Source organism: Telopea speciosissima, chromosome 11 (genome assembly GCF_018873765.1).
Source record: "Telopea speciosissima isolate NSW1024214 ecotype Mountain lineage chromosome 11, Tspe_v1, whole genome shotgun sequence".
NCBI classification, from domain to species: Eukaryota; Viridiplantae; Streptophyta; class Magnoliopsida; order Proteales; family Proteaceae; genus Telopea; species Telopea speciosissima.
Window position 1 is genome coordinate 19,220,917 of NC_057926.1, and position 58,433 is coordinate 19,279,349.

Consider the following 58,433-nt stretch of genomic DNA (forward strand, 5'->3'; position numbering starts at 1 on the left):
GGCTGCTGTCTCCAGCTAGTATTTATAGGGAAACTAGGGTTTAGGTCAGAAGGGCTAGTTACTGGATTGCCCCTCACAGCCTGAGGCATAACACAAGTAGGATTATAAAGGGATATTACCATTATATCCTTACACAACAAGTTGGTGCTTAGGTGCTTAGGGTGTATAGTTTAGTGCCCAATGGGTCTTCTACAATATGATGCTGCGAGAGATGTTTGATGTTCTCCCACTTTCTCCTTTCCATGATCGATGTTAATAAAGTTCAACAATAAACACTCTGTAATCTTAAATCTAATATGAAAACCAGGCCTTAAACCTAGAACTCATTCTTGTTTAAACTCTAAGTCTATTGTTTACCCAAAAAAAAAACATCTCTAAGCCTATTCATGATCTTCAATTGGAACACCTGCTTTCTTTGTTTATTTGTTTTGCTTCATTTTCACAAATTTTTAACAATTGATCCAATAAAAATTTCAATTATTACCAATACATTTTAATAGCCTCGTGAAATTCTGTTTTAACTTAGACACCTCAAACGGTCCTAGAAAACCCTCGTTACTATTTCTTTGGGAGGGCTTCTGGTTGTGTTGCTTACTAGCAGTAGAGGAGAAGCGGGAAAGTTGAATCTGGTTTTCATAATAAGGTTTGAGGCTTCAATTTTATTCTTTACATAGAGGTTTTATATTATTGTCTTGGGTTTGAAAATGATGAGCGAGAAGAAGGATAAAGAGGAAGGAGGAGCAGATATGCGTGAAGCGGTTGATGCCGAGCCGGCTAGTAGGGATGTTGAGCAAGCACAGCTACCTCACTCAGATGAAAACCAAAAACCTATAAAAAATGAGCATCACCTCTCTTTTATCTGGCGGTTCTTCATACAACGAGCATTACTGCATTTTGTTGCTTGTGCGCTTTGTGGGCGGTTAGATTGTCACCCTTGAGCATTTGTTGGTGGTTAAAATTGAAGGAGTCCCTTTGCCCCTTTTTCTCTTTTTAGAGTTGATTTGGGAAAGAAGATGGGTGATGGGAGAATTTCTTCCCCTCTATTGTGAAAATTATTTACATATAAATAGTTACCAAACAGTTTTTATTTTTTTATCAAAATGGTTTTCAGTAATGTTTTTTTTATATAGGTCAAAAACAAAATGAAAAATGATACCAAAAAGACCCTAAACGTGTGTAAAAACATTTTTGTGTCAGAAAAACAAAAATAAAAATGATACCAAAAAGACCCTTAATCAAATCCTTTGAAAAGTTGGGAGGAAAGGAACCTCCCTTTAATGGCCCTTTATCCAAGGTGTTATGGCATTTTATTTTCTCTTTTGATTTAGTGGATAATTCTTTGTTGGGGTCACATTCTACTTTGTCTAAGAAGCAAAAAAAGAAACCTCTACATTTAATAAAAAAGTTTTACATAGAGGATGGGTAGTCCTTGTGGCTTTCTATTTGGAAGAATGCTATTCTTACTTTTCTTCCCTCTATTGAATCTGATCATAATCCCATTTTCCTCCAAACTACCCCTCCTAAATCATCTTATAAGAAAATTTTCCATTTTAGGCCTCTTGGTTTAAGCTTCCTCAATTTTCGAAATTCTCTAGGACAAAATGGAAAGTATAAGGATCTAGAAAATTGAATTGGTTTAATGGTGTCTTGTAGGAAATGGAATAAATGTGTTTGGGTATTTACAACAATTTAAATTCTCTTTTTTTTTTTTTTTTACTGATATCATAAGTTGGAGTCTCAAGAACCCTTCTTCTTCTTTTCTTTTTTTATGATAAAGAACCTACCTTGATACCTTAGATCAATTGAGGCAAGTTTGTAACAATATTAATTGGCTGTTAGAAGCAGAAGAATTTATTGATTGCAAAAATCTAGGGTTTCTTTTGTTCTAGAAGGTGATAGAGTGAAGTTTCCAGATTGACCCGAAGAGGTGGTGAATCAATGCCACCAAATTTTCCCCCCAAAATTGTGCCCCTTACTGGTACCTCATTGCTTGCATTGCCTACTAACCATTCAGACTAGCTGGGGCAACGCCAAGTTACCAATATCACAATCACACAGTCGTATACATGTCCACCTTGCAACCAACAAGCAGCCAGGCCTGCCAGACAATGTACACTCACCCTACAGTCAAACACAATCCGCAACACTCTTATGTCCATAGATACATTCACATCCACACAATACAAGGTATGTGTGGTTCAACAATATGCCTATGTCCAAGAGCAATACCCTAACCAAGGTTTCATATATTGCTCTATACACACCATAAGTTTGACTACTAAAACAGTCCAGATGCTACAACACCGGTCTGCTTTAGTTCAAGCCACAACTTGAATAGGGCTACAACCCCCAACTCTTGTCCAGCCCCAACTTGAAAGGTTACAATATGTGAATAAAAAATAGATATTACAAGTCTGACTCTTTTCATTTAATGTCTTAGGTTATACAACATGCAACAACCTAGGCCAATAAAAAGACTTGCAAAAATAAAAGATTACCTTCCCCTTTTTAACCACACTTTGGGGAGCTTTACTATAGTTCACTGTAGTCCACTTGAATCTTCAATTGACCCCTCAAAATGGGGAGACTTGAATCTTCCAATGCAATTGATGATGTACCCAATTTTGGCTTCTCCTCCTTCACTTGGACCCCACAAGAAATCTCACAACCATTAATGCCCAACAAAAGCTCCAAATAGTCTTCAATCAACTTAAGCAGGATTGTTGAACATGATTAAAGCCACTTCAAAATCATAAACACATCTCAAAGGGTTTTCTTAAAATACGCAAGCTGGGGAGCGGCTTTGGTATCTTCTCTGTATTCTAGTAGGTAGTACATTAAATAATAAGGAGACTGCAACTTGAATGGGCTCAAACGGATTCCAAACAAGGGAATATCCTCATTTTACTTTTGGCCTAAAAAAAAAAGGAATCTCTGAAACTCATATAGTGCATGCACGCACTACCGGATCGCGGGCAAAGTTTCAACCATAATGTAGTCGCTAAAGATGACCTGGATGGCACTCGATTGATATTAGGACTACGAAGGGAGTACATACTTTGGCAGGTTGCTTTTTGGCCATCAGATCAATCTCCGATTGAGAAAACTTGTTTTCGACCATTGGATCGACTCTTATTTGACAAGATCAAGCGGGAGGCCTCTCATCCAAAGAAATAGAATCTACCATGGGTACGCACGATCACTGAGCGACACAAAATTAAAGGATCATGAACTCTGGTCCATCACGTGACAAGCGATCAGGCCACCTTTCGGTCTGGCATTGGTCCATCTAGTGTGCTTTAGGGATCGTCGTTGGATTGAGATGGAAAAGCGGAAAATGACGTGGCTCATACGATTTGAATCTATGTTCATTGATGACAAGTCTGAAATGAGTGGAAGCAAAGGGGAATCTTAAGGTGCATTTAAGATGCACATGCGTTTTACTAAGGCTGGGCTCACTAAGATATGTCGTAGCATAGGGACAATACATGCACATAGCCAATTAAAATTGCACGTGCCCGAATGATAAACGATCTTGTGTTAGCACCCCTTTTGAAATAGATGATTTTGCATTAGCGTGATGGATCCCATTGGATGGTAGAGGAAACTCTAGAACCAAAACAAATGAGTCTCAGAAGCAAACTTCCCAAGACCAAAAGTGAATAGTACCTCTATGAGGCAATTTGTCGAACAAAAGCTCTACATTTTGACACTTGACAAAATTTTGGCCTTTTGGCCTCAAATGCCATAGGTCCCAATTTTTCGTGCCTTGAGAGTGCACGGCCGGTTAGCATGGCACCCCCCATGAGGGCATGGCCGCCTCTGGCTGACTCGATGTGTGCGTGGTTGCTAGTGTAGCCGACCTAGCTGGTTGTGGGTAGCTTAGGCTTGCCAGTTGGCCCTGATAGTTGTCAAATCACGTACGCCACTTCCAAACAATTGCGTACTATCTTGGTGGGACCCACACACCTTTGTTTCGACCAATACACCTCTCTCAGGCATTTTAACAACCACTTGGGGACAATTTAACTGAGTTCACTATAATGGCCATAGATTTCTTATCTTAGCTCAAAATGACATGATTTCATCTGCATATTAGAGTTGATTGAGTGTTCTATAATTTTTTAGTATATCTTTCATACCCAAACAGCCATTTGGCTTGCTCAAATTGGCTGCAAAGATGACTTCACTACTTAATAACATACTGATATTGTCACCATAGACCAATGCAACCCTGTCACTGCCACATGTCCTCAAACACTATCAGCTCATTCTAGAGCCTTGCCACTTCATAAGACACTACCTAGAAGTGGCCAATGATGATAACACATTGTACCTTGTAGCTCAACACTGCCAGTTGCGCAACAATCTCCAACTTTAGAATTATTGGTAACACCAAATTGACAACGGCACTATCTGACTGATCATTGCTCTCTTCCCCTTTGACAACAAATACAAAGGGTGAACACCGCTAATTTCATTATTTAAAAAAAATTGTGTTGGTTGACAGACCAACTTGCAAGGGCTTTCCTGATGTGCTACACCTATGCTTGGCCTTGTGCCGCTCATGCATGCCCTTTGTGTTTTTATTTTATTATTATTATAACTTAAACAAAACACTATTACATATTGCTTGTTTACTGTTTTGTGAACAATACTTCATAGAACAGTGAACGAAATCTTGTTTATTTTTTAAAACAAAAAAGAAATATGAAGATCAACTAGAATACAAACAACATTAAAAAATTAATGAAAGCCCCCAATCGGTAGAGAATGCTCTTATACAGTTATACCACTAAACGGTGGAAACAATTCAGACCGTTCTACCGATATGGTCAGCCATTCAAAAATTTCACAACCATAAGGGAAGAGAAAGATTGGTTACTTGTAACATCACAAGTGTAAGGCCTTGACGTGAATATAGCCCTTTCACTAATTGTTCTTCCCACCATAGTAGTAAGATGTTCCCATCATTGTTGGCCACTACCGCAATTACTATTCGCACAACGTAGGGTTTCGCAAACCCTACTTTCTCACACACTTCATAAGGAGATATGGAAGAAGGGGAAAGCAATTCGGTTATCAGAGAGAGAGAGAGAGCACTCTAAGTCTAAGTTCGAAACCGCACCAACTCTTCTCAACTCATAATTAAGTCTAGGTTCGAAACCACTATAAATGATCGGGGATCAAATCCCCACAACATAGGAAGTTGGAGTTTGAATTTAAAACTCAAACTCTCACGTCCATTCTTAGATAATTTAGAAGGACATGTTAGTGAACTACTGCAAGGAGATGTATGAAAAAACTGCAATCTGATCAATGCTATATGGGTTTGAAAATTTTGACCAAAAGTTCCTTTCTGGTTGCAACTTTTGGCAATGTTGAGAGAACTGTTATTCCTCGAGACCAATTAGAAGTAGTTCAGTTACACTCCCCCTTCCATCTCATCTGTGACACTTCTAATATGGCTTTCTCTCTAGATCTTTAATCATGTTCTGTTTCTCTGTTTATGACCTTGCTTGGGAGTTTTAAAGCACAAGGGAAACTACACCTTACAATTTGGTGGGTTTTGAAATGGCAGGGGATGGAGTTGGTGGTGGTGGTTTTAAAAAGTGGTAGAGTTCTTCAAAATTTGTGGTCTATTCTATTTTACTTTAGGGAGAATTGCCTAGATCTACTAGATTATAAAAAGATTTACAAAAATAGTAGGTATAAATTATGTTTTACCATCACAAGTTACAATGTTGAAAAGAGTTATTGAATCAACCTATGAGTAAAAATAGTTACAGGAATAACCTAAAATATCCCCAACGTCCTTCTCTCTCTCCTTTTCTTCCTCGTCCGATTAAGGAACACCTCTGCGCTCCGTCTTCGTCTTCCCTCCCCCTCCCCCTCGCTGCAAATCTTCCCGGCACCACAACCTCCATTGCCACCGCCATCCACCCCCTCTCTCCTGTTAGGGTTAGGGTTTTAAGCACAAGGTTGCTTAAAGCATTACACCCTGAGTATCTAGTTTGGAATACCCAGACTGCTGCCTCCAGCTAGTATATATAGGGAAACTAGGGTTTAGGTCAGATGGGCTACTTACTAGATTGCCCCTCACAGCCTGGGCATTAACACAAGTAGGATTATATTAGAACATATGAAGGGATATTACATAAATACCCTTACAATCTCCTCCTATGTTCTACATATATCCATTACACATGTATAGGAACCATTGTTCAATCAGTAATTGAATCAATATAAATTGAATATCAATAATCCAATAAATCAAATAAGAAATAAGTAAACTTCAAGAAATAAACTTAGGGTTTTAGATCAAAACTAAACCCAACAATAAATCCGAAGTTCCACATGCAAGTGGCTAAACCAAAAGAAATAATCAAAAGGAAAAGTCTTTGCAATCCATGTGACTTTACTCATCAAGTAAGTCATCCTCATCGAGATCCAGATTCAACCGTTCTTCTCCATCTTCGCCATTCTCTGTAATTTGTCAAATATGAATTTCATAAGATATTATGAATTCAATCATTTGCACAATAGTATCTAGTTCAACAATAAGAACTTAGTACATTTCATATATGGCTGAAGGTAAATCAAATAAGCATCATCATCAAGTTTCTTTACAAGAACTCGATCCTATATAGTCTCTATCCTAAGGACCATACCATGTTTCCATTTGGAATACTGTATTCGTCATATCAGTCATAGATTTATGTTGTTTCATCAAATTTGGAATGGTACACCATACTATGAAAGACATGTCATCAAATTTGGAATGACATAAAGACTAGCACAATATCATTGAAACATATCAGACATTTTCCATATTCCTTTGTGGAATAACAAAGTAAGGAGACTTCACATGAAAATTTGCTACACTATCAAGTTTGGAATGGTTTCACAAACCCCCATACTTAGTAACCTAACTAAGTTATCTGAAATATGTAAACTGTCTCGAATGCTTACCAAGGCTAGATGAGATTCGAATAATTCAAAATAATATTGGGTTAGGTTAAGACCTGACTAAATGGTCTTTAACCCCATCTCCCCTGTAGTTTTGAATGTTCGATCTTTGTTCAATCCCTTTGTAAGGGCATCTACCGTATTATCCTTCGATCTCACATCAATCAAAGTGATAATCCCTTGTTACGTTCTATAATTCAGCATAGCCTGTTTCAGCTGATGTGTCTCCTCTTACCATTAAAGAGTGAGTTATTCACAATCATCTTGGTTGCTTGATTATCACAGAATATAGATATAGAGTTTAACTTAAAACTCCTCAATGGAATATCCATGATTAGATCCTTTATCCACTCTGCTTCATCTCCCGCAGAAGCTAGAGCATAAAGTTCCGATTCCATAGATGACAGAGCAATACTAGTCTGTCTTTTGGATTTCCATGCTACAGCTGCTCCTCCTAGTGTAAATACATAACCATGGTGGATCTGCATTGTCGCCCAAATCGAGCACCAAGATGCATCGAATATCCTTCCAAAGTTGGAGGATGTCCAGTATAACATAAAGCATAACCTTGAGTACCCTTAAGGTATCTCATCAGCCTCGATAGGGCATCCCAATGCTCTTTTTCAGGATTACTAGTGAAACGACTCAGCATGCCTACCGTAAAGGCTATGTCTGGCCTAGTACAACTCATTGCATACATGAGACTACCAATCAATTTAGAATAATCTAACTGATTCACGATGTCACCTGTGTTAGGTTTCAACCGTTTGTTATAGTCATAGGGTGTCTCAATCGGTTTACAATCACTGTATCCCCAACTAAAAAGTAGCTTCTCAATGTAATGAGTCTGACTAAGGGTGATCCCTTGCTCACTGAAGCTTACTCTCATCCCAAGAATGGTGTTTACCCCACCAAGATCTTTCATATCGAATTCTTTGGACAAGATTTCTTTAATGTCACTCACTACAGAGAGATCAGAACCTAGAATCAACATGTCGTCTACATACAAGCAAATAATCGCGACCTTATTTGACTCAGACAAAAAATAAAGGCACTTATCTGAGTTACTGGTTTGAAAACCAAAGCTCTTTACTGTCTTGTCAAACTTCTCATGCCAGAATTTAGGTGCTTGTTTAAGATCATAGAAAGATTTGTTTAATTTACAAACTCTTTTTTCAGAACTTTCGATGACAAACCCTTCAGGTTGGTTCATGTAGATTTCTTCTGTTAGGTCTCCATTAAGGAAAGCCGTTTTTACATCCATTTGATGCACAACATAGTGCTCAATAGATGCTATGGCAAGAAGAATCCTTATTGTTGCCAAATGGCAGATCGGGGAGTAGATGTCAAAATAATCTATCCCTCTCACCTGTTTATAGCCCTTAGCTACTAATCGTGCTTTATACCTGGCTATAGACCCATCCGGATTAAATTTCTTCTTCAGTACCCACTTACACCCTATTGTCTTGGCCCCTCTAGGCAGATCAACAAGGTGCCAGGTCTCATTCTGCATTAAAGAGCTCATTTCTTCATCAATGGCTTCTTTCCATAACAAGGAGTCCTTAGATCTCATCGCTTCCTTATAGGTGGATGGATCAGCCTCTAAATGGTAGGTCACAAAATCCTCACCAAAATTCTTGGGTACTCGATCTCTAGTAGATACTCTTCTAGATTCTGATTCAAGGAGCATTGTGGGAGTAGTGTCGAAATAATTGGTTCGATTCCAAAGGTGATTCTGTAACCACTTGATCAAACCAGGCAAGGTCAGGCCTTTATCTCTAAGGAATTTATCCTCAAAGAATATAGCATCCCTAGATTCTATCACCACATTGGTTGATAGATCCAAAAACCGGTCTGCAGCACTGTCTTCTGCACAACCTAGATATACACAAGTGTTTGTTCTAGTTCCCACCTTAGGTCTCCTAGGGTCTTGTATCCTAATATAAGCTATACAATCCCAAACCTTAAGAGTGTCATATCTACAGGGATGATTATGTCATAGTTCATAAGGTGTAGAAGTCAGTTTTGAATGTGGTAGTCTATTTAGAATGTGATTTGCAGTCAACACTGCTTCTCCCCAATAGCAAGAGGGCATACCAGCTGTCAATAACATGGAGTTTAACATCTCTGTTAACGTCCTATTCTTTCTTTCAGCTATGCCATTTGATTGAGGTGAGTAAGGAGTAGTAGTTTCAAGGATTATGCCTGCAGAGGCACAGAATTCCTTGAACTCTGTCAATTTGTATTCTCCTCCCCTATCACTTCTAAATCTTTTAATTTTCAAGTTCAATTGATTTTCTACCCTATTCTTGAAAATTTTAAATTTTTCAAAAGCTTCATCTTTAGATTTTAACAGGTATAAAAGACAATATCTAGCAAAATCGTCTATAAATGTTATCAAATACTTCCGACCTCCTCTAGTTGTGTAGCTTTTAAAGTCACAAATGTCAGAATGTATAAGTTCAAGAAGTTGAGTACTCCTAGAAACTGATCTGAACGGTTTTCTAGTTATTTTAGTTTGAGCACACACTTCACATCTGTTAAATCTAATTGAAGTGTCTAATGGTAAATTATGAGTTTTAGCTAGTTTGAGCATTTTCCTATAGTTCACATGTCCTAATCTACAATGTAGTATTTTGGGATCAAGTGAATTATGGTTAACCTGGTTTATTGTCTCATTAGCTAAACTCAACCTAAACATACCATTCAAATTATAAGCACATCCAAAATAAAAGGAGTTAACAGACAATGTTACTCTACCACTACTAAAAGTAATAGACATGCCAGCATCAAGCAAAATTCCAATGGAAATTAAATTCTTTTCAAAATCAGGAAAGATTTTAACATTTTTCAAAGTTAATATTTTACCTGATGATAGAACCAGGTTCGTTGTCCCTTGTTGAGCCACTTTCACGACGTCTCCATTTGCAACAGTGATAGTCTCTGCTACTTGAACAACATCAGTGAGCAGGTCCTTGCTATTGCAAACATGATAAGTCGCTCCAGAGTCTAACCACCAATCTGAAGATGTATTGGCCAACCCCTTACCCTTGCCAATCATGGCAACAAAGTTAGTAGGCTCAGTCTTGTCCACCAGCATGTGAACTTCCTTCTGTGGTGTGTCAGTGTTTCCTTTCTTAGGACCTCTACACTCAGATGCATAGTGACCCCACTTTCCACAGTTACGGCACTTGCCCCTCTTTTTAAAATTAGTCTTTTTGGCCTCCAACTGTTGGGGTTCTTTCTTAGGTGGCTTGGACTGCCTAGGATATTTCTTGGGTTGTGAAACCAAATTGGCAGATGCCTGTTGTTGTTTCACCATCTCCAAGTTATTCCTGGCTCTGTTCTCATCTTCGATTCTAATGAACCATTTGAGATCATCCAGCCCCACTTGTGTTTTCTTTCTGTGCATCTCAGTTTTAAAGGAATGCCAGGTAGAGGGTAACTTAAAAATAATTGCACCCACTAAGAATGCATCAACAACAGGGATGTTTTCTTGGTTCAATTTTGTTCTCAAGTTCTCAAAGTCTGTTACTTGTGAAAGTATCTCCTTATCTTCTTGAAACTTGAAGTCCATAAACTTGTCAACCAAGTGAGTTTTTGATAGGTCCTCCTCCTTTTTGAATTGGACTTCTAGGTTTTCCCAAATCTCTTTTGCAGACTTATATTTACTATAGGTCTCTGCCAGCCTATCTGACAGGCAGTTCAACAGGTAGTCTTTGCAAAAATCTTCATCACTTATCCATTGGGCTTCAATTAGGTCCGTACAATCAGAAAAAGTATTTACTACAGTGTAGAAAATATTGAGGTACTTCAGTCCAAACTGAGTCTTCATTTTCCAAGAACTGAACTCAGAGCCACTAAAACTTTCCAATTTGATCATCTCAATTGGAACAGCATGTTTGTCCATTGTTATGTGATTTGTTTATATGCCCAAGTAAAAAAAAAATTCAAATAAAAATAAATACTTTAAGGAACAATCACACCTGATATGAAGGACCCTGGATTTAAGCGGCGAAGGAAAAGATGATGGCAGTGCAGCGGCGTCAACACTCGTAACGTACACGTTAGTACTGGCTGCTGATAGATATTGGCCGTACCCAATAAGATTTGATAAATCAAATCAAAAGTATCTTCTTTTTTTTTTTTTTCAAAACATCAACACTATTCATTGAAGAGATGGCTCACTGCCTCTCTGTCAACGTGATTTGACCCTCCTTCTTCTTCTTCTTCTCTTTTTTTTTTTTTTTTTTTTTTTTTTAAGAATCAAATCGAAGAAGTAGAAAACAGCTTTGGAAACCACGTTCTGCAGATTTTCCTTTTGCCTTTTTGAATCAGCCAAAAGGTGATGATGTAAGCATCTATTGAATTCTTTAATCAAAGAAAACAACACCTCAGGTAAAAACTCCCTGACAACCTGCAAACCCCTTTAATGAATTCTACAGATTTTTTTTTTTCAATTGTCTTCTAAGATCGATCAATACCACCACGAAGACGATTGGAGTAAAAACCACCGAAGATCAATTGGAGAAAAATCACCGAAGCACGTTGATCTCTCAAAACCGATTGCAAAAGACTGATCGCAGAAATCAATCAACTAACTAGAATCGATCAGAGAGAAAACCAAAGCCGAATGAGAATCTGTAAAACCAAAACCGATCTTGATTGCAGGAAAACGAAAATCTAATGCTTTAAGATTGTTAGGGTTAGGGTTTTAAGCACAAGGTTGCTTAAAGCATTATACCCTGAGTATCTAGTTTGGAATACCCAGACTGCTGCCTCCAGCTAGTATATATAGGGAAACTAGGGTTTAGGTCAGATGGCCTAATTACTAGATTGCCCCTCACAGCCTGGGCATTAACACAAATAGGATTATATTAGAACATATGAAGGGATATTACATAAATACCCTTACATCTCCCTCTCCCGCTCTCCTCCCCACACCTCCTCCTTCCCTTGCAAAGCCACCCCACCATGTTCCCCCTTAATAAATCATTCAATAAAACGGAAAAAACCAGACAGCTAGGAATATAATAAATTAAGAAACCACAATCTCTTTCTCTCTCTCTTTACAGATTTAGTTTCCTTCCCTGGGAAGGTGCCTTTATTGAAATCATGGTTTCTATTTGTGAAGTTTTAAAGCCAACTGACCCTTCTAAACGCATCCTTTCGGAGTCAAGGGAAGTCTGTGTTTTGGGTTCAAATTTTCGACCATTGAAAATCAAGAATCACAGTGTTGTGATTAAGTTTTCGAAACTGATGGATGTCACAATCACAGCTTCAAAGTCATCATTCAAATCATCAGCAAGAGATAATCCTCCCTCCCCCAATTACAAAAAAAAGGGGAATATCTTATCGAAATTTTTTCTAGCTAGTAGAGGATGAGATCTTCCCTTGTTAAGGCAAGAATATATAAGCAAATCTTTAACAACTCTCTAATGCCTTAAAGAAATTAAGAGGAAGACCTATAAACACTAATCATCAAAATTTCATTACTATGGGCGAAATTTACAGAGGAAACGATTCATTTAAAGTATAGTGGGGCGAGTTTGCAGGGGAGGGAGGGGGTGGCAGTGGTGGTGGAGGTGGTGGTGAGGGGCAGATTTCAGAGAGGAAGATGGGGTGATGTTTCAAGGAGGGAGTTCGGTCGTGTTCCTTTATTAGAGGAGGAAGAGGGTGAGAAGCAGAATGAGGGAGAGAGAAAGAAAAAGTTGGGGGTATTTTAGGTTATTCCTTTAGCTATTTTTACTCATGAAAATTTGGTAAATCTTTTTAAAATTGTAACTTGTGTTTGTGGAACATAATTTATAGTTACCATTTTTGTAAATCTTTTTTAAATTTAGTAGATCTAAAAAATTCCCCCTTTACTTAATCATCAATGGACTCCAAGCCAGGTTATCATGATGGCTGAAAAGGCTTTCCAGGAGTTTTCTTTAGCTTCCGACGCCGCCTTCTTTGTCTGTTGGGTCTTCTATGCAGAAGATTGCTTCCCCCCCCCCCCTCTTGGTTCCCTCCTTCTGATCCGTTTCTTAAGTCAACTATGATGCTGCTTGGGCAAAAAATTCACAAAAGGGAGGTTTAGGTGTGATTATTAGAGATCAATTGGGGATGATCTGTTCGGCGTTCCCTGCCGGTTTTGTTTGCGACTCTAGTTTTTGTGCTGAAGCTATTGCCATCAGGGCGGGTCTCCTTCATGTGGCGAAGCAGAATTTCTCACATATTCTGGTTGAATCGACTACTCCACCTTGATTACCCAGATAAACTCTGGGTGCTTTGATCTCGATGTTAGTTGCATTGGTTTTCATATCCTCCAACTTCAGAAATCTTTTGTTTCTTGCTCCTTTAGCTTTATTCCAAGGTTTGCCAATTCCGTGACAGATTCCTTGGCCTGGTCGGCCCTTTCAGTTGAGTCCCCGATTGATTGGCCTCTTACCTCTCAGTGGCTTCAATCTGTGCTTGAAAGATGTCACTGCTTGTAATGGCTATTTCTTTGAATGAATTTTCTTTCTACCAAAAAAAAAGTTATAGCTTATTTCCATTTTACGATGTTACAAGTGTTTTTGAAACTAAGTTACTTTTTGAATTAAAGAACTCATATGCTCAGCATGGACTAGGATCTCTTTTTGTGATTTTAGTGTGTGAAGAACGGATCTTATAGTGCTTTTGTTTTAGTCTATTTTGAATGACACGTAGATAATATCGTTGGGTGATGTTTTGAATAATAACTTGGGTCTTGGTAAATTAAGTTGTGAAACTTCAAATAAGTTGTTGGAAATGGAGTGTTGATCTTAGAACCACTATAGGACGTAAAGAGGTGGATTACCCTTCCCATTTTGGTCGATAAAGAAACAAGAAAAAAGAGAAATATTGTAGGGGTTTGTCTTAATAGTGGAAGCCTGCCTCGTCTCAATTAAGATATATTTTAGGGATAATAAATACGACTCCTCAAAGAGGTAGTCGTTAGAACCACTTCCTTTTCCTAATGAATTGCAAATCCTACTTCTACAGCCCATGATACTCACCTTCTAACCTCCCAATACATGATAAGTACTAACCCACCAATGCATAATAAGTACTAACACAATAACTAATTCATACAAATTCTGCCACGCCATATGGAGCCACGTAACAATGTTTGGGTATGAATAGCTTAAATAAGACCAAATAAAATCCTAATTAGGTGTATTGTGCTGACGATTGCGTAGCAAGTAAGGATGTAAACAGATCGGATTCAGCTCGAATTTGAATCTTAAACAGATTACCGAATGACCTATCCATATCCGATCCAATATCTGACGGATTTTTAAAAACTAATAAAATATTTGAATTCGGGAGTCGATTGAATATCCGAATATTGTCCGATCCGATAAACTATTCGAAACGAATCTGACCTATATTGGTTACCGATTTCCGACTCCGATTACCAAAATATTCTTATAAAAATGCTTATAATAAAGATAATATAATAATATATCTTTTTACAAAATATTAATATCCGAATCTGAATCCAATTATCTTCCGGACGGAATCGGATATTTTTTGGAATCCAAAATTCCAGATTCGAAAACTCCTAAATAGATTCAAACACGAATTTTCGACTATCCATTTACATCCCTACTAGCAAGGATCTTGTACCGAGTAAACAATTGTTGAGGGGATGGTGGATGAGGATGTCTCAAACATTTTCCTTCGAATCCAGCCAGACCCTATTGATTAAAATGTTCACATGAAAGTCAGTTAAGGCAAAAATGGAAAAAAAATAAGTGCAAATGACAATTGTCATGCAGATACCACCATAAAAATGAAAAGATGGACAGAAATTTCTCAAATGTTAAGAGGAGGTGCTGTTATATCATAGGAAAGAAAGGTTATAACTTGAAGTTGGTGTAAGCTTCCCCTTCACACAGTTCGAAACACTCCTTATTCTTCTTCCACATCATAATACCAAAGTTATTGATTGTCTCAGCTCATGAGACTCCAAAGATTAGAGAAGACAAACAAATTTCTATTCCTTTCCCTCTGATATTTGATTTTATCAGTAGAGAGATCAAGAGCAGGTATAGCTTGTTGCTGCTCACTTACATCTCATTTGTGTTTTCATATATTTAAATATCCTTTGCAGCTGTCTTAAGATCCACAGGAACTTTGTACTAAATGGCCTAATTCATGAGAATATAGCTCTGCTTTGATCTCTGTAATACCCATCAGAAAATCAAGGTTCCAATAAGTTTTGTGCTGATTCTACAGTTACCTGCTAGCTCCTGAGCTAAAGTGCCCAACTCTGTGATTTTGAAGTTTTCACTAGCATCTTGTGAAATCAATTCAGCTTGCTCGATCTCATGTTGTGATTTTTATCACTAGTCAGTAACAAGCAGATTGGCAGGAACATAGAGCTAGAATCTGCTAGTGGACAATGAAAACCTACCTGAGGATTCTAGTTATAGGATTGAATTCACTAGTTTCTGCTAGACATAGATGACATGTGAAGACACTTATGCGCAGTATCTAAAAGACTACCTGAAAGAGGGTAACCATTTCAGATTATAAAACTAGAAACAGGGGATGGTGTGAAACAAATCGTTCATGCGTAGTTAGTTTTACAATTGAGTCTCTTTTTTTCAAGCCCTTCTCTTTGAATCTGGATATGACTCAATGGATATAATGTTGAGTATATTAAAGAATTAATCAGTAGAAGAAAACTAGATTTTCATAAAAGATATCTTTGGCTAAGGAGCTATACCCTGTCAATGTTGAAATTACTAGCAAGTTGACATCAGTTATAGTAGTCTTCAGGAGTTGAAGCAATTCTGCAAGTTGAAGAGTGAAAAAAGCCATAACCAAATTCAACCTAACATGCTCCTCTTACTGCTAACCAATAATTGTTTGATCTTCTACTGGTTGTACAATCTGAAAGCTCATCTGAGGTTCCAAGACTTAGCAGAAGTTTCTCAATAGCTTAGTGTATATAATCTCAACGCCCAAGAACATTGCAATAACAACATCCCAGGCTCTTGCATAACCTTATCCAAGAGAAAAGGCAATGAAATGGAGAAGTTGATGGTTGGCTCAAGGTCTTGAACTTTAGTCCATATATTTTAGATGGTTATGGTCCTTCATGTTTTCTCCAGCATTTCTCCCAGTTGGAACCTAAGAAGTGAAGGTATATGATTATTCTAAGTCACCTGGTCTATCTCGGTGCAAGTCCACACCGTGGAATGAACTTGTGTCTTCAACCCATGCACAGTGCAGATTTAGGGTTAGTGAAATTGGCAAATGCTAGTATCACCTAGTTGAGTTTTAATTTCTGTCTTTGCTGAAATCAAGTACCAGAGGAATGACTGCATTATGAATTTAGCTGTGAATAATTATCTGTACTCAAATGTAAGTTTTTTTTTGTTTTGTTTTGTTTTTTGGTTTAGTTTTAGTTTTTTTTTGGGGTGCTTAATATCATTTGTAATTAAGGTAATGGCAAGAAAACACAAGAGAAGCATAAAAATGTTTTTAGTCATACAATTAAACCATGAGAAGGTGGTTGAAGGATCAAGATGTAGTCTGTACAGAAAACAACTTCCACGAACAGCTTAATGCATTTAAGGTTGATTGATAGAGCTCTCTTCAGACTTCAAGTAGAAAACAATGACATGAACCAAGCTTTCACCAGCCATATAGATGCCTCACTTTCCCATTGGATCAAACACCGATGCAAAATTGCCAAAAGATATGATAAAAAATGACAACATATAAACTACTGCTAGATTCACCATACGACTCCTAAGACAAGCATACATTTATTGAAAGGAATATTTCCGTGATTTACCACCAATATATAGAGAATATTCAACTGGAACTTTGCTCTAGCACAAATACACTTTTTTCAATGATCACTTGCCTCGCCGTGGCTGCCTCTAGGTTGACTTGTTGGTCTTCTGCTTTGTTTGCTTAGGGTGTAGTTCTTGTTTGGGCTGTTGCCTTTTGTTTTGCTAGCCCTTGCCGCTTTGGCAGGTCTTGTATTTGGTTCGCGCTTGTTCCCCTCCCCCCCCCCCCCCCTTTTTCTTTCCTTTGCTAATGAAATTATTTATTCATCCAAAAATAAAAAAATTTGCAAGTTTTCATAATTTCACATGTTAGATTCCAAAATTAGGATGGTGACACCAAAGCAGCAGAACAATGTCAACTAAGCAAGATGCATACATTCAATGGAAGCTGAACCAACACAGAACTTGGACTTGACTGATCAAACCAAAACATGCACATAACAAAAGATGCATAAGATCTAATTCTGTTTGCATTTTATTTGCCTCTTCACTTCGCTTGAAAGGGTTTGAAAAAAGCAAGCCTACCATGCACAATGCAACCAGATGAGAAGTGACATGGAAGGGATGAGGATGTTTAGTGAATTGCACACAAACACTTTATATCGGATTGGGTAACTAGCCGAAATAAATATGAAATTCCCAATTGTGAGCAAACCCAGGTTGATCCTTAAATTTTATTTTGGAATTTCCAATTCATGGATGCACAAACCCATATCGATTTTTTCCTCCTCTGCATTCATATTGTGTTAACAAATGCTATCTTATACTGCTTATAGTCATGGAGCTCCATCAAAGTATCAATTACTTAATCATCCATATATCATTTGACATTTGGGTCAAATTATCTAAGGAATGACTTCCTATCTGCTACAAGCAATTACAATATTGTGTCACATTCAACATTCTATAAACAGGAAACGAAATTCATCATAGTAGAAAAACTTAAAAAGAATCAGATCTCTTTTATACAGAACAAATATGTGCAAAACAATGGCCGTAATGGGAAAAAAAAAAAAAGAATTATCCAATACACACAACAATGAAAAAAAAAATACAGGATTCTAATCCAACCCCGGAAAGGGAAGTACGGAATATTAAAGAACAGAGAAGCATAAAAGGAACAAAGTGTACATCAATTCTGTCATATTTCTCAAATCAGAAGACGCCGAACAAGACCGAAAACCCTAGAACGATGAGCCACACAATGTGAACCAAAAGAAGAGCCTGCCCAGAGACGGGACCGCTACCGCCATTCCCGACATCGCAAAACCCTAATTTCGCAACACGGGTACCTGCGCACAGAGCATCTGCGCAGCCACACCAATAGGTAATTCCATCGACGCCACAGACGGGATCGGTTCGAAAGCAGTTGACAGGGCAGATGGATGGTTGAGACGTTGCAGCGCAGACATCAACGATGGTTTCAGAAGGTAAGCGAAGAGCTGACGATGAATCGGATTGAGAGCGAATTGGAACCAGGTAGAGGGAGAGGAGAGTGAAGAAGAGGCAGAACGAGAGGAGATCGAAGTTGGGCATGGTTCAGGCAAGCTTAGCTTTTGAGCAGAAGCTCGCCTTCACCTGAAGAGAGATTGTTGGGAAACCCTTGAACCTGAAAGCAGGGGAGAGATGAAGGAAGGAATGCGAAAAAGGTTACTTTGATCAAGCAAAGAGATGGAATCTCTGGTGGGTCGGTCGTCGGTTCGGAGAAAGGAAAGAAGGAAGGAATGGAAAAGGGGGTTGGGTAGTTGAACGGTTTCTGGTTTATTTTGGAGAATGAGACTTTTGAACTAGCGAAATGATTCTAATACAGCGGCGCACATGTGGAAATGTTTCTTATACAGCTCGCTAAGAAGGCAAACACGGTGTACACTATTAGACATATTCTAGGGAAAAAGTGGAATACGGTAATGACTCAAAAATTGAACAAACGGTCAACTATTTGATATTTCCAGGATACCAAAAAATAAATAAATAAAGGGAAAATATCACGTACCTCCCCTGAGATATGACTTATGTACACTTTCACTCGTGAGGTTTGGGAAATTCCACGTACCTCCTCTGCTTTTCAAACTAAGTAACATAAAGGCCCACTCTGTTAACTGAGGGCATTAAATGTTAAAGTTTTATTTTGATTGACCAAAATGCCCTTATTAAACGTTAAAGTTTTATCCCTTATTTCTTTATTACTTTCTCTGTTGAGCTCCATTCTTCACAACGGACCAAAATTCGCCGCTGCTACACCACCTAGGGCACCACCATTGATGGTGAGCTTCTTGCCACCGAGCTTAAACAACATACTCTTTTTGTCGCTGCTACTACACCTTCGAGGAAAGCCTGGATTCAACCTGGATTTGTGCCCTTTGAAGGAATCGCGTTAGTCACTTGCAACTCGTTCCTCTATTTGGAACTTGCAACTTCAGTCGGTTTGGCACCTCCAACTCATCCCTACTTCAACTCATCCCTACTTGCAATCTCACTAGGTTTGGCACCTCCAACTCATACCCACCTACAACTCCCAATTTTTGTTTGGTAATTGCAACTCATAAAATCTCGATTTGGCTGCAGCAACTCCTTCCAACTTCGGTTTGGCACCTGCAAATTGAAAGGATTTTGGCTGTAAGTATTTCAACCAATTTGTGATATTTCACTTGAATTGAAATAGGGTTTGTGTAGATCCATATTAACTGTGAATAAACATCTCTGATTAATGCCTTATAGTGTTAGGAAAAGGGTTGTGGTTCTTTTAAACCATCATTCTAAATTAAATGAACAAATACAGTCATGAGTTAAGTTGCTTATTAATCCCTTGCATTATTATTGATATGAGTACTTGACCAATTAGCTAGCTAGAGAGAATCCAAACAACTTGCCCCAAGATGACAAAACCCATCTTGTATATTTGTAAGCAATGTTCGGTTCTAGAAAAAAGCCCCTAATATTCTGGAAAAGGTAAACTATTTTATTATGGCCCCCATTGATGTTCATTTGCTTTATACCCCTGCTCCCAAAACTTGCAGAAAATATTTAGTGCTTCTTGTGTACAGCAATTTGAGTTATACCCAATGATCAATTCAAGGTACTTGAAGTTTGAAATTGGTATTTTTTTGCGGGTAAGATGTCCGCTACAGTGTGAATGAGAGCAATTCAAGGTACTTGAGGTTTGAAAACAAGCAGTGTTTTTGTAGAAAAAGAACTGCTGTGAGGATCTCAAACTCGACAGCCAACCCGAATAGGCTTTATTACAACTGTGCAGACAAAAACAAGGGTGGCTACAACTTCTTCCAATGGTATACTAACATGGATGAACCAAGAGTGACCAACACCAATGATGCACCAAATATTGTGGCTGAAAATTGTCTAGAAGACAATTAGAGGAGGGAACAACAGAGGAAGGAAGAGTTACGTAGCCTGAAGACTAGAGTGAAGGCCCTGGAAAAATCAAATGCTTAAATGAAAACAATATGTCTAATAATGGTTGTTTTGTTTGTCTTCAATTTGGTTGTAATTGTTGTGAAGAAGCGATGTATGTTTGGGAAGGGGAGTGGACAATTTTATGTTAAAACTTTATGGTGAAGTAGAATGGAATGTGAAACTTGCGCACTATGCTTCCAATGCTATGATGGAAAAAGATTTTGGCCCCATTGTACTAGAAGATCAATGTTTGGCTGATTACATTTCTGTTTTTTTTTGGTTAATTTCCATAAATTTAGGGGGGGAAAAACCAAAGGTGGCAATGTGGCATTAGTGTGATCCTTCAATGTATTCCAGACAAAAAGGTACAGATACACATTCACTACCAAAGGTTGAAGGCTTAAGTTGATGCTCCATAACTATTAAAGCCTTCTATGAATGTGTTTCTAGTGGCTGAGACTTATTTTTAGTGGTTTAGGTTGATGTTCCATTACTATTAAACCCCAATTCCAAAGTTGATATTCCATTTAAATAGTAAAATCTACAGCAAAGTTTATTCACTACCTCTCTTTTGCTCCATTATAAGTTTTGGAGACTTATTCAATCTCTTTCTATCTCACTTCTGTGTTTGTCTATAAATGTTTAGTTGAAATAACAAGGAACAAGGAAGAAATAAGTTATGGCGATTTTAAGTACATTTAGTTCTTACATGGCCATGGTGGTGGTACAATTCGTTTATGGTGGATCCCACATCCTCATGAAGGTTGCCATCAACAAGGGACTCAGTCAATTTGTCTTTATAGTCTACAGACACCTAATTGTCATGATGCTCTTGTTAGGCCCTTTAGCCTATTTCCTTGAGAGGTAATTAATTAAGCTCTTTGCCATCATCATTCAATTCTCACACTCTTCCTTCCATGCATGCTTTCTCTTACAAGCGCCAAAATTGCAGGAAACAATGCCCGTCTCTTTCACTTCTCTTGATGATCAAGATTCTCAAACACTTACATCAACAACCAAATTGTTTAAAACAGAAAATTAGACTAATGTTTTCTAACACACAAATCACCAACTCAGTTCCTAAATTCCTTCATAATAACTCCAGACATCAGCACATGATCAGCAATGAAGCATTAAACATCCATCTTCATTGTTTGAACTCAGCAACTCTGCAAATCACCAACTCAGCAATGAAGCAAATGAAACCAACAACTCTGCAGATCAGCAACTTAACTCAGCTTCTGAAGATGGCAATCTTAGCAAATCACTTCCATCTCTGTACAAGGAAGTAATACCTCTAATTAACATCACAATCTTTGCTGTTAGACTTGAAACAATTCATTATTGAAACAATTAAAAGTCATACCCGTACCTTTCCAGGAAAGTAACCACCTTGGTTATGGCTTTGTTTGGCCATCTCTCTTTGCCTTCAGTTTAGAAGCCTTGACTTCCATTCTTTTTTTAACCTTATCTTGTCCAGTCGTAAGTACAGATGTAGAAGATTGTTGAGATGATCTGGTTACCCTCTGAGAGGGTGTAGTATCAGCATGTATATCAGTACTTGCTTTCCTCTACAATTGCACCAACAAAACAAATAATCAAAAGGACACCTTAACTTTAAATAAATAGACTTAAATTAAAATAGAATTTGGTTAGTTAGTCTGGGTACCTTGACACCAATAGTTTTTGAAGTAGATGATCTCTTGCCTTTTACTGGTCCTCCTTTGCACGTCCTTTTGTTATGATTAAAGGAATGACATTTACTACATCTAACAGTGGTGGACCTCTTCCTTATATCTTCTTTACGGGCTTCATCAGGTTCCCTCCTCCTTGATCTATTTGGTCTGCCAATTGACCTCTTCAGTGGTGGAGGAAGTAGATTAGTCTCTTCCAAAGTATTAGGATCAGATAATGGATCAATTATTCCCCCATTAGCCAAGAGATATGTCTTTGTTGTGTAATATGCATGACAATAGTGCCGGACTGGAACCCTGCTAAATTGAGTGCATGCACCTACATGTCTACATGGTAACCCAGTTGTCATATAGATCCCACATTCACATGTTAGATTTCCTAGGTCAACCACATACCTATGAGAGCCATCTTGTACCTCATACTTGTCTCCTCCAAAGAATCGATGGTCTGCAAAACCTCACATTCTTTTGTAAACTTTCAAGCTTAGAGGAACTCCTAGGAGTCAGGACATCAGGAAAGTTGCAGCCATTCACCAACCTTTTATGTAGCCTACACATCAACTTCAACCTAATTTGGTCAATCATTGTAAGGATTGGTTTGCTCCGTATGGGTGCAATCCACTGGTTGAATGACTCAGTCATATTGTTGGTTATGTGATCACTTTTGGCTCTGTGATCAAATGCATGTCTTGCCCACATCTGAACTGGAGTCTTCATCAACCAATCATAAGCTTCTTTCTTTTCTTCTTTCATCCCATTCATAGCTTTCTGAAAGTCATACACATTGTATGCTTTGATGGCAGCCCAGAAATAACCCCTCAATGCTGGCCCACCTCCAAATTACTTCTTGAAGTTATTGTATAAATGTCTACTGCAGTGTCTATGTTTTGCTTCAGGGTAGATGATTGATATTGCTTCAATAAGACCCTATAAACCAGAATAATACACAACATATTACAAATCAATTGTAATTGGAATAACAAACAATCTTAAACATTTGTGACCTAATGAAATAAATTGGAATCATACCTTTTGTTTGTCTCGTCATAAATGTGGACTGGTATATATGTGGGTGTGATCGTATCTCTATTCCTCTCCAGGGTCTCTCTTAAGTGATAGAGAAAGAATAGCCAACTGTCCTTGTCTTGATTGAACAACACCATATGCAACAGGAAATATGCCATTATTTCCATCAACTGAAACAACAGCCACTAACACTCCACCAAATGCCCCCTTCAAATGGCAACCATCAAGGCCTAAGAATGGCCTACAACCCTTCAAAAAGCCTTGTTTACAAGCATCAAAACATATAAACAAGCACTTGAACTGTGGAAGTACTACAGGGATTCCACCAATCTCATGTCCAGATTTGCATCCATTCTGGTATTGGATCACATAAGCATTTTCCTTGTTCTTTTCCCGGACCATCTCCCCATATTTTTCCACCTTCTTATAGGACTTTACATGACTTCCTTCAATTTCTTCCCTTGCTCTCCACTTAGCCCTGTATAGTCTCATTCTATTAGACTCCACATTGTATTTTTCTTTCAAAAAGTGTTCCATGACCTGGTTACTCATGTCTGGGTCTACCCTCAGGTTGGGAGCAAGTTTCTTAGCCATCCATACTGAATTTACATGCTTGTTGGCCCTAGAACTCTTGCAAGTGTGCTTATCAATAAGTGTTTTGATCACATATGTGATCCCATCCCTAGCCAGAGGTGATGCATGGATCCTCCATGCACATCCTTTTCCCTCACAGATTGCAATAACCCTGGATTTCTCATTTTTTTGTCTCAATGTATGGAAGCCCTCTTGCACTTCATAATCAACTAGTGCCTCCCTAAAATGTGTCACATTCTTAAATTCTTGACCAACTTCTAATCTGATCTTTTTGTCCACATCCTCATCATTTCCATTATCTCCTCCTTCAGATTGACATTCTGAAATATCATCATCTTCGTCAATATTGTCCTCTATTCCTTCATCCTTTTCCACATCATCATCACTTCCTTCATCTCCACTGTCATCTGTACTCTCAGATATATCATCTGATTCTCCAGCCTCCCAATCTTCATCTGTTGAGTCACTCATCTCTTGAACTTCAGTACTATCCTTGACAGACATCTTGCTAGGTGAAGCATTATTTTCCTCAATACTGGTAGAACCAATGGTAGAAGCTTTAATAAATCCACCACCCATGCTTACACATCTACTAGACATGTCAACCTTTTCAAATGGCATATGTTGTTCCATCATACTTGTTGTGCTCTTGTTGTAAAATGTAACCCCATCAGGAGAACCATTCCTTGGCCCAAGCACAACAGTGTGAGTAAAATCAGCCTTCACAGTAGTATTTCCCGCATTTACATAAGAGGTACTAGTATCTCTCTTTCTAGATGTATTGACACTATCTCTCCTTAAAATTGGTGTACTAGCACTGGCAACTTCCCTACTTAAGTTGGGTGTATGTAGAGTAGCACCACCCCTCCTTACACTTGCATTTCGTCTCCTATTGGCACCAAGCCTACTTATGTTTTGCTCTTCATCAACAGGAGAAACTAGTGGCTCTCCAGGTCCTGGTCTATCAACTACAACATCACCACCAATCACTGAAAGTGAGTGTCCATTTATGTTAATACTTGCAGTTTGCTCACTAACTACCACATCGTACACATACAGGTTGAGGTCATCCAATTCCTTGGCAGCCTTTTCAAACATCCTCATCACATCCCTGTCAGTCTCCATGGTTACTTCTTTCTTATCAGCTGTTATATATTTCACAGAAAAAGTCACTGATCTATCTTTGGGTATATAACTTAGTACTATGTTATATATGTCACCAATCATCTCAAGATAGCCAAATCTGTCCACATCTACCACTCGAGACCGAGCATTGACATAGTGATACACTATTTTGGACACTGTTCTGTCCATTCTTCACAATTATACCTGTCAACATAAACACAACCAATGGTACAAATATAGTACATAAAATACATCATTACACATATATATATGGTTACTAAACAAATCCAATAGATAGTATATATAATGTTATAATACTATAAAATCCAATGGAAATTATACAACTGCCTATATAATAAACAGAATTCCAAGATGAGAGCCAAGACATAAAAAATTTTGGGTGTGAAATATATAACAGAGATGGTTTCACCTTACAGAGATGGTTTAAAAAATTTTGGGTGTGAAATATATAACAGAGATGGTTTCACCCAATCAATTTTTTGGGTTTTACCTTACAAATAAGACTTCTGGTGCAGAGATGGTTTCACGAAGATGAAATGCAGGCTGTGATGAGGATTTGCTGCAACTGAATCCTGTACAAGACATAAAAAATTTTGGGTTTAGGGTTTATTCGATATAAAGTTGCAGAAGTAAACTAACAAAACTCAAATTAATGGATGGGGTTTTACCTAGAAAAGTTCTATTCCGGTGCTGTTGTGTCTTTGGTCGAAGATTTCCAGGTTGTGCTGAAAACCTATGCTGCTAAATCATCACTCCTCCAGTGATGGGTAGCTTCCAAAGAGCAAATATCTAGATTATGGCTTCCAATGCAAAAATGGCGCGACGATGCGGTATTTGGAGGTCTTCTTGAGAAGTGGAAGAGGAATGGAAGAAGTTCTTGCTGCAATTGAAGACCAATCGCAGATGTTCTTGAGGATTTGCAGGTGTGATTGAGCAGTTGCAGGTGCTCGTTCAAGAGGCAGGGGTTTGAGTCGAGAAATGGAAGAGGGAAGCCTTTTCTTTACCCCAACCCTTGTAAGGATATATTGGTCATAAGAAGATCTAAAAATGCCTACCGTTCGCAACTAACACGAATAGTTAACGGAGTGGGCCTTTATGTTACTTAGTTTGGAAAACAGGGGAGGTGCGTGGAATTTCCCAAACCTCATGGATAAGAGTGTACATAAGTCATACCTTAGGGGAGGTACGTGATATTTTCCCATAAATAAATAAAGGGGCGGGGTTTCCTGGTCTGTCCACCCCATTTAAGAATCTTTTGAGGGATAGCTTTTGGACCGTAGGATTAAAATCGTTAAATATGATGCATTGATTTGGTATACAATGGTATACACTTAAATACGTATTTTTTGTTTACTAAAAAAGAAATACCTTTCTATGATGGAAAAAAAATACGTAATACACTTAAAAAACGTAAAACACTCTGTCGTCTTCTCCTTTTTTTGGTAAAACTCTTTCGTCTTCTTGCCTCAGTCTCCTAGGGTTCTTCGTGCTTCCCACTTGGAATGTCATCAACAAGCTGTAGGAGAAGCAACAGGTACTACGTCTGCTCTCTCTCGCTCTCTCTATCTTTCTCTCTTTCTCTCTCGCTCTCTCGCTGTCTCTATCTTTTTCTCTCGCTCTCTCGCTCTTTCTGGCATTGTGAAAGATTGGATGTGGGTTTTTTTTTTTGAAGCTTGAACATACCCTGTTCACGAGCTCTGAAGGCCACTGCATTTTGGATACAACATCTTCACCGCAGGTATACTTCATTTTTTTGTTCTTTAAACTTGTTTAATCCAGCAGCAGTATAGAACTATTTCAAAACCTATGGCAGCAACAAAGAAAGGGGAAAATAGGCTATCGGTTAGATTATATAGCGAGGATAAGAATATAGAGCCTCCATGTTAGCAATTGATTTTCTCTGTAACCGGGGGCTACCATGGAATGACTAAACTCTTGGATTTAATCAGGATTTCTGGGAATGAGGTTTAGGGAAATCATCAAAGCCCATAACTGCAGCTTTTATATGGCTAAACAAAATTGCCAATCTCCTTTTCTCTCATTACACCATTGCTGATGGGTTCCTGAATCAAGAAGTTGAGTTTTGGTGAGAGAAACACACCTTCTGTTCAGCTGCACCCTTTAAACTTACAGAGAAATCACATCTCTCTGGGTTGCAATCTTATGATGCCTCCTATTTATTCAACTCAATTTCCATTATATTTTGCTGATCTTAGTCCTGTTTTCTTTATTTTCTCCCTTCAAGCCCTATGTTGCATCCCTGTCCATATTCTCTGTTTCAAGCCTATTTCGATACCCATATCCATAATTATTGTGCACAACTGGAGGTGCCAATCTGCCTAAGAGTGTCATATGTGATGAATAGCAGTTTATGAAAAAGGAACATAAATGTGTCAGCTGAAAATTGCCGAAGAGATGGCGGCTTCTGTTATTGCTTGTTATGTATAAAGGTGATAATTCGGAAAGTACCAAAAACATGATTGTTGAATTATGTGTGCAATGAAAAGAAATAATGACATGCATATTGTTAGTAGAGTAGTGGACAACTAGAGATGTCAAAGACTGGCATAGGTGGTAAATGGCAGAAGTCAAAAGGAACAAGAACAATGACAGATTCTAATGTAGACAAAGCAGAAGAGAGTCAACGAGATGGTCATTTCAGTTTTGCTTGTCATGTATGGGGTTTGTAATTAGGAAAGTTGGGGAAATGTGAATATTTATTTGTTTGTCTAAAAAGAGTGGTTGTTTAATGCATGAAGTGCTGGTGAGCCTGGCTCCATGCTTGAACCCTATAGATACCAAAGCTATAGCAGATGTTTCACTATGGAATCAATGGTAAAGAAAGAATTTTCCTAATAAATAGAGCAGAGAGGGCTGCCACACAAATGAATTGAGTTTGTTCAATTTTTTCGTTTTAGATCTGGGTCTCATTTATTGTTTAATTATTTGTGTGGGATACAAGAAAATTCTAGTGTCTTATCCCAAAAAAAAAAGACCTCTATTTATATGGAGTTTTGTAGCAGAAATAGCTGTGGAAATCCAATAGGCAGTACCTTCCTTTGCCTGGTGGACCAGAGAATACTCAGTTTGATAATAATTGGGTGGATCTGTGAGTAGTCTAGCCTACCCCAGGTAGTTGTGATAAAAGATTCTGTTGGACATGCTATGATTGTTAATTTTTTTTCTTAATCTCTCTTCAGAAACTTCTTGGAAGGGGGTATGTTGGTTCACTGGGCAGAACTGAGGACCTACGTTTTTTTATAGTAATTATAGACCATATAAGTAGAATTCGACTCTTGCTCGCAGAAAATTCAATGTATGAAGCTGAGGTTAAGGTCTCTAGGTCAGAGATAGCATGGAAGAGTTTATAATGTTGTTCTACTGAAAGGTGTTATGAGTTTGGTGGTCGCTGTAGTAACTTTTTTTCTACTGTAAAGGTCTATGAGTTTGGTGGTCTCTACAGTAACTTTATTTCTGTTTCTTAAGATAATAGTTGGATTATGTGAATGAGGATACCGGCATTTGGTTTTTATTAAGGGCTATCAGTGGACTGGATACTAGTCGAATACAATTGTAGTTGTATGTCCATAGTACATGTATGCACATTGTTATTTTTTGTGGGTATGTCATTAGTATTATATAACTTTTATGGACCTTTTCATAGTGACCTGATTTTATTTTTATGTGGTTTACAGAGTGATTTCCCATTGGTGGCTTTTACTGTATATAACTAAAAGTATGTCGGTTCAAAACCCTACCCCATTAGTCTGATCGAACTTCAGTTGGATTTGAACATATGGATCTGATACCTTAGATCCCACATACTTTATTAATGTGTGTATTATACAACTTCTATAATTTTTCTTCTGATGATATATGACTCTATTTTCCTATATGCATTACAATCTGTAATTTCCCGTTACTTCAGTTGGTTCGGCTGTATTGGTTTGTGAGTTCAAAACCAATCCAATTAGAATCGATTCCAGTTGGATTGAACTTGTATGAGATAACTTTCCATTCAGCAGGATCTTTAAGTTGCATTCAGATCTTGTTGGAACTCTGCAAGTGATCTATTTAGTACCCAGCTTTTAGGTGATGATTTGCAACTGTTTCATTTGGTAGTGTTTACAGTATTGGGGATAAAGTTATATCGGTTTTTGTGGGGTCCTCATGATCTGCTGAGTTGCACCAAGCACAGCAGTTTTCTTCTTGCAGTGAATGTTTAATGTGATTCACCCATACAAATAGAATATCACCACTTTGATGATTCAATAAAGAGTCTGAGTTGTGTCTTTTTCTTTTTTTTTGGGAGAAAGGTTCCCCACGGCACCAGTGTGTGTGGAGAGGGCTGCCGGGGTGGTGGTCTGCATGCCACACCAATGGCAGTGCAAAGAATGGTATCATCCACATGGTCAGAGCAAGAGAAAGAATAAAGAACCCCATGTGTGATGGAAATAGTAGTCTGGTGCTGCGGCGGTTCTTTTCCCTTTACTCAGCTCTGTTATTTGAATGTCAAAATTGCTAGATGAATTTCTTAATCTTATGTGAACATAGAGTTTCTAGTATTTTGATTTTCATTCTTCCTTGCCCCCTCCCCCAAGAAAAGCACTTTTTGTTGAGATGAACTTTCTGGACTTCAGCAGATACTCCATGTCCAAAGCTCATCCCTGCTGCTTCAACTAAAGAGCCCATCTCCATGTCTTATAACACAGTCCTATGTGATCCATCAGTTGTGTGGCTCAGTCAGGGTTTTAAAACAAGGATTGGGATCTGAATCGAATCCACCTGATTCCGATTTTATTTTATTTTAGATTGGTTGAAATCGATTGGGAATCTAAATTCCGCATGAAACCTAGAAACTTCCCATTGGATCATTCGCTGTAAAATAGCAGGAATCAGGATTGAGCTCAGCCGTTTTCAAATTGAATAGGTCGATTCTGGTATTTTGATTCCTGGACCTAAAGATGAATGCATACAGTATTGTGTCCTTGGCTACTACCCAGTAGGCAGTAAGCATTCATCTTTTCGGATAATCTTGTCATTCTAGAATTTTTTTTTTTTTTGGAGAGGGGGTTGTTGTTGGAGTGCAGTTCAGGTTCTCGTATGAGCACCATTCGCGTACGGCCTAGCTGCACAGATGCAATCCAAGGGAGGTGGGTTCCACAGCCTGATCCCATCTGTGTAATATATATATCTTATTTTTGGAGGGGGGGGGTTGTTGCCATGGTAATATATATATCTTTTTTTGGGTATATTACTCCCCCCTCCCCTCGATTATGCCCTCATGACATTATGCTCTGTAGTTGCTGTATTTTTCCTGTTATTAGGTGGGTTCTGTCCTGCATTTGGGTTATTTTATTAGCTTTATCTGTTTGTAAGTTTAATTAAAAGCAATCTGTTGTTTAAGTATTTGGTTACTTAGGAATGGAGATACATCTGCTGGAGAGTATTTCGGATACAAGATCTATGGGTTTGGGGTATGACTTTGCCAATGGTTGCTGTTATGAGGATTCATGTCATGAAGGTCGGAACCAAGGGTTCATGAAGAAACACAACACAATATGCTCTGTAGTTGCTGTATTTTTTTTTTCAAGTTAAACTCATTAGATGTTAAACTTTATTATTGGCAATTGGAATTGCTGTATTTTTTTTTTATAGTAAATTACTCCCCCCTCCCCTCGATTATGCCCTAATGACAAGCCCCACCCCCTCCCCTGGTTCATGGCATGAAGGTCGGGAGCAAGGGTTCAGGGAGAAACACATTATGCTCTCTAATTGCTGTATTAAGTTAAACTCATGAGATGTTAAACTTATTTTTTTTAAGTTGGCTATTGGAATTGCTGTAAATTTTTTTTGGCTCTCATGACATGGTAAATTTTTTTTTTTTGGAAGTAAATTACTACCCCCTCCCCTTGATTATGCCCTAATGACAAGCCCCACCCCCGTAAATTGAATACCCAGTTGGATTTCTGCAGTTTCATGGAGAAATACATTTTCTGATTGATTGCTCTTTGACACAACCCTCCTCTGTTTTATTTATCATATAATATGCTAACTCGGATTGGATTCATTATGATTGATAGATGGAATATTATCTAATTATTAATTGGAACACTTTGTAATTTCTAATTTCTCTTGGACTTGCCCAAATCGTGGCTCCATGGAAGTCTCATATCCTTTTAAGCACCACTCTGTTATTCGCACATGCTTGTCCAAGGGCATGTTTTTTAAAGATTTTCCTCTTAATGTGCAAACTTTGTGATAGGTTGGGAATATCACATGGAAATAAACTAATCCTAAAGGGTTCGAAGAAGTGGAACTAGGCTTCCTCTTTAAACCTGTAATGGATGGATCAAGAAGTGCCCTTGACTGATTAATAATTTGCTGATGATAAGCCGATGTGCAAAAAGAGGTAACCATCACAAGCCAACCCATATAAAACTGCAAAACCTTAACTTCAAATATGTTGCTACTTAGATGAGCCAAGTAAAAAGATTTTCACCCAAAAAATAAAAAAAAAGGATTACACTAATTGCATCACTAGTTGTACTGAAGATCGAGATCTTCACAGTTTTTTTGTTTCCTATCAATCCCAATAACATGAGCCATTGTCACGAGCTCTATCTTTTCACAAGCAAAATTGATCAACATTAGATTCATATTAGAAGCTGAAGAAGAAGAAGAATAAAAAGGACAAATGACAACATTCCACTGTTTTTATAAAGCAAATCAATAGAAAAATCAATATCTCATACCACACGAACCAAGTGCTTCCTCAACCAAATAATTGGTTACAAAACTTCAAGATTGATCAACCATTGAAGACCAAATAGAGGAAAATACCAATTCATAACCTTTTCTTTAAATATGTTGCTCCTTAGATCAGCCAACTACAAAAAGATTTTCACCTAAAAAAAACAAAAAAAAAATTACAAAGCCAAAAGAAAAATCCCATACTTCAATAGGTTGCTGCTTAGATTAGACAACTACCAAAAGAAAAAAAAAACTACAAAGCCAAAAGATAATCCGATTCTTCACACCCATCAGTTCCAAGATTCACAAGACAAAAAGACCAAAACAAAATCACCAAAAGTAACTTAATCCGATCCACTTCCTCCAATGCCAGCTCCATTTCCATCTTCAATTTCAGCCCCATCATCCAAAGAACTTCTAATCAATCCTTGCCCCATCATCCAAGCTGAGCCTGCTTGTTTGGACTGAGAATGCAGTCCTTGCCTAATTATCACATGATATGATGATGCATGAATCAACACCTGGCATAACAAATTATTAATAAACCTAAGATATATCAAGGAAAATGAGAACAGAATATTAAGCTTTCTTTAGTTGAATCATAACAAAAAATAGAAGAGGAGGGGAACAAAAACAAAAAATGGTATTAATGAACATAATATGGATTCTCCACAATGTGGCACAGTTTCAACTTAACTGAAACTACATTAGTGCAAGTGCATACAACGCATGATAATATGCCCAAACTCATTATGCATAAGATGCAACCATAACCAACACAACTTTAGGATAATAGTACCAGAAAACACCAACTATACTAGATAAAACAAAGGGCAAATCATCAGATAGCAATGGTTACACAGACAATGTATTGAGAAACAAATCCAACAACCAAATACCACTGCAAAGTATATAGATACAGAGAAGATGTTAAAATAAAAGAAAAAAAAAAACACACACACACACAAAATCAAACCACCCATGAATGTCCAGCTGATAATTAGATCCCCACAAAAACCAAACTAAAGATCAACCTAGCAACCAATAGGAACTATCACATCAATTTTGCTCAAGAACGCGCTAAAATCCATACCTTTTGTTGACTGATTTCTTCAAATTATAGTGATTGTGATCCAATTCCTGAGACAAAATAGAAATTGTAGCACAGACGTGTATATCAGATCAAGTTTCCAAAACGTAAAAAAAAAAGGATGGTTCAGCAGGGAATTCAAGAGTACATTCATTCCAAAAAAATAAAAAATCAGCAAAGAAATCATTATACAGCTTAAAAACAGAGCAATCATAGGTGCATCTCATCACTCTATTTTAATTAAGAATGGAAAAAAAAGCCACAAAAATTTCTTGAATCCATCTAAAAGAGCAATCATGTATACATCGATTTCACATCCATTTTAATCAAAAAATGAAAAAAAAAAAAAAAAAAAAGCTGCAGAAAATTTCTTGAATACATCTATAAAGAGCAATCATAGACACATCCATTTTAATTAAGTACAAAAAGCAAGACTATAGTGAAGAGTAAATAGTACTTCTAGGATTAAAGTACATCAGGATCATCTCAACTCTTGGTTTACCCACCCCATCATATCATGGAATGGAGAAAGTGACTCTTGACCCCAATTTGAAGTCATCCCGTACATCTATCACATGAAATTCTATAGATGTATGAGAGAGAGAGAGATAATTGAGAGAATGAAGCATGCTCCTATCAATTGATTGAAGAAACTCAATGTCATAATCTTTACTCTTTAGGACTAAAGATCGAGGGAGAAAGAAAGATTTTGGCATCAATGATGAAATCCTTGATTCAGGTTAAAGTATTGACTGCCATCTCATGTTGCATTACATAGAATTTGGTTGCTCAGTTTTAGTTTTCCCAAAAGGAGAGCCAGCCATTGCCAACCAACCTCACATAAATATAATAATTTTTCTTTTTTCAAATCTCTACATCTATGCTTCCAGTTGAAGTTTCAAATAGATGTGAAAGATCGCTCCATAAGCTAGAAATCTTGCAAAATTATTCATAATAAGAAAGTACAATATACTGCTTCAAAAGGGAAATATACTTGAAACAAGAAATTGAAGATCGGAAGATTTTAATGGAATCAAAAATAAAATTGAAAAATGTCACCACTCAAACCTCTTGCATGGCAGCTTTTATACTTGAACTAGCCAATGCATCGCACCATAGATAGAGAGAGAGAGAGGGGAGAGAGGGGGGGACCTGCATGCCAGCTGAAAATTGGTGGTTCACCACAGCCATAACCTGAAAGCATCAAAATGAGAATAAGCCCCACAAAAATTGTTTTCAAATCCAGACATGACCCACCCACTCCTGATCTTTGAAAAAAAATTATTAAATAAGAAGAAGATCAATCAGCATGGAAATCAATCAATTCCTCAAATATGCATAACATTGTAACCAACCCTCGAGTTCCTATACTAAATATATACCAACCAGAAAAGAAGTAGAGGGATTCTGACAGCCATAAGGCGTTGAAAGGGAATAACAAATCCAGCTTATTTCACAAATTTCCATTTTCAATGTTTCAACCAACTAGTGAAGCAGCAGCTTTTATTCTAGAGAACAATAGCATTTTATTAACATCGGATGATTCATAAGAAGTTACGTACACTCCTAATTTGACATGTCAAGAGCAGAACTAGTTCCAGCAGTACCTCATATGGATGACCTTCCCCCCATGCCGTTTTCTCGATGAATCCACATATGACTTCCAGTGAAAGCAGCACGTCCAACTATTCTGAACTGCAACAGTGAAATAACTGTTATTAATCTTATTTGATAATGCCTAGAGTGAAAAAAAAAACTGTACAGAAAAGGTTCAGACAGTATGGAAGATGGGAGAATAAATATATACCCATAGGCTTCTCCAACAACATGGACCTGGTTAGTCATCATCATCTTAATGAGAGAACAGACTTAGTCCTCAACTTGACATCCAAGCCGATAAAGCTGAGTTTCAGGAAAACTCCCAAGTTCTTCCCACTCTTTTAGAAGCACTTCTGTTCTCTCAAGTCCAGAGAAATGCCCAGTAGAGAAGAGTACCGTGCAGGCTCATAATGACATTCTTCTTAAACCAAAAACCTGTCATAGTGAAAAGTAAAACTCTTTCTTGAAGCTCAAGAATTTAAAGTAGATAACAGAGATAAAAATGACTCTTGACAGAAACAAACGGCATGGCCCTGAGAAACATGATTTGCTCCCTCTTGTTTCTTTTCAAGTCATGTAATCTATGGAAGTGTTTTGACCATAATCTCAGCATGAAAGATACATCATTGATGGCACTCAAAAATCCAAAGCCACTAGAAAGTTAATTTTTTTTTCTGAAATTGATTAAAGCAACAATGCCATAATGAAAGCAGGTGGTAATGCAATTGAAAGCATGAGAGGATGGCCCCCTTCCCACTACACCTTGTGGGTTAGAGACTACTTAACTTTGTATGGGACCTTCCATATGAAAGAAGGTCTACTTAGTACTCAGTTCCTGAATTAGATAAGAGAAAGAGAATAGGATGTCTTTTATTCTTCTTTCTACTTCCTTTGATAGAAAATCTTATGGCCTTTACATCAATATCTTATGTTTTGAGCAAAACCTAGTAAGAGAAATGATAGAACAGCAAAGCCATATTTTGTTGACTTACATCAGCACCGTTCGGTTAATGTTTATTCTTGCATCCACGGTCCATGATTAAGCAAAGCATTTTAGTACTCGGCTCCCTAACTATTGAATTTTTTCTCTGACCTGTTAGATGTCATATAGGGTTTTGGAATTTTTTCACTTACTGACCATAGTATTAGGAAAGAAGCTGCCTTCTTAAGGAATGACAAAAAACCCAAAAGGGTCTGATATATTAGAAGGCTTAGCTGCTCAAATCTTTGGTTATTGTTTATGCTTTAAGAAAAGCTTAATTGAAAGGCATGTGGGCCTGGGGGCCTATCAGAAGCAATCCTAAAGCTGGCAATAAAGAAAATAGAAAGTAACATCTCATCATGGTGTGAGCTGTTTTTAAATGCTGTCTCATACATGCAGAGGAAGAATGTGGGATTGAAATACATGGCTGTAGAGAGTTTGGCTTCAAGGTGTTCTGTTTTAAGAGAGAAGAGGATAGACAATGGCAATGAGATTACTCCCTTGATGAGAGGCATCATTTACTCCAAATCTATGGCAGTCTCTGTTTCTTGATTCCTAATTGGTATTATGTGAATTTAACTGAAAGGTAAAGCAACTCAGAAGAATCTGGCATGAAAGATACATCACTAATGGCACTCAAAAATACCTCTCAGATATTTCAGTGGTTATAGTGTCATACCCATCAGGCTAATAGATTCTCAAAGACAAAGCAGAACAAAGATACAACATTCCTAAAAAAGAAAAAGGCATCAATGTTTCAAAGAAAAAAGAGTAGGGAAAATAGTAAGGATTAAAGAGCAAGGCAAACAACAAGATATGAATCTATCTCAACTGAAAAAAGTAATGAACAAACAAGCAGAAACATAGTCACTTCTCCAATACACAGCGTTGAAAATAAAAAAAAATTAAAAAAAATAACGGAAAGTGCAGTCCACCAACCAAAATAAAAAAAACACAGAAGAAATTACAAAAGAGAAACTAAATGTAGCAGACACTCGTCGGATTTCGGCAACCGATTTTCCAGAAAACAGACGATCAGTTGAAGGATAGAGAGAGAGAGAGAAAGAGATATTGGAGATTGAAGAAATAAGGTATGCCATAATAACAAAAATAATGGAGGAGACTTGAAAGGACAACAATGGAGAGTAAAAGAAATAAATCGAACGAACGTTTACAGTTCTCTGCCAAGGGAGGTTGAAACTCTTGAGTCTTAAAGCAATAAGATCTCTGTTGATTTCCAATCTCAAATCTTCTTAGCGACCTGCTTTACGCTTCTTCCTCTGTGGAGAATTCTCTCTTAAGCGTGAGAGAAACAGGGTAAAAGCAAGCCCTAGCCTTCAATCCGAGATACACTCTTCAGAACAAAAGTGAGAACGAAGCATTCGACAAGAGAGAGAGGGAGAGAGAGGAAGTGTATTTGGGATCGTATTTTTTTTTTCTTTCGGTATTAGGTATCGTATTTCACTCAAAACCGTATAATATTTTGGAATTCAATTAACGAACAAGATCTATTGATACCAATTCCATGGATCAGATTATTCCCAATCATAGATTCCCTTACCTGCACTGCCGACCAGAAAACCTTTTGCCATAAATAAAAGGATAAAGATTTAGCACACCGCATGACTTTTCTCTCACCTTTTCCTTCTCTTTTTTTTTTGATGAAACAAACCAAATATATTACTTAAGATAAAGTATCCACAAAGGCACACATATCATGCCGCAGAGTTAGATTGGAAAGACATTTAAGCCAAAGACGCAAATTGGGGTAGGGGCACAGCAGTATAGACAGCCCAGTTATATAATCCACTATAGACAAAAAAAGGTCCAAAGATTCCAAAGGCCAGTGAGATTTGGATGGAGTTGGAAGAAGTCCAGTTATTATCGGATCCGAGCACCAAATTTCTTTCAGCTTCACACCTCTCTTTCTGGCAAGATGCAAACCATAGAGGATGCCCAACAATTTCGGTTCCAAGGGATGCCTAGACTTAAGCTTCCCTGCAGCCAACCAAAAAAGTTTGCCACGTTGCAAAATACAAAAAGCCCAGCCAGAGCACTCTAGATCTCCTATGTTTCTGGGTTCAAACCCTGCACATAACAAAACAGGAAAATCTAAAGTAGGTAAATAAACTTCAGAGGTAGAGGGGGGGGGGGAGTATCATGAACTACAGATATTAAGTCCAAATTAGGAGGGAAAACACGAAGCTCCAATAACCATAGTTCAATCTTCCTTACCGCAGCTAGAGGATTAGGCATAACATTATTAAAAATCAAATTGTTCCGAACAGACCAGACAACATAACAAGCTATAATGAAAACAAAAAATAACCAAACACGCCAAACGGAGACTAAGAAAAGTCGCAACGCAGAAATGCCCAATAGGGGGGTAGAAATAGATTCCGTCCTTAATCCAAGCGGCCCGGCTGCCCAAATCTGTTTAACCCAATCACACGAGAGAAATATGTGCCAGATGGTCTCATTATAAGTGCCACAGAGAGCACAAGTGGGATCAACCTGTTTCCATTTCAATACAAAATCCTTAACTGGAATCCTTGCATGTAATACACGCCAGAAAAAAACTTTAAATTTAGGATGAATATGAAGCTTCCAAAAAAATTTCCACCATAAGGAACAAGAAAAGTCAAAAAAAGAAGAGCAAGAGAGGAAATGTGCCACTTTTTTAGTGCTAAACCGACCATCCTTAGACAAGGTACACCACCAACGGTCAGCAGAAGTAGAACAGGGGATGCAGCAAATATTATTGACACAGGTAGGGACTGTGTCACGCAACAACCCCAGGTTCCAAGTGGAATCATTAATAAACAAACTAACTTTCTCAGGATACATCCGCTGAGAAACATTAGGTTTAAGAGAGAAATGTGGGATTGATGGGATCCATGGGTCTGTCCAAAAGTAGGTATCAGCCCCATTCCCAATAATCCGCAAAGAGAAAGACTTAAGGTGTTTAAGGATTTTTGTAATGCTATTCTAGACCCAAGACCCACGCTTTGCAACAGTGGCAGGGTCAAAGAAGGAAGTGGAAGGGAAATATTTTGCCTTTAACACCCTGGCCCAGATCGAATGGGGCTCAGTCAGAAGGCGCCACCCAAGGAGGCAAAGGAGAGCCACATTCTGAGCCCGAGCAGGCCGAAACCCAAGCCCACCAAAAAATTTAGGAGAGCACATCTTCTTCCAAGACACTAAAGCAGTCTTAGACTCCTCCTGTGATCCTCCACACCAAAATTTATAACTTATAGAATCAATCTTCTTACAAATAATATTAGGAAAGTAAAAACAACTCATTTGATAAGCAGGCAGCAAACTTAACACAGATTTAATCAAAACACTGTGCCCTGCAAATGACAAACTGTTAGCAACCCAAGAAGACAGACGACAATTTATTCGATTAACTAACGGCATAAGTTGTTTACTCTTGGCCCACATAGGAAGCAGAGAAGTACCAAGGTACACCGCAGAGGGATTCGTTGGAGGAATATCTAAAATTACACCAAGTCTACGTTGCTCAGAAGAGGCCACATTTCGGCTGAAATAGAGGCCACTCTTTTCCTTCTTTTTCTTTTGGGTAGAAGGTCATTTATTAGATAACCTGAAAACTCATGGATGAAGAATACCCAATTTTTTTATTTTTTTGGTAAAGAATACATAATTCCAGTAACCATGGATTGGAAAATAGGTGATGCTATCGTACACATCACCGATAGGGTCCTCATTGCCAAGGAGTCAGCCAAGTTGTTAGTCTCCCTTGGAATATAAAGAAAGGTACAAGTTTCAAAATAAGAGGAAAGATAAATATTATCGTCTAAGTTTAGCTGTGAAGATGTTAAACCACCAAGAAGATAATTGATGACACTTCTATTATCTGACTCCAACTGCACACGATCAAAACCCTCTAAAATAGCTTCCAACATCGATGCTCTTAATGCCATAGCCTCCCCAACCGCAACACTATTGAAAACCGCTGGAATAGATACAACATGAAGAGGTTTCCCCTAACAATCACAACAGATAATGCCAAGTCCACTAGATGTTGTATTTGATGGTAAACTAACATCGCATTGATTTCACCACACTTGAAATAGGGGCGATCCAAGATAGCAGGTTGTTGGAAGGACCAGATATGGTACCCGATTGGAGACTTGTAGCAGGTTGAGCCTTACAAAACTCATTATAGGCCAAAAATGTGACTTGTATAACATCTTCGGGAGTCCAATTCTGACGCCGAAACACTACATCATTCCTTGCTTTCCATATGTTTCAACAAATAAAAGTGCAATGAGAAATCAATGATCTCCTTCTCATCTTATCATATGGTGAAAAGGAGTCTCAATGTTGAATCCATTGATGCAAAGAAGGGTCATCTCCAGGTGGTATAACAATACCAAGTGCACTTCCAAACCAAATCACCCGAGCAAATGAACAACTCAACAAGATATGGGAGATAGTCTCAGTGCAACCACAACGACCACAACAACCATCTACTGGTATATTTTGGCTTCGAAGTGCATCTGATGTTGCAACAACTGAGACACAGGCTCAAAAAAAATCTTTGTATCTTCGGTAAGGTTTTGGTATTCCAGATTTTCTTCCATACATCATCTGGTACCTACAACCAAGAATGAGATCTAGATGTAGAGGCAACCAGGTTCCACTCATCCATTAAAGAGTTTGAAGTAAGATGGTAAGCATTCTTGACCGAGAAAATACCGTTCCTTGAGGCCGTCCATTCTAACTTATCGTTATGAGGGAAAAGAAGAATTTGGATCTTTAGAATCTCCTCTACATCACTGGAGCAAAATAGCGAATGCAACAGATCCACATCCCATTTTCTATTTTCTTAGTGTTTACCCACAAATTTAGCACCAACGCGGTAGATTGTGATGCACGGGCGTCCCAGAGTAGTATGACTCAATGAAATGTGATGGAATAAAATACAACTTCTAACCAGGATAAAAATGAGATCTTTCCCATGCCTCGATTGCTCCAAGGACTTTAAGGAAAAGAAAATCACAATGGCAGAAGAAGAGGAAGATAGAAAGATAATGATCGATAGGAAGACGTCTTTTGAAACACGAACCAAAAGACACATTGTTGGAGTTATTCTCCAAGCAAGACCTACATTAATGCCTCTTGAAACACGGACCAATGAGACATTGGTAATCGGAATCCAACTCTAGCAAAAAATAAAAGATAAAAGATAAACATCTAAAAGCAAAAGAAAAAGAAAATCAACATTCCATTACTGGCATGCTGATGTTGATAACATGGTGCCAATGAGTTGCTGATATTGAACATGATGCCTTTGTTTTAAACCTACTGATGTTGATAACATGGTGCCAATGGCCTACTGATGTTGGTAGATCACATGGTTGCCATGACCTGCTGATGCTATAACATGATGTCTTTGTTTTTAGCTTGCTAATATTAACAATATGATGTCAAATAGCTTGCCGATGCTAAGAACATGATGCCTCTTTTGAATGTTGATCCCCACCCAATAAAAGAGAAAAATCCTATGTAAAGACTAAACTTGCAGAGTGTTGTGTTGTGTTGATCCCTTGGTAGTTCTGAGGTAATTTTATTCTTCTTATATTATTAAGTTTATGTCGGCTATGTGGGTTTTAGTCCCACAACGCCTAGTTTAGTCACTTTGTAATTTTCCCTCTATTATAAATAGAGGTTCTTACCTATCAATTAAATAACTCAAGCATTACAATCAATTCTTCTTCCATCTTCTCTTCCCTCTCAAGTTACTGGTTACAGGTCCTAGGTTTTCTACATGGTATCAGAGCTAGGCAACTAGTGACTGATTCTCTCCAAGATTGCCGGTTTGAGACTCGTGTCAAGGTTCTCCGATATATGGAGAAACCCTAGTTCATAAAAGAAGGAGAACTAGGGTTTCATTTCTGTTTCATTTTGGTTTCTTCTTTTGGTTGTTTCAGCACCGCAGGCAATCATTCTTGGTCTGCATCTGCTGCTACTGCTATCGACATGTTATTGCCACTGCTATAATCATCAGGTGCTATTATGCCCTTTTTTGCCATTGGAATTGACTCTAAAGGAGTTGATTGCAGAATGTGGTAGAGTGGATGCCCTGCTGCTACTGCGATACCCATCGTTTGAAGCATTTTTTATGGAGTCCCTATAATCAAGCTGCTACCGCCAGATTTAGTTGCAGGTTTTTTCTTCTCCATCTTGCAGGGATTTCCAAATTCGATTTTGTCTTCCAGGTTTCAGATTTGGTTTTTTTAAGAACAAACATCAACTTGTTGAATTGATCTGTTGGAACTCTCGTTTTTGTTGCATCAAATTTGTTCGAATATGCTTTCATCGTTCCCTGCCTTGGTCCACGATTCTTTAAAGTCCTTCCTAAGTATCGTTGCTACAATCAACCTTAAAGAGGAGATGCTGTTGGCTTTTGTGGTCTGGTGTTTGTTGAGTCTAGAGATTGAAGACAATACTTCCGCCTCTGATTCACGTTGGAGATTAGAGATGGTGCTGCTAGTTCTTGGTAGAAGTGCGGCTGGTTCTTGGTTCATCGATTTTCTGTTCTTGATGAGGTATTCTTGTTGAGATCATACACCATGGTGAGTTGCAGTTGCCGCTGCTGCTGGTTCCTCTTCTCCCCTCGTTTTCGCTGCCCAGCTTTCCCTAGATTCTTTGTCGTAAGGATGAAGACAACCTTCATAAATTGGTTTCTTAAAACCTTATTTTTTTGAGTTCCGATAACACCCTTCTATTTATCTCTTATTAGCTTTAATCCATTTTTTACATTCCTTTCCTAGTTGACCCTTTCTACTAGGGAATTAAACTCTTTTCCAAATCTGTCCCCTTGCTTCATTATTTTCCAATAACCCCTTGAAAATTCTGGTTATTTACCAAATAGTCACTCTCCATAGCCATTATTTTACCAATTGCATCCCATTGCTTTTTGTTTACCAAATCCCCTTGCAAAATTTTGGTTATTTACGAAACTGCCATTACTTTTTAATACATTCCCCTATTTGACTACCCAATTGACCCTTGAAAAATCTGATTTATTACCAGTTTGCCCTTTGGCACCATTCCCTTTCAACAATTCTAATTCCCTTCATATGCCATACCTTTGGCATATACCCATAACCCCTTTGGAAGTTAATGGAATTCTCTAATTTGCCATTTCTTCCTTTTCCATTACCCTTAGCACCTCTTGGAAAATTCTGGAATAATATGTTTTTGTCCTATCTCTTACATCATCTCTGTTATGTCCACGTGTACTACACGTGAGGGGGGGGATTATGTATAGTACACGTGCAGACATTGTAGAAGCAGAACTTGTAGGAACACTTGGTGCAAAACATAGAAGATCAGAGTTTTCACCGTTGCCAATGGGTATCTACTTTGTTATTGGGTTGAGTTTGCCGTAAGGGAGAGATTGAAGTATTGAAGAGTATTGAAGATATTTGGTTGTTGCCTATTTGAGGACTTTCAATTGGGTTGATATAGTTTTTTTCCGTTGCCTAATTCAGTTTGTTTTCGCTGCTTGCTACTCTAGTTATTTTACTTCAAGATTCTATGTCACTATAACAATCTGAAATTCATCACTGAATAGCTATTGAAGATCATTGAAAGTTGTCTTTTTTGGAAGACATTCCAATCCCGGTTTGCTGATCATGCCTGTCCAAGTTTTGAAGATCTATTTTTTCAAGTTCTTGAAGGTTTATTTGGGAGCTGCATTCATATGTCAAGCTGGATTCTGCTGCACTTTAGTTTTTTCCCATTTTGTTCAAGTTGGGCATCAGTACTTTGTATGCGCCAATTTGAGGGGGAGTGTTAGTATTATTATGGAGTTTTTTTTTTATTTAGTTCAAGCTGGATTTTTCTTCTTCTCTTATTTGTCTAATCCAGCTTGAGGGGGAGTGTTGGAATATGTAATCCAGAATACCATGGGGGTATTCTAATCTTTTTGGGGATAATTTTATTCTTCTTATATTATTAAGTTTATGTCGGCTATGTGGGTTTTAGTCCCACATCGCCTAGTTTAGTCACTGTGTAATTTCCCCTCTATTTAAATAGAGGGGCTTACCTATCAATTAAATAACTCAAGCATTACAATCAATTCTTCTTCCATCTTTTCTTCCCTCTCAAGTTACTGGTTATAGGTCCTAGGTTTTCTACAACCCCTTTGATGGCACGTGCAATGCACAACCCTAAAGCATGTAAAGTGTTTCGATCAATGACCGAAAGTAGGGTGTGAAATTTGTTAACATAGGGTGTAAACAATGCCACTTGCAACCATTGTGGACAATGCTCATAAACTCCATATGTCGTTGTACAGAATCTCTATCCCTATTCGCTCGGTCTCTTTTTGACAACCTCCATTCTTGGGACCCATCATCCATGAGTATGAGACTGCGTCTCCGATACGATGCCTGAGTCGTGGAGCGTCCAAGAAAGGACCCATCACCAAATCGACCAATTGCAACGCGTGTCACTTAACTTCACCTTCTCTTTGTCACCATCTTGAGAATCAGGTTTGGCCATGGCGAAAAACATTATGGTTTCGGCTATTGCAACATGTGTCACGTAACTTCAAGATTGGTATATCTTAATTTCATTCCTCCATAGACTGATCTTCATTTCTTCTTCTTTTTTTTTACGAAGTCATATATATGCGAGCCATCAATAGGCTTGGTCTTTTTTGATAGCACCTTCAAGTCCAAGCCTCTTAGTGCGTGATAGAGTAAAAGGTCTATTGTAATTGTAACACATGGTAGCATCTATCACAAGAGATAAACCACTTGCTATTTGGATTGTTGCTTCCAAAGTCCAAGGAAGCATCTTGTCTACACCCTAATTTCACACCTACATTCAGTCTATAACCGAAAGTACCATACATGCTTTAAGGCCATGCATTACACGTGCTATGAAAGGAGTTATTCTTTTGAATTTGAACAGCAAAGTGGGAAGGTGGTGCAGGAGGTTATGGACAGTTACTTAACCACCTAAAGATGTTCAAAATTCTAATTCACAATGAGAAGTGAAAGTTGTTGGAACTACCCACAACTACCAAGGGAGCAATTATAAAAGAAGCTAACGCGAAGAAGAAAGGGCTCTCGCCAACAACACTCTTTATAATTTATCTTTTTTTTTTTATTTTTTATCTTTCATCATTTCATCTTTTTAGATGTAGATGTTTATCTTGTAATTTTTGCTAGAGTTGGATTCTGGCCCCCAATGTCTTATTGGCCCGTGTTTCAAGAGGGATTCTTGTAGGTTTTGCTTGGAGAATAACTCCAGCAATATTATATTTTTAGCCCATGTTTCAGAAGACAGTCATCAAGATCAAGTTGCAAGCTTGACGAGTTCATCGCTAAGCAAGATGCGAGCATTTCAACGGATGCACTGCGACAACAAAATATTTGGTGTGGTTAGTGTAGTTTAGTGTAGTTCAACACCAAGTTGTATGTGTTCAACAGTTCAGAACAGCGGTGTAAGCATTTTCAATGGCTATGTTACTACCAAGTTATTAATTTATTTTTCAATCTTCTTCCTTTTTTTCTTCCATTGTGATTTTCTTTTCCTTAAAGTCCTTGGAGCAATCGAGGCACTGGAAAGATCTCATTTTTGTTCTGATTAGAAGTTGAATTTTATTTCATCACATTTCATTGAGTCATACAACTCGGCATGCCCACGCATCACAATCTGTTGCGTTGGTGCAAATTTGTGTGTAAACACATCTTGCATGCATTCATTACATCACAAAAATGTTGTTTCCATATTCCAAATAAATATAACCAGGATTGCATGTAGTTTTCCCTTCTTCTTACTTCTCCAATTTGACCTTATTGAGTTTTGATGACCGACAGCTGATGAGCACATTAATGTGTGAAATCTTAGGGTCATAAGCATTCATTTTACTCACATTTTACGGAGCTACTTGGGTATTTTTTTGTATTTTTTAGGTTTTAGGTCCTTTTTTTTATCATTGTATGCTATCGAGTCTGTATCTCTAAATTTACACGTAAAGTTGTCCATTTTCTTTTCATGGTTGCAAAGAGGACAAAATTCCGAGCAAGGTGGACCACTTGTATGTCAAGTACGCATTCGTTTAGGCCATCATGCAAGCGATTGTTCTTTTGGACTAAAAAGAATAATGGGCCGAAAATGTGTTGAAGTACAAGCCCGAGCCCAAAACCAAGGAAGGATTTGATGCAATTTAAGCACCAGTCTACCCATGGATCGATTCACATGTGATCAAGGGCGAGATGGGAAGAAGTTCCACCTGTAGACCCAAGGGCATAACTGTAATTTCAAAAAATTGGGAAATTTTAGAAGATATTTGATATTGGGCTCATATCGTCTCAGGGACATTAATTGGAGCAACTTTAATTCTCGGATTGGGTATCCATAGGTAATGAAGAGATATTTTCAAAAAGGGATTTCATCCACTTTCCAATTCACTTTTCTATTTTTTTATGTTTTTTATTTTGTTTTTCCCAAATCTTTTCATCGTGATCCCTCTCACCCCATCCCTAAAATCTGATTTCCTCTCTTTTCCACTCACGTTTTTCTCTCCTATTTCTCCTCATTTCTTCTCTCTCTCTCTCTCCTACTTCCTCTCCGTCTTTCTGAACTCCTTTCAATCTCTCTCAATTCTCACGGACTCTCTCTCTCTATCTCACAATTCCATCTCTCTCACGGATTCTCTCTCTTTCTCTCGCACAATTCCACTCTCTAACCGTGCTCTCCCTCCTACCTCTTATCTCACTTATTTTTTTTATTTTCTCAATCTCCCACAATTTCCACTCTCTAACCGTGCTCACCTTCCTCCCCTTGATCTAATCCTAGCCCCCCATCTCACCTAATCTTTGTGTAAACCCTAAATCCTCTTGCACACCTTTATATACCTTTTGTAAAAACGTGGAGGGATACTTAGCTTTCAATTTTTATTGTTTTTTAGTCTTTCTCTCACTCTCCCACGAATTCTCTTAGGCTCTTTCTTTTCCCTACCCCCTTGCTCATGTGTTGAGCTCTTCTTTTAGTCTTTTAATTTTTGTTCTTCATTGTAATAGTTTTCAAGTTTAATGCAAATTTTATTTCATCTTCTTTACTTGTTCTTCTTAGGTTAGTTTTAATAGTAATGTAATTAACTAGGATAGCCTATATGGATTTGTAATTACTTAATTAATTAACATTTTCATCACTCAAGCTTCTCTAACTTGCAAGATTGTGTGGGGAGTGTAACCTCTCCCCCACGGTAATTGTCTTCTTCTCTTCTTTTTATTTTATTTCATTTTAGCATTTTAATTTGTTTCTCATTCTCAACATTGGGTTTTATGCTAGGCAAATAAGGTCCTTAGTTTCTAGGTTCATTCTATTTATAATTTAATATTTCCCGTATCTAGATGAATGGTTAGGACGTCAATTTGGTAGATGCATGTGTAGGACCGTTAATTTAGTTTAATCATTAATTTAGTTCAATCTTCTTAATCTGGTTCACTTTGCGTTACTTTAAATGAGTAAGATAGAGTGGCTTATCTCCTTGTGTTTGGCCCGTAGCTACGATTGACCCGTACGCTTGTGGTATTTTTTTTTAACTCAAACAAGTTTTTGGCACCGTTGTCGGGAAGATAATTGTTCACTTTGTTTTTCTTATTTGTAAGTAAATCGAAGTGTTTTATTTTCTTTTTCCTTTTCCTTAAAAAAAGAAAAGAAAAAGAAAACCTCATCTTGTTTCTCTTCTGTTTCAAAGAATGTGCGCCCAACCCAAAATTTTTCATATGCCCAAACCCAGCCAATCTTGGTGTACCTCATGGGATTTCATCACCTATAACGCTGCCCCTTGATTCGTTTGGGTGGTTTGAATTGGCATGTGACCTATTTTTGGAGGTGATCAACTTTGATAACAGGAAAACAACATTGTGAATGCTTTTGTTTGGAAAAAAAAACGTATAGTAGTCCTCCACTCTACATCAAAATCCACCAGGAGTCGCACGTAGGTGGCTAGCGAAGACTATATAGATTCCCTTGCTGTCAACCTGCATGGTAACTTTACAGCTTTAGAATCATTGTTTCAATCTTTAAGGGGCAGATGCACCAATTGTCTTTAGTTCCCTCGTATTTTTTAGTGATTTTCCTAGTCTTTTTCATTTTTCTTTATTAAAAAAGAAATAATTCATTGTTGTGGAGACCTCAATTTTGGATAGGTGGTTAGTTTATGTATGTTTGAAATCATGGGAGATACACCTCCACATATAACTTTGGGGGAAAGGTTTAAACAGGCTAGGGCGGCCAAAAATAGTGAGATAGAGAACAACTTTGCACCACCCCACCCCAATACAATTTTGTTCCCCAACCCAACTATGGGATTTCAAGAAATTTTGATTGGTCACATCCCCAGACTATCCATGTGATGGAAGGATGCCTTAATCTTTTATGGGGGTAGCTATGGTGATGAGAACGTGAATCCTCTATTTCAGTACAATTCTTTTAACACTTACAATCAGGGGTGGGGTGATCATCCCAATTTTTTGTGGGATCAATGGAATAACCAAGCTGGACCACCCAATTTCCAATATCATGGTCAGTTTGGTACTCCAATGCCTAACCCTCCATTGAATCTCAATGAGCCACCTCTCCTTGCACCGTATCAACAACCCCCTGAGTTTTAAAAAATGGGTAAAGAAGCTGGAATGAGTGAGTTTGCGAAGAACTTTGCCCTTTTCATAGAAAGTAGTAATAACATGGAGAAGCAACTCTCTCAATTGATCACCATAATGCAGGAGAAGAAAACGGGTAAATTACCTAGTCAGCCTGAACCTAATCCATGTTACCAGATTCCAATTCAGAATGAACCGCCCCATCCCCAGTTTAATGATGTTGAAAGTCCATCACCCCAATTTGAAGTTAATGAGAGTCACCCCCAACAAGATGATTTTCAAGATGATTTATTTGTTGAGATTAAGTTTCCTGAAGATGTTAGTGAAGCAAAATTTGATGAGCCACTTGGGGAAGTCCAACTTTTGCCTGAAATCTCTGATCTTAGTGAGCCTAGTGTTTCTACTGATTTAGAATCAGATTTTCATGATAGTATAGAAACCTAGAAAATTCGATCTCTCTCTCTCTCTTTGGAAAACCCAGATAATTGTCATTTTGAGGATTGTTTTGTCCCACATGTTGATTTGTCCAAATCTCCTAGGTTTGATGATTTTATTGAGGAGGACAATGTTAGTCATGATGCTTTTCAAGCATATTATCGTGATCCTTATTTGGCAAACCAAGTTATGCAAAGGGCGGATAGTTTTATTGCTAGGATTGATTTGAGTAAACCTCCCATTTTTTATGATTATCTTGGTGAGATTACTGATATTCATGATCCTTTTGATGCTTACTACGATCCATTCTTGGTTGGTTTTTGCAATGATGACATGCATTTTGCATTGACCATGGGAGGGAATGGGAGGATTTGTCTACATAGACTATTTTTCACTGCCTTCATTTTCCACTATACCATGTGGACAGATTTTCCTGTTGGGTATTTATCATTTGTGCTTAACTTCCATGTTATTTCTCGCTTTACTAAAATTCATGGTTTAGTATTTTCTGGTTCTGAAGCTCTTTCTACATTTACCGGCCATGGATTGATATTTCTGTTGATGCTCCTAGTACTTTTTGTAGAGCTCATGACTCTTCATGATCCTCTTTGTTGATTATATCTGGTAAGCCCCCTCATCTCGGTCCTTATGCTTTATTTTTTGCATGCATTGAGAACACTGCATAATTTAAGTGTAGGGGGATTTCATCGAATTTTAGTCTTTACTTTGGTTCGAGAGCTAGTGTGTAGCATCTTTAGCTTACTTTTCTGAAGACTTTGAGAATATCCAAATATCCGATACTTTGAAGTAATAAAAATTCCACACTAAGGAGGGAATTGGAATATACCGATCAAAGGGATTTTAAATTCCTTTAAAGTACACTGTCTACTGAGATAGCCAATTTTGTTAATCATCCTGTTTACGCGAGTTTTGGTTAGGTGCTAAGGTTGAACCATGATACACTTGCATGATATAGTTGATTGCCAAAAAAAAAAAAATTAATTATTTGCTCTTTGATCCAGTCTTGGCTTGTAGCCTATTTGGTTTGAGTAAGTATGCTCGAGGGGTGTTTTACACCTAATTCCTTAAAGCTGTCTGATTTGTGAGTAATTGGCCTAAAGCTCGCTACAAGAGCCCCCTAGAAAGCTTAAGAGGTCAAGACATTGCATGGATTGGAGTAGAATAAAAAAAAAAAAAAAAATTAAAATTTTGACCTCATACTACATGAATGTCTAAAGCCACAATGTGGCAATCAAATGATATATGCACTGAGAATCTATTCCAACAGTACTTAGTAACTTGGGTGTCTGGTGTAACTCCTGCATGTCATTCAAGCCAATTGTAGTGGAGGAAAATTTGAGTTCAATACTTGGAAAAATATGGCAAGTAAAATCAAAGTGAAATTGAAATTATGCATGTGTTTAAAGGTTCTACCAACGTTCCGAGCTGAAATCTTTTGTAGCCTAGATGACCTATTGGATCTAATCTCAAGGAAAAACAGTGTGACTCACCTTATCCCAAACCTCCCTAAGTTAGATGTATGACAATTTTTCAACTCAGAGTGGGATAATAAAGTTCAAGTGTGAGGGGAATATCTGAAAAATCTCACTGTAAATTGTTTTTAATTTTAAGCGGTTGCACTCTTTTTCTTGGCCATGGTATGGATTTATAATTGAATTTTGGGTGTATATTCATTGCAAACACCCACACGACTAAAACTCATGCACTAGGGGTAACCTAGGGGTTTAGAGGCTTATTGCACATACTAAGTGTAACTGTGATTCCTATGAAAGTGAGTTAGGTTTTTTTTTTTGCATTCTAGGTTAGTTTTTCTTTTTTGCTTTACTCGAGGACGATCAAAGTCTAAGTGTGGGAGAATCTGATGAGCACATTACTGTGTGAAATCTTAGGGTCATAAGCATGCATTTTACTCACATTTTACGGAGCTACTCGGGTAGTTTTTTGTGTTTTTCAGGTTTTAGGTCCTTTTTGATCATTTTATGCTATCGAGAGCTGTATCTTCAAATTTACATATAAAGTGGTCTAGTTTCTTTTCATGGTTGCGAAGAGGACAGAATTCTGAGCAAGGTAGACCACTTGCATATCAAGTATGCATTCATTTAGGCCATCATGCAAGCGATTATTCTTTTCGGACCAGAGAAGAATAATGGGCCAGAAAATGAGTTGAAGTGCAAGCCCGAGCCTAGAACCAAGGAAGGATTTGATGCAATCTAGGCACCAGTCTACCCATGGATCGATTCACATATGATCAAGGGCGAGATGGGAAGATGTTTCACTGAAGACCTAATGGCATAACCGTAATTTCAGAAAATTGGGAATTTTTTAGAAGATATTTGATATTTGGCTCGTATCGTCCAGAACATTAATTTGAGCAACTTTAATTCTCGGATTGGATCCATTCGGGGCCAGAATGGAAAGATATTTTCAAAAAGGGGATTTCATCCACTTTCCAATTCACTTTTCTATTTTTTTTGTTTTTATGTTTTTTATTTTGTTTTTCCCAAATCTTTCCACGTGATCCCTCTCTCCCCATCCCTAAAATCTGATTTCCTCTCTTGCCCCCTCACGTTTCTCTCTCCCATTTGTCCCTATTTCTTCTTCTTCTTCTCTCTCTCTCTCTCTCTCTCTCTCTCCTACTTCCTCTCCCTCTTTCCTAACTTCTTTCACTCTCTCTCAATTCTCATGGACTCTCTCTCTATCTCTCTCACAATTCCACTCTTTAACCATGCTCTCCCTCCTACCTCTTATCTCACTTATTTATTTTATTTATTTTTTATTTTCTCAATCTCCCACAATTTCCACTCTCTAACCGTGCTCACCGTCCTCCTCTTGATCTAATCCTAGCCCCCCATCTCACCTATACTTTGTGTAAACCCTAACTCGTCTTGCACACCTTTATATACCCTTTTGTAAAAACGTGGAGGGATGCTTAGCTTTCAATTTTTATTTTTTTTAGTCTCCCTCTCTCTCCCACGAATTCTCTTAGGCTCTTTCTCTTCCCTACCCCCTTGCTCAAGTGTTGAACTCATCTTTTAGTTTTTTAATTTTTGTTCTTCATGTAATAGCTTCCAAGTTTAATGCAAGTTTTATTTCGTCTTCTTTACTTGTTCTTTTTAGGTTAGTTTTAATGGTGATGTAGTTAACTAGGATAGCCTATATGGATTTGTAATTAAGTAATTAATTAGCATATTCATCACTCAAGCTTCTCCAACTTGCAAGATCGTGTGGGGAGTGTAACTTCTCCCCCAAGGTAATCTTTTTATTTTATTTCATTTTAGCATTTTAAATTGTTTCTCATTCTCAACTTTGGGTTTTATGCTAGGCAAATAATGTCCGTAGTTTCTAGGATCATTCTATTTAATTATAGGGAAAAAGTTCTCTGTCCGGGAGTGTGGCCTATGCCACCATTCCCATGAGTCTATCTCTCTCCTCCCCATGTGAAAAGACACCTCTACCCCCTTGTTTTAAGGAGGAGACAGATGGACACAAGGGAGTGCTGGCGTAGGCCACACTCCCGTGCAGAAAACTACTTCCCTTAATTATAATTCAATATTTCCCGTATCTAGATGAATGGTGAGGACGTCAATTCGGTAGATGCATGTGTAGGATCATTAATTTAGTTTAATCATTAATTTAGTTCAATCTTCTTAATCTGATTCACTTTGCGTTACTCTAAATGAGTAAGATAGAGTGGCTAATCTTCGACCCCGTAGCTACGATTGACCCATACACTTGTGGTATGGTTTTTTTAACTCAAACAACAACCTCTGGTCATAGGTTCTTGCTGTTTTTCTCATTTTCTCTTGCACAACATGTAATAAAGATGAAAGAAGCCAGCTTAAAAGGGACGCCAGAGACTAGAAACCAGCAACCAGAGAAACCTCTCCTTCGCTAGCTCACAGCTCGGTTACAATCGTCCCTATGGTCATGGCGTTGTGATCGGTCAAGAGGGGACTTCTCTTCTTGAACAGATCTTCGTGAGTTTATTCAAGGCAGGAGGGGCTTTCAATCTTTACTTGAGAATCCTCCACTGCCCTTGAATGCGAACAAACTTAGGCCACAGCACAAACTGATGCCAATTTAGAGGTTTTTTTTTGTTTTTTGTTTTTTGACATCGTTAGTTCCATAATCATATCAATCACCGAACGAAGCGGTTGACGAAAGACCGCTACATGGCAAGGGCGCTTCAAAACTCCATTCCATATAATGGAACCCATAAATTCAGCGGATCCGTTTTTTGTATGTTTAAAAAAAAAAATAATTGAATCCATTCCCAATTGTTCCAGTCTTGAGGTGGTCCCACTTGAATGATCCTCCTCGGTCTCAATGGAGATGAGGGTCATAGGTACTGGATCATCTCCACATGCCCACTATCTTATTCGGATCATACACCCAAATTTGAAAACTTAGCCAACAACTGGTTCCTCTTATCTTGGTGGCCTTCATTAGTGGATTCAAATGTCTATAAAAGTCAGTTCTTTGAAACTGGTCCAGAGACATGGTAGTGCTACCTTCCTGATACACACTTTCATCTGAAGGCCGATTTGAGTGGCAAATGAATTAGAATCTCTGTTAGAATGTCATCGCTGCAATGCAAATCCGTGCCATTGTTCTTGGCCTGTGCGTAGAAGATCTCTATTAGATGGAGCTTCCCATGAACGGTGGAAAGAGACTTTTTGACAAAACCGTTATTGGAGTCTTCCCCACGTTTTGATTCTGAAACTGTTTTCAGTTCCACTAAAAATAATAGTTTTAGCATTCGTGTTATGCACGCCTTCCACCAGCTTTGCAAGATTGCAGAGAGAAAAGACTTGTCCACCATGGCTGGTAACGCAGGTGACAGACTGGAATGTGATCCATGTTTCACCATTTAAGATCTAGGTAGTTTTGCATTCATAGGTTTGCCCCCGGTTGAGGACTTGTATTGCCTGGTTCAGGTCGGGCTGAGTTCCTTCAACTGATTCTCCATTTGCCCCTTGCTTATTTGCCCCTTGCTTCAGGCAAAATTTAAATACACTTGCCCATTGCATGATGGAGACTAATAGTGTTCTGATTGCCGGCTGAAAAACAGACCACCAAGTACCAACCATCCAAAATACACCATTAAAATGGCTGAAACGTAAACCATGCCCCTTGTCGATGGGTTGCGGCTTCTTGGTACTCATTTACAATAGGATTTGTCCTTGGTTGAGCATCTTTCAAAATGGATTCCCTTCATCGACATTTCTTCTTCTTCGAAACATCACGATTTTGCTTTCTGGGGTCCCGCCGGGTGTGCCAAATTGTTTACCCACAAATTTGGCATCAACGCGGCAGATTGTGATGCACGGGCGTGCCAGAGTCGTACGACTCATTGAAATGTGATGGAATAAAATCCAACTTCTAACCAAGACGAAAATGAGATCTTTCCCATGCCTCGATTGCTCCAAGGACTTTAAGGAAAAGAAAACTGCAATAGAAGAAGAAGAGGAAGATAGAAAGATAATGATATAACTCAAAAGGAATACTTGATCGATAGGAAGACGTCTTCTAAAACATGTACCAAAAGACACATTGCTGGAGTTATTCTCCAAGCAAGACCTACATGAATGCCTCTTGAAACACGAGCCAATGAGACATTGGTGGCCGAAATCCAACTCCAGCAAAAACTAAAAGATAAAAGATCAACATCTAAAAGCAAAAGATAAAGAAAATCAATATTCCATTCCTGGCCTGCTAATGCTGATAACATGGTGCCAATGACTTGCTGATATTTAACATGATGCCTTCGTTTCAAACCTATTGATGTTGAGAACATGGTGCCAATGGCCTGCTAATGTTGGTGGATCACATGGTTGCCATGGCTTGCTGATGCTATAACATGATATCTTTGTTTCCGGCCTACTAATGTTAACAATTTGATGTCAAATAGTCTGCTGATGCTAAGTACATGATGCTTCTTTTGAAGATAAAAATCCTATATAAAGACTAAACTTGCAGAGTGTTGTGTTGTGTTGATCCCTTGGTATTTGTGGGTAGTACCAGCAACTTTCACTTCTCATTTTGAATTTGAATGTGAATATCTTTAGGTGGTTATGTAACTTAAGAGCGGAACGGCAAACAGGCGAGACAGAATGAGCGAGCACTACTAACCAAGCCCATAACCTCCTACACCACCCTCCCACTTTGTTATTCAAATTAAAAAAAAAGAACCCCTTCGATGGCACGTGCAATGCACAGCCCTAAAGCATGTAAAGTGTTTCAGTCAATGATCAAAAGTAGGGTGTGAAATTTATAAAAATAGGGTGTAAACACTTGGTCGATAAGATCACTCACCTTATGGACTACGCATAAATCAGGTTCTGGTTTACTGGTCATAAAACCCTTATTAGTGGGTAACTACCTGTCTTTCCAAATGTCAACTTGATCTCCGTTAGCAATATGCCAACAGAGCCCTTCTTCTTGGTTGCTGCAAGTACCCATTTGCAATCCACTGGAGAGCTTTATTTCTACCATTATCTCTGAAAAGGGTCTTGACTTTGCCAAGGATATACTGATAGAAAAGGTGATTTCTTCTCTAATGCCCCTTAACTTCCCAAAAGCCGGGAAGACTATGAAAATCCCATTGGCTGGAAATGTCCATTTTGGTCTATCCAATTCACGATTTACAGGGTGGATGTTCCTTATTCATATGCTAAGCCTGGTGATACTGATATTGCAATTGTTGCTTCTGGTGCTATTGTGAATTTGAGTATGAATTGGTTTTTTTCCTACAACACCTGAATTGAAACTGTTTCGGATAAAGGGCATTCTTCCATTAAGGTATGTTAGAGTTAACGAAAAGCTTTTCTCTCCCTCAACCATTGTCTTGGGATCCTCAATATATTTATAACAAATAATGAATAGTTACATAGGCAACAACCCAATGTGCTTACAGTAACAAACTTAAGAGTAGTTATACCACTCCTTTGGGGAGGAAAACAATGCCTGTTAGTATTTAGTATTTACAGAGACTTATATGTTCAAAACAAAGTTCTTATCAATTTATGAAGGCATTGATTTTCTTTCTTTAGCAACTTTTCTTGGTTGTACTGGATTTTCATAAAAATATGGAGTCAATAGTCAAGTGTTACATATTAATTGAATTAACTAAAGCTAAAATTCCCCATACTAGTAATAACCCAATACCGAATTGCCCATCATCAAATGATTCTTTTAATTTATTACGAGTTCTGAAGATTTGGAACCCTTCCTCCTGATTGGATCAAATATTATGATACCTTCTTTAATGGACCTGCACTTATGAACTTACTGGTTGAGGGGTTTGTGTGACCCTAGTCAAGCCATAAACTATTACAATGCTAGTGTGTATCCATGGAAGTGGAGAAATTGAGGTTGAGAGCTAAGACCCTTGTATAGAATTTGCTGGTACATACTTATGTTGAAGTTTGATAGTTTCTAGCACCTTTAGATTTGATTTGGTGATGTTTTGAACTTGCTTAGCCTAAATCTATGTTCTATGCAACTAAAAGTAACATAATCAGCATGCCGGACTTGGTGTAGTCCAGTTTGATAGAATATTCTTTGAGGTTCTTTATCCATTTCATTGTCTTCTATTAATGATGTTTAAGTTTAAATCATTGTCTTCTATAACAGTACGTGAACTGGAATACTTCTGCTTTTCTAATTTGTTTTTTTTTATTTTATGAAATTCCCTTTGGTTGATGGCCATTCAATGATGTTGTCAATCATTCTTGTAAATGTTAGATCACATAAATCAGATCCAAATAAACTCGGGTTTGGATCATAACTGAATGTGTATGGAAACGCAGCGGAAGAAGGATAAAAAACCAAGCTTATGGTTACGAGCACACTGGCGAATCTCCACGATCACGATAGGCTTCTCCACAGAGAACTCCACACCACAAGTCCCTGGGAAGAGATGGAATCCCACAGAGAAAACAAAACACTGAAGAGAGGGAGAATTTGGTTTCTCAGATGATTTTGGTCTTAGGGTTATAGGCTTTCTATTTAAAGCCAAAACCCTAAGCTTTAAAACCCCTTCCCCTATTTAGACTCCCATTGGGAATCAATCAAAGAGAGGGGGAAGAGACCCAGCCACTTAAGTGGCTGGTTCTCTCCATGCGTAGTGGGTCGGGTCGGGTTCGGCCTGCCCCTTGTGGGCAGCTTGGACCGGGCCTGGCCCGTGTGCGATTTACATCTCCCACTCGCTCAGATGGGGCGCATTAGTTTAACTATGTCCCCAAGTCTCTCTCAATTGTGTAGCTCTTAATATAGGAAATGGGGGCATGCAACCTATCGAGATAATACAGGGTAAGAGTACTATATCAAGCTTCCATTTAACCAACACAGTACATCACTCATAAAGAATCTCGAAAAACCCCAAACGATCTAATTACACCAGATCTAGCACTCTCGATCCCTCATGATGAGCAGTGCTAATCCTTTGTATTCAATGTACTCATGACTATGTCGATCACAAATACGACAAGTCGCCCGGGCAATGAGTCACAAAACAAAGGTGTAATGTCAGATGGTTTTTCCTGTGCCCCTCATGTCAATCCAATTATCTCCAATAGCTTTCCCAATCATTTTCCGCTGGACCGTATCATCTATGATCCTAAGGAGAACGTCAAAGTAGCATCATTGGCTGTCCTCTTCATGACATTGTCTCTGGTAATAAGGGTACGTATTGTGGATTAATACAATCCACGTGGCTCTCACAATGACGAAGCAAGGATCCATCCAGTTACTCTCACAGTCAGTCGGTATAAGCACATGCAGTATGATATGCATGCTATGGCGCAACTCCCACTGAGGTGGGCATGTCACTCACGGAAAAAATAAACGCCATACAGATCTTAGTCTAGTCGTTGCTTCAAGCGCCTAACCTGAGTTTCTAGCACAGTCACCCCCATGGTTCCTGCCTGGAATTTCACATTCGACTTTCTTATAGGCTACTTAGAAGTGTGGTATCTTCCAAGTTAGGCCAAATAAGGTCTCATCTTAGCTCTGACTAAGGCTCCGTCAAGCACATATGCTCATGGGCTCATCTCGCTTGCTATACTCAAGCGCCGAGGCGAATCACCCGTGTGAGTGGATCGATTCAATGTCTGGTGACATCTTTACAATAATGAATGTATATACACAACATTGCTCAAATAAATATATTCGCATTAATAAATGTAAGAGTAATACAAATAAAGGTCCATCCATAAAAAGTGTTCCAAAAAATACACATCAAATTTGCCTGAGTCCCAGGTTCCTAATATGAACTAGGAAAACATCTCTGGCAATGGGCTTTGTCAAAGGATCAGCCAACATATTGCCAGTGGAGATATTCTGTAGAACAACTTTACCTTTCGCGACCATATCTCGAATGTAGTGATAATGTATATCAATGTGCTTGGCTCTATCATGAAACTTGGGATCCTTCGCAAATGCAAGCATTGCCGTGCTGTCACAATGTATAAGCACAACATCGTTTGAGTAAGCAGAAACACTAAGTCTCTGCAAGAACCTTTTGAGCCAAATGGCCTCCTGAACTGCTGCCAAACATGTGACGTACTCTGACTCCTTCGTGGATAGGGCGATGCAGGTCTGTTTCTTGCTACTCCAAGTAACAGCTCCGCCTCCTAGGATAAATGCATACCCCGAAGGGGATTTACTCTTGTCTCTATCACTAGCCTAATCAACATCACTATACCCTCTCAGTCTCAAGTCTGAACCACTGAAGGTGAGCGAGAAGTCTATAGTTCCACATAGGTATTGAAGGATTCTCTTTACTGCCTGCCAATGAACTGGTCCTGGGTTGCTCTGGTAATGACTAACCATGCCAACAGTGAAGCATATATCTAAACGTGTACATCATCGCATACATCAGACTACTTACCGCCACCCATAGGGTATTTTGGACATTTGGTTTCTCTCTTCATCAGTCTTTGGGCATTGGTCTAGGCTCAAAGTGCATGCCTTGTCCATTGGAGTATCTATGGGTTTCGAGTTGTTCATATGGAATTGCTCTAGGACTTTCTTTATGTAAGTCTCTTGAAATAAACTAAGAAGTCTCCTAGTGCGGTCCCTCACAATCTTCACGCCCAACATAAAGTTGGCCTCACTCATGTCCTTTATCTCAAAGGTAGAGGACAACCATTCTTTAGTGGCGGCAATCAACTCAATGCCTTTCCCAGCCAACAAGATGTCATCAACATATAAAGACAGGATAAGGAAATCCTGCCT

At 38.2% G+C, this 58,433-nt stretch overlaps 1 protein-coding gene and 1 long non-coding RNA gene across 2 annotated transcripts; both read right to left on the reverse strand.

Annotated features, from left to right (window-relative positions):
- Positions 1-377: 377 nt before the first annotated feature.
- LOC122646341 lies at positions 378-21,021 on the reverse strand. The gene is made up of 3 exons (XR_006330595.1): positions 20,947-21,021; positions 2,117-2,121; positions 378-391 (listed from the first exon to the last, which is right to left on the reverse strand). It is a non-coding gene; the product is annotated as an uncharacterized LOC122646341 (long non-coding RNA).
- On the reverse strand, positions 17,864-18,447 carry LOC122646340. Its single transcript, XM_043839878.1, has one exon. It carries the CDS (start codon positions 18,318-18,320, stop codon positions 17,940-17,942), a length of 381 nt encoding a protein of 126 aa, XP_043695813.1. The 5' UTR covers positions 18,321-18,447; the 3' UTR covers positions 17,864-17,939.
- Positions 21,022-58,433: the final 37,412 nt, after the last annotated feature.

Coding starts and splice junctions, on each gene's coding strand:
- LOC122646340 (XM_043839878.1), bottom strand. CDS start 18,320: ATGCCCAACTTCGATCTCCTCTCGTTCTGCCTCTTCTTCACTCTCCTC.